Below are 72,089 nucleotides of genomic sequence, written 5' to 3'. Positions count from 1 at the left end.
ATGTGGGACAGCAGAGCTCGTGAGAAGCATTGGGTGCAGTGAAAGTGGCTGCCAAGATCTGACCCGAAACCTGGTGATCCGAACATTGTAAATGATCCACTTGTTGACAGAATGAAACATTGTATTTCCACCTTTGCATGTAAAATTAGGTCTCCTGAACCAATTTGTTAGAGCTCTGTCAAGTGAAGGGGACTCTTTTAAGTATATCATTTTGGCATTTCCTAGCTTGTCATATGAGAAGATGGAGGTTGGTGTCTTTGATGGGCCATAGATTCGGCAACTTATTAAAGATGAACATTTGATAGAAACAATGACCGAACTTGAAAAGAATGCTTGGTTGGCATTCAAAAGTATTGTCAAGGATTTTCTAGGAAATACACAAGCCCAGAATTACATCAAAATTGTTCAACAACTCTTAGGGAGCTTTAAAAAGCTCGCCTGTTACACGAGTATCAAACTGCATTTCTTCCATAGCCGTCTTGCTAACTTTCCAGAAAATCTTAGTGCTGTTAGCGATGAACAGAGTGAGCGATTCCACCAAGATTTGAAGGTCATAGAAGGTAAATGGGATGTTGGTATGATGGCTGACTACTGTTGGAGCATCAGGCGAGAATGTCCCCAGATGGAGGAGCATTGTAGGAAAAGTTATAAGCGAAAATTTGTACCCTAATATTTTTGTTTTTATTATTTGTATAAACACAATGTAACTTTGAATATTATAATAACCTATTAATGAATAAATATTCTAATATTCTACTGCATTTGGTTAGTACCCACTTTATTTTCCTTTGTATGCCAAGTTTTAATGACTTTTAGGGTAAAGAGAGAGAGTATCCTGTAGTTTAAAAACTTGATGTGATAGAGAAAAACTGCTAACAGTTTTGAATTCAGAGATCAAAAATTAGTTAAGAACAAGTCACAGACCTAGGACAACAAAATGCCTGTTCCCCAGTGTAATTTTTAGTTCAGGGGCCCACTTTAAGCATAAATTGTTGGAAAAGCATAGTTGACTGCTAAGCAATAAATCATCCTCAGCAAACAGGGAGCATCATGAAGGATATATGGGTTAGTGTCCACACACCTATTGGAGCAACTCTGAATATCATAATATCCAAAAAGCAAGTGCAACGCACGATCTTAAACAGTGTCTGAGGAACCTCACTCACACTAACGTAATACTTGTCAATATTCCACATCGCTACGATCTTGTAAGACGGTCATGTGTTAACAGGGAAATAAAAAGTGCCAACAGTCAGTTTGCAAAAATCTGCAGACATTTCAAAAATGTGAAATGCGTTGATATAAGCAGTATTGGACATAGATTCCACACGCAACACGGACTTCACTTTAATGGCTTGGGGAAAGAATATCTGACAAGCCTGATAACCAAGGTAATAAAAAAAATTCAAAACCAAAATGATAATTACATTGCCATTGCCTGACTCCATAATGAAAACACTTCAAAAAAAATTTATCAGAAACATCATCAGCACCAGCAAAACATGTAAAAAAAGATGAAATTTTAACAGAAAGAACAGTGTACATCGATTTCAATGACAAAAGGACTACCGTTCCTCATCAGCCAAATATTAGTTTAGACAAAAATAACAAATACGAGAAGACTCCAAGTTCACAAGGAAACACAGCAGTAGTGGCAGAACCAACATTTGAAGTGTCAGAAACAGCATCACCATCGACAACAACAAATAGAAGGAAGGTGGACAGAAGAAATGCTGAGCCTCCTTCTCATCTCAACGATTTTTTGTGTGTGGGCCTGAAGAAACAGAAGGGACAACAGTAGGTAGTGTCAGATGTCTCCTCTCTCTTGTCTCAAGACAGACTCCAATGGATTCTCAGTCAGGTAATAGCACTAATAGAATAAAAAGGCAAGAGGAAGGCATTTCTTTCTTTCATCAAAATATAAGGGGCCTCTTAAACAAAACAGATCAACTCCTTACTAACATTAGTGAAAAGGGCAGTATAAATAATGCCCAGATTTTGTGCTTAACTGAGCACCATATTACTGATAAATGTGCCTTGCCGTCTATAGTAAGTTATAGTTTAGTAACATACTACTGTAGGGAAAGTAAAGATAAAGGTGGAGTAGCAATTTATGTTAAGGATAGTGTAACATACAAAGCTATAGATATTAAGAAAAATTGTATGGAACAACAATTTGAGGCATGTGCCACAGAAATAATAACTACATTCTACCCAGTAACCTTCAGGTGACATGAAAACTTTTCTGCATTCAATGGAACTCCTTCTGTCAGGGTTACTTTCAAAAGTGAAGGATATTGTAGTTTTAGGTGATTTCAATATAAACTTTATGACAGAAAATAAGAATAAAATAGATTATGTAAAGTCATCACAATGTCAAAGTCTGACATCAGTAATAAACTTCCCAACAAGAATTACATCCAAGTGCCAAACTATGATACACAACATTTTTTTAGATGTAAATAGACATCAGAATTATATTGTCAGGCAGGTTATAAGTGGGCTTTCAGATCATGATGGGCAAATTCTGACTCTTCATGACATTAATCTGTTCAAAAAAGAATTTCCTCAATGGAAATTCATAAGATTAATGAATGAAGAGGCAAAAGGAACTTTCAATCACAGGTTGCAGCAAATGGATTGGTCTTTAGTATATAGTATATCATGTTGATTCTAAATTTAACTGTTTTATAAATGAATTCTGTGATTTCTTTGAAGAAATATTTCCCAAGAAATGGGTCAGAAACAGTGCTTCCAATTCTGTAAGTAAGCCTTGGATTACAAAAGGTATAAAACAGTCATGTAAAACCAAACCAAAAGGAAACTTATGCTGCAATAAGATTCTGTAAAGATGTAGAAAAATGGGAACACTATAGATTATACTGTAAAATTTTGAGGAAACTAATACAGAAATCAAAAGCCCTTTATTATGAGAAAAAAACAGATAATTCTAATGTTAAAATAAAAACAATTTGGAGCATTGTAAAAAAAGAAACAAGAAGTGATACAATAAGTAAATAAGATGTAAATAATATCAGATATGAAGGTACCCTAGTAGATAACCCCAAAATAGTGGCTGAGATTTTTGATAAACACTTCCTATCAGTAACTCAACAGATTGGTTGCAAGCCCAATGTTGATGAAGCTGTAACTCTTTGTCAAGCAGTATATTCAAACACAATTTCATAAATGCACCTTAATCCTGTCACTGTAGAAGAAATTCAAAAAATCATCATGTCTCTAAAAAGTACGAACTCTGCAGGGGTTGATAATATATCTAGCAATTTATTGAAATATTCTTGTGTGTGGATAAGGGACATTCTCTGTCATATTTTCAATGCTTCCCTTCAGAAAGGTGTTGTTCCCAGTAGACTTAAGTATGCCATTGTGAAGCCCCTGTACAAAAAGGGCGATAAAGCTTAACTAACTAACTAACTAACTAACTAACTAACTAACTAACTAACAGCCTATCTCTTTGCTGACAGCTTTCTCCAAAATTCTAGAAAAGCCAACACATGTAAGAATTACTGATCATCTCATGAAGAACGGAGTTCTCAGCAAGAGCCAATTTGGCTTTTAAAAGGGCTGTTCAACAGAAGACGCAGTCTACGCACTTGCAAATTAAGTCCTAGAAACCCTTAATGAAAAAATGCCAGCATTTGGTGTCTTCTGTGATTTATCCAAAGTGTTTGACTATGTTCATCACCAGATTCTCATGCATGAAGCAAAATTAGTAGGAATAAGTGGTGTTGCAGGCAATTGGCTACAGTCGTACCTCCAAGACAGAAAACTAAAAGTTGTCTTGAATAGCTCAGGTGGAGTATGTGACACTTCCTCAGATTCTGAACGGAGTTCCATTACATGTGGAGTGCCTCAGGGCTCAATTCTTGGGCCACTATTATTCCTGATTTTTATAAATGATCTACCGTAATGTACAAGCCTTCTGTGTAAATTTACATTATTTGCTGATGATACCACAATTTTTATGAGCAGTAGAATAGACAACAATCTTGAGGAACCCATTAACCACATACTCTCAGATGTGGTTAACTGGTTCAAGGTGAATGGTCTCTCTCAGTAAGAGAGAGAGAGAGAGAGAGAGAGAGAGAGAGAGAGAGAGAGAGAGAGAGAGAGAGAAGTGTGACATGTGGTAATCAAACAATAGTTAGAATGGAAACAACAAAATTTCTTGGAGTGCACATTGACAAGAAAATGAACTGGTCTTCACATATTATTGATCTCTGTATGAGGCTTAGCTCTGCTGCCTATGCTTTACGGGTTGTCACTACATGTGTTGAACCTAACACTGCAAAAGTGGCATACTATAACTATTTTCATTCTCTCATTGAGTACGGAATTATTTTTTGGGGCAACCAGCCATTAGCAAGGAAAGTGTTAATTGTGCAGAAGTGAGCTTTAAGAGTTTTATGTGGATTGCGCCCAAGAGACTCGTGTAGAAATAGTTTTCGTAAACTTTAAATATACACAACTACATGCCAATATATTTTTTCTCTCATGTGTTTTGTTTGTAAAAATATAGAGATATTTCAACCAAACAGTAATTATCATGAGCATAACACATGGAGGAAGAATGACATACACAGTGAACTCAGAAATTTGAGCTTGGCACAAAAGGGTGTCCACTACTCTGGAGCAAAACTCTTCAATGTTCTTCCTCCCGAAATAAAGACAGAGATTCATAACAAGAGTAAGTTTAAGAAAACACTAAAAATATTTCTGCTAGAAAAAGCTTTTTACAGTCTAGATAAATTTTTAACTAAATAAATTGTAATATTTTAATATTATGTAATACAAGTTGACATAATGCCACTAAGAATGTTATTTAACCTGAGATCTGTATCTGTGTGCGCTCTGTATCTGCTTTCTGTAGTGTTTTAATGATTCTAAGAAAATATGTATTTTCTTTTTCTGTATTGCTGCCCAAAGAATTTACTGTATAAATTTTTATACAATTATGTACTCAAATTTCTGTATGTGCTATAAGATTATCAGATTGTATTTGTAAAACACTGACTCATTCCACGTCCTTGTGTATCCAACACAGTTGGACCTATAGAACACAAAATAAATCAAATCAAATCAAATCAAATCAAACCCATCAAAAATAAACAAAAGTATATATATTTAGAAAAGCAAATAAAAATCCACTTCATGCCTCTCTAAGAGACAGACTCCACTCCTTCTGATCTGACTATGTAAGCCTAGACCAAACATTGCTTGGAATTGAATAAATAGAATCCACGGCAGTTGAGTGATATATATACCAAATAAATTAATAAGAGATCCCACATGGTACACAGAACAGATCAGAACGCTGTTACATAAATTATGAAGAAAAGCATGCCAAATGTAAAAGAATGTAAAATCCCAACACTGGCAAAAAAAGTCTTACAAAAGCTGGAAATTTAGCACAAACTTTAGTGTGAGAGCCTTTTAATAGCATCTACAAACCTGCCATGAAATCTGGGAGAGTCCAAAGAGTTTCTGGTTGTATATAAAGTACAACAACACCAAGACACAATCAATACCTTCACTGCATAATAAAAAAGGAGATGCTACTGGTGAAGTGCCACTAAAGCTGAGTTACCAAACATACTTTTCTTTACTGGAAGAATTTTGGAAAACCAAGTAGATATTCCAGTATTAAAATCAAGAATGACAGCCTACATGACTGTCTTAGTAACAGGTATCCTCTGTGTTGAGAAGTAGCTTACATCACTTGATAAAAGCAAGGCCTCTGGTCCATATTGTATACCAGTCAGGTTCATTTGAAATACAACCGTTCACTCTTTGAAAGATCCACATGTAAAGAGTGTAAAGTTGCTCAAGGCACACCAGTACCCAATAAAGGAAACAGGAGTAATTCATTCTATTACACATCCATATCGCTAATGCAGATTTGCAGGAGGATTTTGGGGCCTCAACTATGTTTGTACATCATGAATTACCTCAAGGAAAATGATATGTTAACACCCAGTCAGCATGAACTCACAAAATATCTTGCTTGTGTAACACAACTAGTGTTTTGATTTTGGAAAGTAATGAGTGCTATCGACAGGGGATCTCAAACTGATTCAGTATTTTTAGATTTTTAGATTTACATTTCAAGACTATTCCTCATACACGACTTCTAAGATGATAATACATAGCCATGCTATTCTTTTAGTTGTGTGCTGCATTCACCATTTCCTATCAGAGAGGTCATAGATCATAGCAATTTATGCAAAGTCATCAAGTAAAAGAGAAGTAACATCTGGTGATCTCCAAGGGAGTGTTATGGGCCCTTCACTATTCTACACAAATGATTTAGAAGACAGTCTGAGCAGTCCTCTTAGATTGTTCAAGAATCGAGAATTTTATTCTCCATAGATCATTTTACGATGATATTGGCTTTGTCATATAGGATGTAGTATCAGATACATATTAATAAAATAAACGAGTGTCAATAAATTATAGTATACATTTTAATCATGGCAGTGTACCAGATTACACCAGGATAGATTCTAATAGTTAATACACTAAGCTCTACTGTAATATAGTATACCCTGTACACAGTGTATTGTATATGTAATTACACACTATTAACCAAAGCACACAATAAATATATTAACAACAGAAAACTTTTAAATGCTAATATCCTTCTCAGGCACCTCAAAGAATTATTTAATGTCATAAAATGGATGATCTGACAGCCAGCTGTACTGCTTAAATTAAAAAAAAATATATCTTTAGACTGAACATGAATTGGCAGTTTATTGAACATTTTGAGTGGGTTTACTTTGTGGGAATTTCTTGTTCTTGCTAATCTCTGGCGTGGTATGTCTAAATTACCATTAGCTCTGGTGTTGTTTTCATAGATTTCCCCTCTGGCAATAAATTCTGAAATATTATTTTTAGTATAGATTACAGACACACAAATATGTAATTGTGAGTATTCTGAGTCTGGAAAAAAGAGCATGACATGACAACAATGGTCCCTATGACTTCTTTTACATATTATGCATAAGACTTTTTTTTTTTATTTCAAGATGTTCTTGATGTAAGGGGAGTGCCCCTGTATAATCAGACCATATAAAGTATGTGACTGGAATAGCCCAAATTATGTCACCCTAAGGTATCCCAAGCTCACTTCCTCTCTAGTTTTAAGATAATCATGTATGTGAAAAAATATCCTTAGTGGCATACCTTGACATGTTCCTCCAAATAGAGTTCTGACTCAATATAAATATTTAAGAATTTTAATGGGAAAATCAAATCACTCAGTAAAAGTTGTTGGGTTTTATCAAGGTTAGCAGATGATGCCATAATTTAAAGTCATGTAAAGTCATTAGGTGACCAAAACTAATTGCAAAATGATTTAGACAAGATATTTGTATGGTTCAAAGACAGGCAATTGTCTTTCAATAAGGAGAAGTGAGACCATCCACATGAGTACAAAAAGATATCCAGTAAATTTCAGTTTCATAATACATAAATCTAAAGGCTGTCAATTCAGCTTAATATCTATAAATTACAGTTACAGATGAATTAAATTGGAATGATCATGTAGACAATATTGTGAGGGAAGCAAACCAACAACTGCGATTTACTGGGAGAACACTTGAAGAGTGCAAATGGCCTTCTAAAGAGATTGCTTATATTAAGCTTGTCCACACTCTGATGTCAATCCCATATTGAACAGTAATACTCTAGAAGAGAGGATTGACAGAGGTCAACAATAAATTCAATGATAGGCTGCTCATTTTGTATTGTTGTGAAATGGGGGAGATAGTGTCATGGATATGATCATCATCATCATCATCATCATCATCATCATCATCATCATCATCATCCTCTTTGTCGTTGGTGGTACCCACCTAAATAGGGAAAATCATCATCATAAAATAAATCAGAACTCTTACAGTAAGACTGAAGTGTTCCTTTTTCCCGCAGACTGCTCTTGAGGGCAACGGAGAAGACAGCTTGAGGGTGGGTTGATGAATCCTCTGTCATGCACTTTATTCTGAATTACAGATTAATCAGGTGGATGTAAATTTTGTCGGGCATCAAAGAACTAATATTGTATTTGAACATTATAGGCTTGTTTCTCCTACTTATCCATGTTAACTTACACTCATTTGTATGTGTACAGTAATTCAGTCTAAGTCAACCTGTATCCTCCTAGAGTCCCTCAATAATGATACTTTCCTGTGTATTACAGAATCATCAGCAACCAGTACACTAGGTAAAGTGATTGAAGTGCAAAGCAGCTGAACACACTGGACATAAGTGTAGAAGCATGGGAAGGTATCTTACTTGCTTATGGTTTGACAGTTCCACTAAAAGGTGAAAACAGCGAGGGGCTGCAATGGGCTGTTAACACAAGTCGAATTAGCAGTTGGGCAGACTACACCCCACCACTAAGACTGCTGCTTATGTGGGCTGTTCTATTGTTGTGTACAAACATTCATTTCGACTGAGTTTTCCTTAAGGATGTTAAAGTGGAGAGTAGTCCTGTTACAAAATTCCATGGTGTTTGGCTGTGGGAGAATATGAAACAGCTTCCCACTGGCATGCTTAGTATGTTTAGTATGTTAAATCCACCACAGAAAAAATAAAATATCCACACCTAAAATATTTAGAAACATTCTGAACAAACACTCCAGCAGTTTCAGTACCTTTATAGCTGAAAAGAAGGCAATCACAATAATAAAGAGGAATAATGAAAGAACCAAACATGCAGACATGTCATAGCAGTACTCAGTAAACTACCACTACCTTGCAAGGCAACCAGTCTATGTAAGCCAACTGCTAAATCAAACCTACTGCAGCTCACAATCTCAGTAATGACCAGATCTGATACACTATAATAATTACAACTCCACCACAGAGGAACAACTTACAGAAATAACTACCACCACATCTTCTTGAATCCATCACCACTTTTAATGGTATTTGTGGACCTCTGGATTGTGGGAGTCCACACTGATATTATGAGTCCTGTCGCTACTAACAAAATCAGACATAAGTAACAGTCCTTCTTAGCCACACAGCCCATCCTGAGAAGTGAGTTGTTATTCAAGCTGCAACTGTTAACAGACACTTTGTATACTTGCTCTCCTTTACTGCAGTGAGCAGTATCTGAAGAAGAATGAAAGGCATGTTGAAGTAAGGATATGATGTAGGAGAATTAAGTACCTTCCACATCTGGGAACTGCTTTTATCATTATCAACAACTCAATCCATTAATTTATGGCTTTGTGATAACCCAATAGCCATGTGCACAAACAAGATCTACACTAATCAACATTCATGTACCCAGAATTCTCACAAGTAAGAAATGTGCATAGAGAGGACATGCATGAATACATGCATCTGACTGAGACAAACTGTAGGAAATATCTAGAGTAATAAAAACAGGCAACTGACACTAATGTAGATGCACTGATATTAATAACCCAAGGCTTATTATGTTAAAAAAGTCACTATACAATCAGACAGTGTTACAGAACTAATTTTGTAGACATAACATTCACTTAAATAACAATAAATGACACCACTTATTAAAATAGCACTGCTTGAGTCACTGAACTTCAAGGTAACTTGTACACAGGAATACTGGAGATTTAGCTAAATATCTAGGAACCTGCTACTGGTTGCAAGTTGCCTAATTAATACCTTCCTGGAACTATAAAAATTTTATTTTCAATATTTTCTGAAATTGTTGTGTTAAAAATTTAGTATGTCTTACTGCCTGACTTTAACATATGATTATACCTCTTAATGAGATGATACTGGCATGTATTACAGTTGGAAACAGTGTGCTTGTCAAGACAGTGTAACTGATTGTGTGCATAAATATTAAGACTTTTTTCATCAAGTATTTCAGGGTGAGTGATCTTTCAGACTTCTGATAAACTTCATGTGTGTAAGCATGGAAAGTTTAGCAAACATTTGAAATTATGCTTCAGGTGAAATATTTAGCATGTCAACTCATCTGCAAAGCATTCAGAAGTTTGACATTTTATACACGGTAGTCTGTAAACAATCAGCAATTTACTAGTACATTTATAAGAGCTGGATTGTAAGGTACTGAAAATTCACACATGAACAACAGGAACATGTGAATACAAACACATTATCACAGTGATATTCCCAGTATCAGCACCATCATGATAATCATATGTACACCAATTATAGTATCTTGTGAACAGGAAAAAAGTTTGTTATAATAGAATAAGGGTAACATATATGTATTCCTACCAACAGCATAAGTACTTTGGCAATATTTATGAACAAAATATTGTATTATTACCTAACGTGTTTTACTCACATTCTTCGCCAGTGTAAAACTGAATTTATAAGGGAAACATGACTGTTGACAATGGACAACTTCAAGACTGGGGTAATGTTTGTGCAAAAATATCTACACACACAATTGTATGGACATTACAGAATAATTATGTATTTGTATTATTGCGTATTTATATCCATTAACTAAGACTGAAGCAAAGCCTCTTAGTGCAAGCAGTTTCTTTTTCCATTACCAGGTAAAAAACTACTTGCAAGACAAAGTTAAATAATTTACATAGCCTTTACAAAAACTTAGTTCACTACAGTGGCATCAAAATAAGCTTTACTGTAAACAACAAGCTTCTAAAAAATAAGATTGACCTATTTGCATCACAAGAAGAAACAAACAAACACACAAAATGAATATACAATTTCTTTCTGTGTAGTAGTATTGATAACCTCCGCCACTTTGCAGAAAGTGGAATTATGAGCAAACTAGATATAAAGGACATTGACTTACTGAAGTTCAATAATCTACACTCAACACATGACATCCAACTGGTCACTAAAAGAGACAGGATGTCTCACAATTCCTGTTACAGGGAGGTTTTAGATTAAACTTTATCCATTAAGAATCATTAATGAACCCATGTCTGCAAATGTACAATTTTTCTTCTACAACCCCTACAAGTCTGTAATGGGAATTGTGACATGCCATGGATACAGCAAGAGAAACTTATACACTTTAATTTTGCTTGTTGTGTTGAGGAGGTTCAAACCACCTGAGGCAATGTGAATGAAATTTCAAACAGTGGTCACTAAGGATTTCTTATTGTTATTCAGATAAAACTGCCAGTTGGGCTTTTCTTTAAGAATTTCAGAAACCTTCTCAGTACACTTGAATATAACTCTGGAATGATGTATAAGTCTTCTATTACAGCGCTCTCTCTATATATTTGTGAGTGGCTAGTAATTCATCTTAAAGTGAATAATTGCTACAAATAGCAAGAATAACAGAGTAGGTAAGGTTCAAATTAGAAAACAATTTTAGTGATTTAAAAAGATTGAGACAAAATCTAGGCTTTGCAATTTTTCTATGAGTATGTGTCTCAATTTCCACATTACAAACAAGCATTATCATAGCATTTCTACAGTCACAATATCATGTTTCACCAATTACTTTATTAAAGAAGCAATATAATTCAACTAGTTCCTTATCAAAGGCTAAGACAATGTCTGGCACCAAAAATATGATGTGGCAAACACCATAGTAATTACCATAATTGATCTATAGTGAAATCTTAAAATTTGCATCTCAGTTTGCATGGATACATTTTGTTGCAAAATTACCAAACCAAGTTAAATGCACATTTACATAAAAAAACTTAACAGCTCGGTGTGGCAATTTTACAACAGACTACATAATTTATGTTAAATTTATGTAGCACCAATGAAAATGTGCCAAGAGCATGAATGGCATGGCATTTGTGACTAAATAAATACATGGCAAAAATAGTGACTTTATTTTTCTTTTTTAAAACATTTAATCCTGAAGGTATGGTATGCTAACTATCTGTTATTGGTAAAATATTCATAGTTAACTGGCAACTGTAATATAAAAAGTAACTTTATATCTTATCCACTCCACTTACTTCAACCAGCACATTACATACAAAAAAGTTGCTTTACTTAAGATGGTAACTATATTGCTCACATATTGATGTAAAATACGTTGCGTCACCTGTGTCAGTAGGAAATCCACAGCTTCTCTGCAGTAATATTGTTGCAAAACAAAAACAGGAAATGATGTTCAAATCTCAAATACTTATGTAAATAGTATTTTTTGGTTAAACATATTACAGATCACCAGGAGAAATAAATTAAATTTGCAGAAAAGGTACAAGTTTAAATACTATCAAAAGTATATCTAAAATGAAACTAAAACCAGAGATATTACATGTGACATGGACACAGAACCAACTTAACCAGGTCTCACTGGCTGCATCTCAAATATCTGGAAGGGAATAGCAAGTTTAATGTGGTGGTGCTAAGGCTGGCACCTTGCCATCATATTTCTTCTTAGCTGGCTCATTCCACATCACACGAAAGTGATAGCCACTAATACTTAACTTTGATGTGCTGTTAGTAATTACAAAGTATCCCAACTAGTATTGGGTTGAATGCAGTGTTGGCGTACGATGTAGGATCCACAAATTCTAGTCAACAGCACTCATAAACTACCCTTCATATATTTGTGCCCTGGCTTTTTTAATGCTGATGCTCATTTTTGGGAAGGTAAGGCATGTAAATGGTTGGAAGAAGTGTGCTGCTCAGCAATTGGGCTTCTGATGTGAGTCAGTTTTGACACAGTTTTGAGGAAGGATGTTGGCCTACATTTGCAGAACAGTCTTCCGCAATGACTATCATCTTTCTCCCAGTAGAAGACACTAAAGTACTAATGATGAGGATCAGGGCAGACACCTGTGAAGTCTGGGATGATAGACCCAACTCTGGACACAGTAGCATCTTGGATGCCATTTACTAAGAACCCAGCAGGGCACACCTTTGAGTACCACAATTGGCAGACAAGTGTGTCTGCACTACCAACAGAGACATCCATCTGAGCAGAGACGTGTTGTGGTCAGTGGATCAGAACAGAGTGTCAGTGTGTTCCAACATTGCAGGAGTCACAACTGTGTGTGGCTGGCATGCTTCTTTTTCCAGTACCAGGTCTCCATAGATATTGTGCAAGAGCCTATGAAGATCTGTGATTGTCTGTTTTTGCACAGAAACTCAACAGGTTTCTGCTTGGAATGCATCTCCATTACAGATGCCATTTTGAAGCCTACATATAGTGCTGCCACTTATCGGAACTTCATGGAATATTCCTGCTTCAGCTCCTATGATTCCATCATGCCCCAAAACTAAATTGGGCATTTTTTTGAACTGACACTGAGAGAAAAGAAATATGTTGCATTGCTTATTGAATGCCCCTCCTACATTGTGTTACAAATTCAGATTGTTGTCATGGTGGCTAGTAAGAAATCGCGAGTGTGTTAGCCTGAAAATATAAATGTAAAGTGTGAAAAAGTGTAATATGCAAAAGATTCCTTGTCTATTGTGATAAAAAATTTATTGTGCTTAATAGTGTCACTTAAGAAGCGAAAGAAAATGGTTCCTGTGCAGGAAGTATGCGATGTTTCTCAGAACAAAAATACAGCCATTGGAGGTAAAAATTCGCCATGTACTAAATGTGTAGCTGATACTAAACATCTGAAAGAATGCATCATAAATATCCAATCAGCAATTCATTCTTTAAAGAGTGGTATAATAAAACTTTGAAAGGAAAATACTGAACTGCTAAGTTACCTGAAATTCCATGGGTCATCCAAAACAAAACCTACGAAAATTGTAAATAGTGAAAAAGAAACGCAGAATGAAGGGTTCAGAAGCCTAAATATGACAGCAATAGACTCAAGTGTGTGTGTTATGGAATGTGTTGGTATAAGCAACAGTGCAAATAATGGTGAACATTATAAAAAAAAGCAACAGACCAGAACACAAATACAATACAAATGGACATATTGCATTTCAAGGAGAAATTCTTATTCTTGCTGGCAGTCATGGATGAAAAATAGCAGAAATGTTGAAAAAACTACAAGCTAATGCAACAGGTATAGTTAAGCCAGGTGTTCCAATGAATAAAGCCACACAGGACTGCAAAACACTAGCAGGCCCACTAACTAAAAAGGATGTTGTTTTAATATTTGGTGGTGCAATTGATGGCTTCTCTGGCATTGTTTTGGTAGACATAAGATCTGCTAGAAGGACCCTGAATAATTTAAAAAACTTAAATGTAGTATTATCAAGCATACCACTCAGAAAAGATCTAGTTCCAAGTTTGTGTGTAAACAAGGAAATTGAAGTCACGGACAGAACACTGGAAAAGATTACCAAAGCCTTCCCAAATACGTTGTTTTTAAAACTTGATGGCTTAGAAATTGTGCATTATACCAGACATGGTATGCATTTTAATAATATGGGAAAGCAATATGTCTGTACACAAATAAAAAAGCTCATCTGGAAATTTATTGACAAGAAAGATGATGATCCTATTATATTACAAATTGAAGCAGAAGACACAACACAGTACTCTAATATGTGTATAGTTACTAAGGTAACAACCATGGCACCTTCTCTAACTATGAAAGCTGTGCCTAAAGGCCTAGTCCAAAACAAATTATGTACTCCAACAGCTGCAAGAACCAATGTAATAACATATGCAGTACACCTCACTCCTGCTGGAACAAGCACACAGAAATCTGAAAGCAAGATCAATAATGTAGGGACACACTGCACTATTCCAAGTAGTTGCAAGAATAATGGAAAAACAAGATCAGTGCAGTCTACACTGACAACCAACACACCAAAGAATGGAAAAATGAGCTTAAGACCAAAACGACCTTCAAGAATGAACCAGGATTTTTTCTATCCCAGAATAGGAAAAGTTGCAGTATAGAACTTTCAACAAATGTGCAGACAACCAAATTCTCTACAACCAGTTCGATAAAACAAACTATAAGTGTAACTAAATCTAGGCTCTCATCAAATTCTTTTCAAGTTATCAATCTAAATATTCAGTTTCTGAGAAATAAATAACTTGAACTAGAAGTTGCTTTAGATGAGTTTAACATTGAGTGCTTGTGTCTTTTGGAGCATTGGTGTATGGAATATGAATTAAACAACATCATTATACACCCTTTTAGACCAGCTAGCTCTTACTGTAGGGAAAATGCCAGAAGTGGTGGTGTCTGTATTTATACAAAAACAGGGACAAAATTCAAAAGGATATATGATATTGAAAAGTCAAGTGTAGAAAAGCATTTTGAATCAGCTGCTATTGAGTTGTATGGTAAGCAAAGGAAAATAATAGTAATGATTGTGTACAGGTCACCATGTGGAGATGTAGATAAATTTTTTTCAAAACTAGAAATTATGTTAAACATTGGGTACAATGAAAAAGCTACTGTGCTTCTTTGTAGGGATTTTAACATAAATCTTCTGTGCAATAATATGGTTAAAGATAAATTTCTGAATATTTTACAGAGTTTTAACATGTTACTCCATGTAATAGGTCCTACCCGAGTAATGCACACATCACAGACCCTCATAGATAATGTATTCTCAAACATAGATTCCAATGAAGTGGAGGTAAATAACACTGACCTTGGTGTATCTGATCACAATGCTCTTGTGCTTATCATTCCCCCAGTGTGTGTGGAAAAAAACATGTCACACTTATAAAAGAATTTTTTCTAAAGAAAACTGCTCGCATTTTGTTAACTGTCTAACCAATGAAAGCTGGACAGATGTGAGATCAGAATCAAGTGCAAATAATGCATATAATACCTTTTCTTCTCTATTCATGTCACAATTTGAAATGTGTTTCCCTAACAAGTTAGTGAGGTCCAAGTCTTCAGAACAAAAAGCACAGAAACCTTGGATAACTACAGGCATTAGGATTTCCTGTGCAACCATGAAAAGACTTAAACAAGAAATTAAAACTTGCTCAGATTGTAAGGTAACAGGGGATAATATGGAGCTCTTTCAAGTAGTTCATAATTTAAATTTAAAGCACAGCAGAAGAGATAATATGCTGGGCAAAACAGGCCGGAAAATACTTGTTGTGTGTTTTGATGTGTGTTGTAGTTCTGTTGCATAGTGTTTTGGTTTTCTTTTAATTGCAATGAATTATAAAAGTGTGGTGATCAATGTGTAAACTTATATAATGTATTTAGATTTAAGTATTTAAATCTTATTAAAATTGTAAATGAATTGTGGCATTGTTTAGGGATTATTTTGACTAATGTAGTGTCACGTGACCCGACTCAGGACTGTGGTGGTTCATTTGAGCAGTTACCAGAAAGTGCCAGACAACAGGCTGTACTGCACATGTGAAGCTATGATGATGTAGGCAGCCCGTGCTTTGTGCTTGCTCTGCTCATACGCTTTTCGTCGTATTTCTGGTGGGGCATCACATGACCATGTGTAGCCGTGCGGCATGTTGTTGAGAGGACATACTGAGTTGTACTTAAAGCAATTTTTTTATCATATCCCACACAGATAAAGGATGCAAATAAGAAAGCAGTTCTTGGAAAAGTATCATTTCAAAATTAGACTCCACAGCTCAAAGTGCCATAAAATTTTGCTAAGGGGTGACTTTGACAGATTTTTTTTTTTTTAAATTCGTACTCTGCAATATTGTTATGTAGCATTTCCAACAGGTTTACATCCACACAGCACTGCAAAAAACTAGTAGGATGGAATACAAATTTATTGCAACAAAAAAGAGACACTTTGTTGTGTAGCTTACACCGGAATAAAGGTCAATAAATTCTTGACTATTTCAAAATGTGAAAAAATTAACATGGTTGTCTGTGAGGCAGAGAAACTGTACAGCTGACAGTTTATATTCTACTCTAGGAATAAATATGAAGCCATGTGGAGGGTTAAAACGATAAAACATGGTATGCTGCCAGTCTAAAATGTAGCATAGAATGGCATTCTATAAATTTAAGACATAAACACAAATTAAGAAATAACTTCAGGCCTAGAGGAAGTACTAGACAAGTGCCTTGTGATCGAAAACCACTTTCACAGAAGGCAGATTTGTAAAATTCTGCTACAGCTATCATTATATTTGAAACAAAATATTTAGTTCCAGACTACTGTCCAAATTTGCCTACTTAGTCAGCTTCAAGTCAATGTTCACATATGTTCATACGTATATAGCATTAAGAGATCTTACAGTGTCATAAAAGGAACAGGACATCAGAGACTACTCCAGCAGCATCAGAATTTCATAAACCATACTAAAATGCTGCATTCCATTCTAATTGCACATTTCTATGTCCAGATGCACTCTCAAGCACCTGATATTCAGCTTTTCATGTGGTTTTTGTGATAGCAGTTTTCTTGGAGGTCCAGTACTGTATTCTCTTGTTTGGATATTTATTATGGTATAATGTCATTCATCCCAGAAAATGAAAATTTGCACTTTAAATTGAATGAGGTTGAAAGTAGACAATAGTGGAGAATGAAACACTTTGTTTCAAATAAACGAACTGCCTCAGTGTAAAAAAAAAAATTAACTGAAGCAAATTTCTCTATAAAACAGACAGAAATAGCTTCATTAAGACATTAATGGTTGATTGCTAATAACGTGGAAATAATATAAAATCAGAAAATTGAAACTACTAACTTATTTTGGTCTTTCATGGTTATGAGAATGTATATTAACTCACTTGATGGCTCCCGGCCACAGAAATCTCTTTTGTTTTCATTGACGTGGGAGCTGTAAAAGAAGACACGAAACATATACAAGGGTCATGTTGGGGAGAAACCACCCCCAACCACCCCCCCCCCCCCCCCCCCCCCCCCCCCCCCCCCCCCCCCCCCCCCGCTATAACTCTGCTTGCTCTGCGCATGTGCGAATCTGGCAGCTTGGGCGTGCCAGAAAAATTTTTCCGAGTAGCTTCTGGCTACTTGCTGCTACTGCTCATACAGCAGACAGCCACACTTCAAGTAGCCAGAAATGGGAGGAAGGCACTGCTCATATGCAAATTCAGTGCTGCGCATGTGCACAAGCCCGCTGGCAACTGCTCATATGAACCTTGGATATGAGTGGGAAAATTGGGTCTTTGGTCATTGTCCGTTATGGTGGTAAGTTGGGAGCGGCAAAGTGCAGCGAGTATAAGTATGGACGCCAGTGTATGTGAAGGAACGACATGGACATGTGTAGCTGCAAGACAATAAACAGTGTATGAATTTCACTAATTATTATTTGTACAGATCAGATTTTTGTGAACTTAAAAATGCATGGCCACAAAGTTAAAGTGTTTCTTTTGAATAAATAAGCTTCAATCTGAACATGTATAGTTCAATTCACTGCTGTTCAAAAGCTAGCCAATATATGACTCAACAGTAGAGGTGTAAATGCAACCGTTTACTGCCAATCTCTTTGGAGATGAGCCACATGAAAAATAGGTAGTGAACGAGCCTGAGTTCAGTTGCAATTGGGGCTCATCTGGGATAGGAATTTCTTCTCTATTCCATAGTATTTCGGAATTGGGTGTTCATCTGATGTTTAGGCTTTTGAACAGTCAGTTGGGGGCTCTGAGCTAAATTGGCGCATTAGCAGTAGCGGAGTGTTTTTGTGCTGGACAAGATACGCACTGCCCCTTGGTTATGCCAATATAAGGCCACCACGATGGTGAGGCAGTTATTTACACAGCCTGATGAGTCGACCACGTGTTGCCATGAGTAAAACAGTCGTCCATGCCGTGTCCGTGTGTTGCGGTGGGAAAAAACCATCGTCCATGCCGTGTCCATGTGTTGCTATGGGTAAAGCAGTCGAAGCTGTATCCACATGCTGCTGACGATCAACACCATTGTCCGTGCCACCGACCATCACGACTACATGCTGCCAGGGGCCCACGCAACTTGTTCTCACTCCTGATTGAGTTTGCTGCATGTCCACGCCGCCAACTACGATTCCCTGCATAGATGTGCTGCGGAGCTCACTGCAGATGTTGTGTCACACTAGGATATAAAGGATAAGTACAGCCAGCAGCTACATTGCAAAATTGTGCCCTTTCATTAGCCATGGCTGATGAGACGCGTGAAGCTCAAAGTGAAGGCGAATCAGTGGATGTTAGGAGTAACTGTAGTAGCCCTAGCATGCCAAAAAAAAAAAATAGGCTGGATACCAGAAAGTGACCTGAGTACATTTTTGTAAACTTACTAGTAAATCAGGAGAAATAGACTCAAAAATAGGGAATATAAAAACTGCAACAGTTGTAGAAATGGATTCAAAAGTAGGGGATATGGAATTGAGGCTTAGTGATGAAATAAAGACAGTGAGTGAAAAATTTGATCAGCTAGATCTCAAATTCACTCAAATTACAGATAAAGTCGAAAACACAGTTAAAATTGTTGAGGTAATTATTGAGAGAGTTGATGAGGTTGAAAGAGGACTAGTAGCCAAGGTGGACACTGTGCAAAGTAATCTTGTGGGGCAGGTTCAGGTACAGGGACGGAAATGCACATTATTTAAAAAACAAACAGAGGCAGACATTGAATCCATTAAGATAGGAGTGCTGGATTGCCATAAGGGGATTACTGACAATAGAAGGAATTATAAGGGGAAATAAATGTCTTGAGGGAAACAGTTAATAATGTGGCAGCAGGGAATGGAAATTTATTGTTGGGATATCCAATGGGGTATGGATTTCACTCAAAACCTTTTAGCGGGGAGAATAAATACCATGCAGTTGACTTGCTAACTGCGTGTAAGGATAACTTTATGACAGCGATGAGTGAGCAGGCAAAAATTAAATATGTTAAGAGGCAGCTGGAAGGGGGAGCTCAGACATCGGCAAACCAAAATGATGATAAATTTTGTGATTTTAAAACCTTTGAAAACCTGTTCTTGGACAAATACTGGGGCCAGATAAAACAATTGAGATTGCAAAACGATTTTTTGAATTGACCCAGTTACAAGAGTGGAAAGGAAAGTATGAGAGAGTTCTGTGTTAGAGAACTGAATAAATTAAATCACCTGGATAGGCCACTGGGTGTATTAACAGAAATACCTACACTAAAGAGAAGATTACCAGAGCATTTGCAATGAGATCTGATTCGCAGTGCAACAGATTCAGTGGAAGAATTTCTTAATTTTGTGGATAATATGGACAGGGCATTGTGCTACAGACCAATATACATGGAACAGAGGGAGAGTGGAACGTATCATGAAAGGGGAAACAGTATTAATTATGAGTACAGTAATAATCATAACAGGTGGAGAGAAGATAGAAGGGATCAGAATAATCAGGATAGAGATTGGAGAAGCAGACCACAAAGATATAACAGAAATTTTGGGGGGAGAAGAGACAATTTTGATCAGAAGAGGAGTGATAGAGAAGGTATGAGAATAGGAATGCCAGTTACAAATGGACAGGGTAGGCAATCACTTAAGGTCTGCAGGGGGGCTGGTAATTATGTGAACAGGGCCAGACAAGGACATGATGGGATGAGTAATAAAGTCAGCAAGGAAAATAGGGAAATTGGTATGTGTCATATGGATGCTGTCTTAGGAAATGAAAATCTGTGGGGAGGTTTTAACAATTATAGAAATACAGATAAAAGGTATAAGAGGAAAAAATGGAATGAGGCTAATATCAGCAATGAACAGTTTGAGTTTTTGATGACATGTTTAAGAGGGAAGAGAAATTACAAGCAGAAGAGGACAATATTCAATATTGGTTTGTGTACAGCGAAATTTGTTGAAAGATCAGAGACAGACGTGGTTTCACCAAATGGGGAAACAGAGGTGGATATGGAATAAAGGGGCAATGTTCACAGTAATGATGGATGTGATGAATGGGTAGAGATGTCTATTGGAAATAGTATGGAGAATTGTGGAAAAGGTGAGGAGAGGGTTACTCAGTGTGATGTAAAGGCTAATATGAGTGGTGTATTTGACAATGTGGAAAATGCTGGTAAATTATCTACTAATGTGCTTGTGGGAGCAGGTGTTAACTGTGGTAGTGATAATGAGTTCAATGTGGATATGGAAATGTGTAATGATATGGAGAATGTTGCTGTAGGTTGCCCAGAAGATAAAATAGAAACTCATGTTTTCTTAACTGATGAGGATGCAAGCCTGAAAGATGTTAATTTTAGATGGTTAGGAAAGGAGGAGGCTGATTATGATTTGAGTGATTGGGTGTCCTATGCAAAATTACATAAAGCTTTGATGCCTGAGGTGTGGGGTAAAATAAAATTTAAAATTGCCAGAAAATTGGAAGAACTAAGTGAAGAAGAGAATGTTGAGTTTGCTATTAAGGATCTGTTTGAAGGGGATACTGATGTATGTTTTGGAGAAAGGCCTAAAGATATTTGCATTATGCAAGAGGAAAGCAGGAGTGAAGTAGAAAGAGATTTATTACAGGAATCAGGGCAGAACAGAGTAGAAATAGTGGTGATATAGCCAATAATTGATATCAATGTGGAAGGAATTACAGATATAGCATTAATAGACTCTGGCTCGAGTTTATCTGCAATTTCTAAATCTTTCTGGCAGCAAATTAAAGGTTTAGGATTAATAGAATCACCAGTTACAGGAGTCAAAATTAAGACAGCAACTGGAACATGTAGCAAGCCCATCACCAGAGAAGTATTACTGGAATTTAATAGTAATGAGTATTGTATTGATATTAGTTGCTTTGTGGTGAAGGGTTTGGCATTGACTGTAGTTTTGGGTATGGACTTCTTGTACAAGTATGACAGTAGCATTTTTGTAAAGGACAGAGTGGTAGAATTTCATGCTGGTGGAAACAGACGAAGAATAAAATTTAAAGGGGAATTAAAAGGAGGTGAGACAATGACTCATTCACAAAGGACAGATGAGATAGGTAATGAAATGTGCACTGAACAGTAGATATATGACAAAGTAAATGAAATGGGACATTTAAACGAGGAATAAAAGGTGCAGCTTACAGATTTATTGAGTAAACATAAACATGTGTTCTCTGACAGACCGGGAAAAGTTGTAGATTTCAGTTATGTTTTGAGGGTATTGCCACATGTAGTAATAAGGGCCAAACCTTATCCTATAGCAATAGCTAATAGAAAGGCCGTAAGAGCTAGGATAAAGGTGATGTTGAAGTGGGGCATACTGGAAATGGGGAGGAGTGAGTATTGTAATCCAATAGTAGTGGTGGTGAAAAAGAAGGATGGCTCTATAAGAATAGTATTTGATGCAAGAAAGCTAAATAAAATAATAGTCAAAGAAAATGATCAGCCAGAGAACATGAATGAGCTGTTGCAAAAATTTTATAATGATACAATTCTGTCAAGTGTTGATTTGGCTTCAGGGTTCTGGCAGGTGCAATTGGCTGAAGAGAGCAGGAAGTACACTGATTTCTTATTTGAGGGCAGGACTTATATGTTTACAGTTGTGCCATTTGGTTTATCAATATCTGTAGCAGTTTTTGTAAGGGCTTTAAGTCATGTGTTGGGTGATGAACTAATGAGAAAATTGACAGTGTATGTAGATGACATTTTGATTACGAGTAGCAATTGGGAAGAGCACTGTCAGCTGTTGGAGGATGTATTCAAGGCTATGTATTAATGGGAGATGACCCTTAAGTTAAGTAAGTGTGAATTTTTTCAAGCAACATTACTATTTCTCGGTCATCAGTTAACTCCTGATGGCATTTGGCCCAATAAAGAGAAAATCAAGGCTATTGTTGGCTGCAAGGTGCCAACAAACAGGAAACAACTGAAATCATTTATAGGATTATGTCCATTCTACAGGAAGTATATAAGTCATTATAGCCCAAATTCACCTAACTTATTAGACTATTAAAGAAAAGTGTAACCTGGTGCTGGATATCTGAGTGTGACAGGGAATTTAAAGCCATAAAGAATAGCTTAAAAAATAGCAAAATTTTGTACTACTCAGATTTGTCTTTGCCTTTCTGTATTGGGGCAGACAGCTCAGATTATGGGATAGGGGCAGTGCTATTTCAGGAGAGGGTAGTAGATGGGAAGACTGAGTACAGGGCAATCGCTTTGGCAAGCAGAATGCTGTCCAAACATGAATTAATGTATGGTATCTCAGAGAAGGAACTTTTAGCCATAGTTTTTGGATTTCATAAGTTCAGGATATATGTGGAAGGTAGGAAAGTGATTGTTTACACAGACCATAAGGCTCTGAGCTATTTGCAAGAATGTAAGCTGTTAAATAATAAACTCATGAGATGGGCCATGTTTCTGCAGCAGTTTAACTATGAGATAAGATATATTAAAGGCACAGACAACAATGTGGCTGATGCCTTATCAAGGGTACCTTTCATTAGAGAAGAACATGATGGGAATGGAGACGCAAAAGAACTACAGATATTGTATATGAAAGGACTGGGTGGAGAGAAAGAAATTAGATCCATTTGTAAGGACATGAGGAGACTTATGAATGGGGACCAAACCTTTGAATTTTATCAAAACAAACTTTGGAAGGGAAGTAAAGAACATGAAAAAATAGTTAAATATTGTAGAATTTATAAGGGGATTTTATTCAGATGAAGAAATTTGGACAAAGACGAGTGGAAGGTATGATTTCCAGATGAGCACATGGAAAAATTAATCAACTACATCCACCTTAACCATGGGCATTATGGGGCTCAGAAATGTTTGGAAATACTGCAAGACTATGTTAGTTTTAACAACATGGCCAGGAGGGTAAACAGACAGTTGGCTTCTTGTGACAAATGTCAAAAAGTGAAGTATAATACTATTGCAGTACAAGGAGAGATGCAGAATATTGTTCCTAAAAGAAATGGTGAACTGTTGGCTATTTATTTATTTGGGAGGCTGCCAACAGGTTGAGGGGGTGTAAAGTATGTTCTTTTAGCTGTTGATGTATCCTCAAAGTTTGTAAAGCTGTATCCACTGAAAAAGGCGACTAGCCAGAATATAGTTAACAAGCCAGAGAAAGATTACTTTGTGAATGTTATAAATCCAGAGAATATTCTGTCTGATAACGGAGCACAATTTGTATCTAGTATGTGGCGGAAGTTTATGCAAAGATCTGGGATAAAGCATATAAGGATTTCAGTCTATCACCCTGTGGGAAACCCGGCTGGGAGGTATATGAGGGAGCTGGGTAGACTATGTGGGACATATTGCAGTAAAAAGCATAGTACTTGGGCAGAATATATAACTGTGTTTGAGGATCTTATGAACACAGTGATGAGTTGTGTAACAGGATTCTCACCCTATGAGCTCATGAAAGATATCAAGCCAGACAATCTAATAGCAGAGCACACAGATTTTCCTCCATCTCAATGCTTGACAAGTCAAGAGAAGATGCAGATGGCCAGACAACAAATTTTAAAAAAAGAACATGAGAGACAGAGGAGGCATGGAGAAAGGTGTAAGACAACAAAGGTCAAGGAGGGAGATAAGGTGCTGGTGAGGAACAAGAAAAAATCAGTGACATTGATGGTGAAATCAAAAAGTTATTTGAATTGTACCATGGACCCTTTGAGGTAACTGGTTGTCCACATCCTAATGCATATAGGTTGGTATATCCAGTGCCATTTTGACTCAGAAATGTAACGGAGTTGAAAAAATATGTGGTGAAAGAATAAAGGGTAAGGAAGTGAGGTTCCCATGTATACTATTGTCTAGTTAAAAAGAAAAAAGTGTGTGTTTGCATGTGGGGTATGACTATTATATGCAGCTATAAAAAAATAATTATTGGGATCTATGTATACGTGTATTTATAGCTGGAGTATTATTTGTGTTACTGTGTATGTTGCAATGCCATTGTTGGTGGTCAACAAATTTCATTATACTGTATGTATTTGCAATAAGGTAATCTGTTGTCCAATAGATTTGCACAACTGGTGTGGGTGTGATAGAAGCCTTGTTGAAAAAGTCATACAGGAACTGAAACCTACTGTATATATGGTCTCTATTTATGAGGATTTGACTAAATTTTGATAGGATGGCTTGGCTAACGAGAGGAAGCACAGTACTGCTGGCTGACAAGTTTGGGAAGCCTGCATTCCAATGCATAAAGCTGTGAACACAAGGGTCTGGTTACAACAACCTTGTGTAACTACAGAAACAAATGTGTAAAAAGTGGAAGTGTTAATGTGCAGTGAGTGTGCAACCTACATATAGACTAGCATGGGCATTTATATTATATAAATTTCTTTGCATTTTGCCAGCCCAACCCGATTCAAGAGGAGACTATCTAATTGTATATTTGAGTTGGATACATTGTTGGATAATGTTTGTATGTTTTCTGATGACAGTATTTACTCTGATTAACTCCCCATTATAACACTGTTCTACATATTTTGGTGCCATTATACTTATAATTAAAATGTTTATATATAAAGTAATATGGGTTGGCTCTGTTTGGTGTTACTTCATGTTGCCATTACTAAGGTAATGTCTCCATGAAGTGAGGGTATGTAAGGTAACAGGGGATAATATGGAGTTCTTTCAAGTAGTTCATAATTTAAATTAAAGCACAGCAGCAGAGGTAATATGCTGGGCAAAATAGACCGGAAAATACTTGTTTTGTGTTTTGATAGGCATTGTAGTTCCATTGCATAGTGTTTTGGTTTTCTTTTAGTTGCAATGAATTATAAAAGTGTGGCAATAAATGTGTAAAATTATATAATGTATTTAGATTTAAGTATTTAAATCTTATAAAAATTGTAAATGAATTGTGGCCTTGTTTAGGGATTATTTTGACTAATGTAGTGTCACGTGACCTGACTCAGGACTGTGGATATGAGCAGGAAAACCAGGTCTTTGGTCATTGTCCGTTATGGTGGTAAGTTGGGAGCAGTAAAGTGCAGTGAGTGTAAGCATGAATGCCAGTGTATGTGAAGGAACAACATGAACGTGTGTAGCTGCAAGACAATAAACAGTGTATGAATTGCACCAATTATTATTTGTACAGATTGGATTTTTGTGTACTTAAAAATGCATGGGCACAAAGTTAAAGTGTTTCTTTTGAATAAATAAGTTTCAATCTGAACGTGTATAGTTCAATTCACTGCTGCTCAAAAGCTAGCCAATATATGACTCAATAGTAGGGGCATAAATGCAACCGTTTACCACCAACCCCTTTGGAGATGAGCCACGTGAAAAATAGGCAGTGAATGAGCCTGAGTTCAGTTGCAAGATCCATAGGTTGTACAATATGTAAAAACATACAGAAAAATATACCAAAAGGCAATAGCAAAGGCAGAGTTGCTATATAATGACAATTTAAGCAGTAACTCAGACAACAAACCACAAACTCTATGGGACATTGTGAGGAATGAAACTACTACCTTGGGAGAAGAGGAATAAGTAATACTCAAAAGCAGTGAAAATTGCAATATAGAAAAGAAGGAAATGGCAAACTATATTAATAACTATTTTTTTAAATGTACCACATTCACTAAACTTAAACTTCACGAAACAAAAAATAATACACGCTGCAAGGGTTGCCTGCAGATTGAATATTCCTTCAACTAATGAACAGGAAGTAATTAGAGTGATTAGAAGTTTGAAACTGGTACTTCATCAACACCTGCTGCAATTATTGGTTTTAATCATAATAAGGACTGCAGTGCAGATTGCTAAACCTTTAGCACATATTGCAAATTTATCCTTTATTGAAGGTGTGTTTCCTCAGCGACTGAAGATCTCACAAGTGAGGCCACTATTTAAAAATGGAGACAGACATAAAATAGAAAACTACCGTCCCATGTCACTTCTTCCTGCTTCCTCCAAAATATTAGAGAAACTGATGAAATTGAGAGTCACTAGTTACTTAGACAATAATAAACTTTGGAATAGTAATCAACATAGTTTTCATGCAAAACGAAGCCCAGAAACTGCAGTCATAGACTACACCCAAGAAATAATTAAAGAATTGGAGAAAAACAAAAGTGTAGTAGGAATCAATTTAGATCTATTTAAAGCTTTGGATATGGTATGCCATGAAATCCTCCTTGATAAGCTGAAAGCAGTAGGTATTAGAGGCAGAGTTAAAATGTGGTTTGCATCATATCTCAAAAACAGATCTCAGATTGTAGAGCTCACCACTGTAAATTCAAATCAAAAAATAAGGTTAGTTTCAGAAGAAAAAGAAGTTCCTTTAGGAGTACCCCAGAGCAGCATCTTAGGGCCACTATGCTTTCTCATGTATGTCAATGATTTACAGCTACAATATGATACAGCCAAAATTGTACTATATGCAGATGACACAAGTCTGATGGTGAGCGACTTTAATAACTCGTTACAGTCAACTACTGACAAAATCCTAAAAAGTATTGAGACTTGGTTCAGTGCAAATAAACTTACACTCAATGTAAAGAAAACAAATTACATACAGTTTGGTAAAATGATTTAGGATGAAGACATTAATCTAGAACTGGATGACAGACTAATAGAAAGTGAATTTTGCATAAGTGTTAGGAATGCATATAGATGCAGCTATCAATTGGAAACACCATGTAAAATTTCTTACACACAGACTTAACTCAGCCTGCTTTGCACTGAGAGTTATTGCAAATGTTTGCACTCTAGAAGGCATCAGAATGGCATACTTCGGATACTTTCATTCTGTTGCCTCATTTGGAATAGTGTTCTGGGCCAGCTCAAAATCTGATTTGAAAGACATTTTTGTTTTACAAAAATGGGCTGTTTGAATAATTACTCACAGTCCGACACAAGCTCACTGCAGACTGCTTTTCAAAAAGTTAGGAATACTTACTCTGCCATCAGTATATATACCTAAATGTGTACTCTTAAACAAAGCTAATCTAAGTAATTCTGCACAAATACAGACTGTCACAACTATAAATAAGGAACAAGAATGATCTCCACATAGAACAAGTAAGAAGAACATGAACTCTGAAGCATGTAAGAGACATGGGCACTTAGCTCTATAATGCACTGCCTCAGTACATTAAAGATTTAAAGTTCAATACAAATTTTAAATTGAAACTTAGAAAATTTTTAATTGATAAATGTTGCTACTCAATAAATGAATATCTTGAAGACCAAGAAAATGACTTTACAAACTAACCTCCAAAATTTTCTATCTTCATTTGTTTCAGTTTTTATTATACTTTACCACCTATAGTACTAGTTATGTATTGTTACTGAGAAACAAATTACTATAAACCATTTATGTGGAACGAAACTGTAAGTTTGCTGTCATTTATTATAGACAATTTCATTTTGTACATTCTATATTTTAATTTCTGGGTATCACAAATCCAACTGTAGACAATTTCATTTTGTATATTCTGTATTGTTAATTTCTATGTATGACAAGTCCAATATCATTTGTGCGATGACATGGATGCTAAATAAATAAATAAAATAAAAAATAAATGTGGGAAAACATCATATAAAATAACAAAGTTGAGAGATATTAGAATTAGCAAGTTTCAACTGATGGAGACATTTTGTAGGAAAACATACTACCATTTTGGTAGCTGTATAACAATTTAACCAAGGCAAAGTATAGTAATTGCCTGTATTCACAGGTCCATTAACAGAAAGTAAATACTGCTTCATAGAACTTCATCTGTGTGTTTCTAGATTATGTTATAGTAAGTTTTCTATGAGTAAGTAAAGTTTAAAAAGCAATGACAACCATATACTTACAAGGTCATTAATAGATTCCCAACTGTAGTTACACCACCTTGACCAAAAATTTATGTATATACCATTTAGCAAGTTTGATAACCTAATTTGGAGGTTGTGGACCTGCATGTGAACATTTTGTAGAAGAAATGAATGTCTGTTGGAGGCTGTAGTTATAAATACATTAACAGTATGTACTATGTTGCATGAGATGTTACACAGATAAAATTCTTAGTCTACACACATAGTCACACATGAAAAGCAGTATATCTGTATCAAATACAAAGGAAAGAATGGTAAATTAGGTGTAACTGTAACTGAAGGAGAAAGATTCTGTCCTTATTGTATCATTGTGACCCACAGCTATTAAAATCTACTAGTAACATCAACCCACTTAACTACAGAGCAGCACAAAATGACAGTGTCTCATCTGCAACCAAAACTACTTGTTCCATTCTATTAATTAGTATACTTAATGTCAGAAGTGCTAGACATTGTTTGAAGCAAAGATTGTTGCCACTTCCTTCCAAAACACCATCTGCGAAATTTAGTTATGGGTCTCAGATGCTCATATGGAATCAATATGCCTGCTACCAAAACAATTAAGAATTATTCTCAGGAAGGATGAGATGAAAAGAAACACATAGGTGTGCTGATTTTTGATGAAGTTAAGGTCTTAATTGGAGTTTAATCATTAATTTCATCCACATTATGAAGTGAACAAGTGTATGAATGCCACTTCATGTTCATATTATAAAAGTATCCCTTTTCATATAGTATTATTCATTAAAACTGAAAAGTTCATAAGGTGAGAAAACACAGACTCTGATATAAATTAATTTACAATACATGTGGGATGAAGGTTGTCTGGGTATATCTTTGGCACTCCCATTTCATTTAAAAGACTAAGTGTTGTAGTACTTCCTATTTATCTATAGAAATTAAAGCAGGTTTGATTACAGTGTGACAAGTAGGCCACACTTCTCTTTGTGTGTCAGCAGTTGTCAACACAGCTGTAACAGACCCATTATGTAGACACATATCTGTGTAATTTAATTTAGTTAATAGTTTGGTATTGGTGCGTGGGTGGTGACTGAATTGCCTTGTACTGACACAACTGCAGTGGGATAGGAGAAGGGATTTCTGGTGAGACTCTTCACAGGGATATGTAGGTTTCTTTGTAAAAGACATGAGGTTCAAGAACAACAGGCAAAGACTTGTGGCCTTCAAGCTGAGATAGTATCAGAAGTGACTGGGATAAGCTAGGTGTCACAACTCTCACACAAATGTGAGCCAATCTTGGATGAACAGAGCAGTCAGGGGAGCACTGAATTTCTACTGACATTGGTTGTCGCTCACATTGAAGCTGTGCACATTGCTGCTATTGGGAGACAGAAATAAACAAGACAAAACTGTAACAGGAGGGGAAAAGATACATCAGCTGAAAATGTAAGGGAGAGCATGGCCAAAAATGGTATAATTCCTGTGATTACAGGTGTGAGAGACAAAATACCTCATTCAGACAGACTGCTTTAAAAGAATTCTTTATAAATGAACCATACCACACATAAGAGTCTTGCACCTAGGTAGCTCACAACTCTTATGTGTATATGTGTGATGAGCATGGACACACAAATCATTGCAGGACCTTGTCATTACCTGTGGTGAAGTTTTACTCTGACTATATATTTTCTCTGACTTATACTCTACCACAGAAACTCTTCTGCTAACCTAGCCATGGTGTCATGCGGGATAGGTCACCCAACATCCAGCAACGTAGCTAGTCTGGATGGGAGGGGGGCAGGGGGGCAGCAGGGTGGGAGGGGGGGGGGGTGTGGAGTGTCATCAAGTATCAGTATGGTGGTAGCCCTTCTGACCACACATGGATCACACTACTGATACCCAAGCCTTCACCTCCCACTTACACAAAGCAGTAGATGCGTGCCATTTTGGGGTATTGTGACTCTGGGCACTGACCATTGTGCCAGGTGGCCTTTGCTCTGACATGGTGGCATGCATTGTGAGAGACTTCGTTCAGAGTAGGTGGAATTGTGGTGAATGTCTTGTGTCATGTAATGACCAAAGTTGTCAACTGGTGGCCATGAATCCTCTGCAGACTTTTTGAACAGATTGCAATTTAGTGCTTATTATTGTGACCCTAGAAACTTTTTCTCCTGGGCTACACCATGGGAGGAAAACATAACCTAGCGACTTGTCAACAGTTATTCCCCAGTGTTTCTGGTTTGCATCTGAACAGACGGATTATACTTTCTCTCCATTAAATCAGTGTTTTTTGTGGAGATTATTGAAAAAGTTACTGCCAAACTCTGTTCCCTTTGCAAACTTGTCTCACAGTCAGATAGTGTATTAACAGTTATCATGATTACTTTTTAAATCATAAACAGTTTTCTTACTTTTTTGCCATCTATCTCATTTTCATTTGACTAGCTCTTACATAACACCTTAAAACTGAGATACAAAACTTTAGACATCCTTACAATTATGTACATCATGACACTGTCCTATGAGCTTGCAGATATTGCCATCAACAAGTGTCACAGTATCACTTTTGAGTCTTGCTTTTACTGAAGCTGTTGTGTGATCGATGTACGTGCTTCCCATAGATCTAATGAACACAAAAAAGAAATAAATAGAAGTCTGCACTCACATTACATTACATTACATTACATCTACCAAAAGAACAAGATCAAAGTAAATTTAAGAGTAAAATATAGGGTGACACAAAAGTCTGTTAACATTTGAAAATGCACTAATACACAGAATAAAGAAGGTAGAGAGGTACAACTTGTTATACGTCTGAAATGACATGGCATTTTATTGAAATCAATAATGAGTGCAAAAACCAGCCAACAAGTCAATGACACTGGAAACAATGACATGATGGGGAAGTCACAATGTGGTGTGGATTTACCACATCACTCATGATTGGGCTTTTTTTCTTTGAGGAAATGCATAGTACTGCTTTTTGAATTGTCAGCATGGCAGGTGTGAAGTATGTCAATATGTTACAGGATCACACCATCCTTAGCCTGGCTGGTAAACACAAACACCACAGTCCATTCATGGGGAAAGGAAAACATTGGGGCAGCAGGGAGAGGAAAAAAAACAGGGGAGAGTAGGGTGATCCAGAAATGCTACACACATTGGGGCACCAGCACCTCCATCGATCCTTCCCGAACTGCATATTATATACCACGATCACAACATAATGGGGACAACACCAGAGGAAGAAGACACATGAAAATGGGAAAAAACTGCACAAAACGTAGCGGAAATTGTGGAAAGAATCTAGCTGGTGTGGAGGCAAGGCCATGGCCTCCATAACCAACGCCAACGCCAAGGGACTCCAATTGCAGACAAAAATTCAAGAACTTAAACCTGAGAAGACAAAGCACTTTCGCAAAGAAAACTGAGGACAGACTTAAGCATCCACAGATTGGCTGCTGGCACCTCGCAATGGCACATTTAGTGCAAAGGACCAAAAGGCAGGGGCAGTCCAGCAAAACATGTATCACCATGAGGGGAACAAAATATGTATCACCGTAAGGGGAGCCCCACTACAGGAACTGGGGTGGGGTGGGGGGGGGGAGATCATTGTGTAGTAAAAAACCATGTGTCAACTTAGTATGGCTCTCACAAAGATGGCAGAAAATGGTTGATTCCTACTGGGAAAGACAGAGGTAAGAATGCCATGTAGTGGGAGTTTTGTCAATTGAGCGAAGTTGATTACACAAAAAAAAGCGAAACTGTAAACTTTGGTGGTCGACAGGTGGATGTATGATGCTGCAATGAAATTTCACCACACAGTTGGCAAGTTAGTAAACTGGGGATATGTTGATACCAAAACATACAGTCATTGCACATGCCATTCAGTGTACTCAGTTTGACAGTAGCTATGCCTTACAGAGTGCCACGTGAACAATATACACAGATGACAGCGCATAGTTGGATTCAAAAAAGACAGTTGGAGTAGCCAGTGAATCACTCACAATGAATACGAGTGATGCCAATATTTGACTATGTTGGCAGGAATGGGTTAACCATGGCTGAAGACAGCATTGGGATGGAAACAGCTGACCTAGAGAGACAACAGAATGTGAGGACTCAGCAATCATTACAGAGGCACTCAGAGCCCCTGACTCACCATCACTATTAATCTGACGAGCAACTGATGCTTCATTGTCAACAAGGACCATTAATAAATGGATCTCAGAAAGAGGTCTGAGCTCTCAGTGCCACTTGTGCTGACCCCCATTGTTCTCTGTACAACAACAAACCTGTCTGCAGTGGTTTCGGGCATATACGGCCTGGAATCTCACTGACTGGAGTAGAATTGTCTTCAATGATGAATCCATCTTTGAACTGAACCCCAATGACCGGCAAAGATGTATCTGGAGTAGCCCTGGACAGTTGTGGGATACCAACCCAAATGTCACCTGTCATATGGTCAGACAACCAATTGTGATTGTCTGGGGTGCCATGTCATTTCACAGCAGGACCTGTTAGGTTTTCATCTGGGGGTTGTGTTGCCCTTGATGGGACACCATCCTGAGCTTACATTTCAACAAGATAATCCCTTCTCACAGGAAGAGTCTCTATTGCTTGTCTTTGTACTTACCAAATCCTACTTTGGCTAGCTAAGTCACCGGATCTCTCACCAATTGAAAACCTTTGGAGCATTATGGGCAGGGCTCCCAACTAGCTTTGGATTTTGATAATCCAATGCACCAGTTGCACAGAATTTGGCACTATACCCCTCTGGAGTCTCCCCTTCATGAACTATGGACCTTGCCATTGATGGGGAGGCTTGCGTGTCTCAGCGATACAGATAGCTGTACCGTAGGCGCAACCACAACGGAGGAGTATCTGTTGAGAGGCCAGACAAATGCGTGGTTCCTGAAGAGGGGCAGCAGCCTTTTCAGTAGTTGCAGGAGCAACAGTCTGGATGATTGACTGATCTGGCCTTGTAACACTGACCAAAACAGCCTTGCTGTGCTGGTACTGTGAACAGCTGAAAGCAAGGGGAAACTATAGCCGTAGTTTTTCCCGAGTGCATGCAGCTTTACTGTATGGTTAAATGGTGATGATGTCTTCTTGGGTAAAATATTCTGGAGGTAAAATAGTCCCCCATTCAGATCTCCGGGCAGGGACTGCTCAGATGGATGTTGATATCAGGAGAAAGAAAACTGGCATTCTACGGGTCGGAGTGTGGAATGTCCAATCCCTTAATCGGGCAGGCAGGTTAGAAAATTTGAAAAGGGAAATGGATAGGTTAAAGTTAGACATAGTGGGAATTAGTGAAGTTTTGTGGCAGGAGGAACAAGACTTTTAGTCAGGTGAATACAGGGTTATAAATACAAAATCAAATAGGTGTAATGCAGGAGTAGGTTTAATAATGAATAACAAAAAACAAAATAGGAATGCGGGTAAGCTATTACAAGCAGCATAGTGAATGCATTATTGTGGCCAAGATAGATAGAAATCCCACACGTACCACAGTAGTACAAGTTTATATGCCAACTAGCTCCGCAGATGACAACGAGATTGATGAAATATATGATGAGATAAAAGCAATTATTCAGATAGTCAAGGGAGCCAAAGTTTAATAGTAATGGGTGACTGAAATTCGACAGTAGGGAAAGGAAGAGAAGGAAACATAGTAGGTGAATATGGAATGGGGGTAAGAATGAAAGAGGAACCCGTCTCATTGAATTCTGCACATAGCACAACTTAATCATAGCTAACACTTGGTTCAAGAATCACAAAAGAAGGTTGTATACATAGAAGAAGCCTGGAGATACTTAAAGGTTTCAGACAGATTATATAATGGTAAGACAGAGATTTAGGAACCAGGTTTTAAATTGTAAGACATTTCCAGGGGCAGATGTGGATTCTGACCACAATCTATTGGTTATGACCTGTAGATTAAAACTGAAGAAACTGCAAAAAGCTGGGAATTTAAGAAGATGGGACATGGATAAACTGACAGAAGCAGAGGTTGCAGAGAGTTTTGGTGAGAGCATTAGGGAACGATTGACAAGAATGTAGGAAAGAATAGGTAGCTTTGAGAGATGAAATAGTGAAGGCAGCAGACGATCAAGTAGGTAAAAAGGCAAGGGCTAATAGAGATCATAGGGTAACAGAAGAGATATGAATTTAATTGATGAAAGGAGAAAATACAAAAATGCTGTAAATGAAGCAGGCAAAAAAGGAATACAAACGTCTCAAAAATGAGATTGACAGGAAGTCCAAACTGGCTAAACAGGGATGGCTAGAGGACAAATGTAAGGATGTAGAGCATATATGACTAGGGGTAAGATAGATACTGCCTACAGGGAAATTAAAGAGACCTATGGAGAAAAGAGAAGCACTCGCATGAATATCAAGAGCTCAGATGGAAACTCAGTTCTAAGCAAAGAAGAGAAAGCAGAAAGGTGGAAGGAGTATACAGAGGGTCTTTACAAGGGTGATGTTCTTGAGGTCAATATTATGGAAATGGAAGAGGATGTAGATGAAGACGAAATGGGAGATATGATACTGTGTGAAGTGTTTGACAGAGCACTAAAAGACCTAAGCCGTAACAAGACCCTGGGAGTAGACAACATTCCATTAAAACTACTGACAGCCTTGGAAGAGTTTTGTCAGGACTGGCTCTCCTATCTGGTGAGCAAGATGCAAGAGACACGCAAAATACCCTCAGACTTCAAGAAGAATATAATAATTCCAATCCCAAAGAAAGCAGGTGTTGACAGATGTGAAAATTACCAAATTATCAGTTTAATAATCCATGGCTGCAAAATACTAACACAAATTCTTTACAGACGAATGGAAAAACTGGTAGAGGGTGACCTCGGGGAAGATCAGTTTGGATTCTGTAGAAAGGTTGGAACACGTGAGGCAATACTGACCCTAAGTACTATCTTAGAAAATAGATTAAGGAAAGGCAAACCTATGTTTCTAGCATTTGTAGACTTAGAGAAATCTTTTGACAATGTTGACTGGAATACGCTCTTTCAAATTTTGAAGGTGGCAGGGATAAAATACAAGGAGTGAAAGGCTATTTACAATTTGTACAGAAACCAGATGGCAGTTATAAGAGTCGAGGGGCATGAAAGGGAAGCAGGTGTTGGGAAGGGAGTGAGACAGGGTTGTAGCCTCTCCCCGATGTTATTCAATGTGTGTATTGAGCAAGCAGTAAAGGAAACAAAAGAAAAATTTGGAGTTGGAATTAAAATCCATGGAGACGAAATAATAACTTTGAGGTTTGCCGATGACATTGAAATTCTGTCAGAGCCAGCAAAGGGCCTGGAAGAGCAGCTGAACGGAATTGACAGTGTCTTGAAAGGAGGATATAAGATGAGCCTCAACAAAAGCAAAACAAGGATAATGGAATGTGGTCGAATTAAATCAGGTGATGCTGTGGGAATTAGATTAGGAAATGAGGAGCTTAAGGTAGTAAATGAGTATTTGGGGAGCAAAATAACTGATGGTAGAGTAGAGATGTCGAAATAGAGATGATATAAAATGTTGACTGGCAATGGCAAGGAAAGCGTTTCTGAAAAAGAGAAATTTGTTAATATAGAGTACAGGTTTAAGTGTCAGGAAATTGTTTCTGAAAGTATTTGTATGGAGTGTAGCCATGTATGGAAGTGAAACGTGGATAATAAATACTTTGGACGAGAAGAGAATAGAAGCATTCGAAATGTGGTGCTACAGAAGAATGCTGAAGATTAGATGGGTACATCACATAACTAATGAGGAGGTATTGAACAGAATTGGGGAGAAGAGAAATTTGTGGCACAACATGACTAGAAGAAAGGATCACTTGGTAGGGCATATTCTGAGGCATCAAGCGATCACCAAATTAGTATTGGAGGGCAGCATGGAGGGTAAAAATCGTAGAGGGAGACCAAGAGATGAATACACTAAACAGATTCAGAAGGATGCAGGTTGCAGTAGGTACTGGAAGATGATGAAGCTTGCACAGTATAGAGTAGCATGGAGAACTGCATCAAACCAGTCTCTGGACTGAAGACAACAACAACACCAACAACAACAACAACAACTGCTCTGGAGGACATCCAACAACTCTATCAATCAGTGCCAACACAAATAAGGGCTTGCATAAGGGCCACAGGTGGAACACCTTATTACTGACTTGCTCAGTTTGTGAAGCTTTCTCTCTTGAATAAATCATCCAATTTTTTCTGAAATTGTACTCATTTGTTCATCTGTACATGAATATCACATCTACCAATTTCCATCCCATTAGGATAATTGTTTCATAGTGCATTGATTCTTTCTGTCTTAGAGTGTACTTCATAGATACTTAATAGTTACAAAACTAAGTTTGAAAATCTGATCACTTTCAAATTCCCCACTTCACGATATGCAGATATTGCAAACAATGAGCTCTGACATGTATGTTGTGCAGGAGCCCTTAACATCTCCTTCAATGTTGACAGTGAGGCAGATCCATTAAGCACTAGTCAACCGTTCTAATCTATCAGTTCCTTACAGCTGTTGTTGTAGTTGGGCAAAAATGGTACATGACGTCACAATTACAAGAGTTGGTGTTGACAGCATGTCCTTTGCTTTGTGTATGTACCACGAAGCGGGATATTTAAACTGATCCAAACTTTACAATTTTATATTACATCCAACTCTTCCTGCTGTATGTGAAGTTGAGTGAGTCACATGTATAAGAAATAGAACAGGACACAAAATTAAACCGTATGTGACATGCTGAGGTTTGCCCTGTGACTGCTCCACACTGGGATCCTAAACAAAAATTTATTTACTAATTATCCTCTACAATCCTTAGAAGCCTGTAATAGAAATTGTGAAACACACTGTATACCTGTCTTGCAAGAGCAGTCAGAATGCCTACGAATGCCAACGAGAGGCCAGCTGAGCGCCTGGCAGCAGAGCGTGCTGGCGAAACTGGGGACGGCCGGGAGCAGCGCCTCACGGATGGGGCGTCAGATGAAACGCACCGGGATGGAGAGGGGGATAAAGACTTCTTCTTGGAGGCCTTCTTGGAAGTCCGATGAGGCACGAGGATGGTGGGCTGGACCCGAAGAAGGTCCTCACGCGCTGGGTCCGTTTTGGAACGCCGGACCCCGGAAGCCGGGGTCCGGAACGGTTCCCCGATGGACTCCTGAGAAGAGGATCACTTCACAGGCAGCGGAGGTTTTTTTTTTTTTGTTGTTTTAGGGCGCACAACTTCAATGGACATTAGCGCCCTGACTACTCTAAGAATGCACCGCGAGGCACAAGGGAAAACACAATAAAAGACAGACTGACAGGCATAGGATTAAAAAACAGCATTATCAAATGTCCTGAGAGAGGTTTGTCAAATTGATAAAATGAAGAACACGAGCAACTGCTCGTGGGTCATCCGCTAAAATGGCATCGAAAGTACTTGGCAGGTTAAGATCTAGACGCAGTGTGTTAAAATATGGACAGGACATTAAAATGTGTTGAACCGTCAGCAAGTGCCCACATGGGCAGAACGGCGCTGGCGCAGCCGTCAACAGATGACGATGGCTGAACCGGCAGTGTCCAATTCTTAACCGGGCCAAAACTACCTCCTCCCGCCGAGAAGGTCATGAGGAGGACATCCAAGCCACGGGAAGAGGTTTTAAGGCCCGAAGCTTGTTGTCTGTAAGTGCAGCCCAATCGGCATGCCACAGCGACACAATGTGCCGACAAATGACCCTGCTAAATTTGGACGAAGGGACACAACAAGAAGCTGTCCGAGGCTGGAGGACTGCAGCCTTGGCCGCGGCATCTGCAGCTTCGTTCCCAGGGATACCGACATGGCCAGGAACCCACATAAAGCTAACCGGAGAACCGACGTCCACCAGCTGCTGAAGAGAGCGTTGGATCCGGTGTACGAAAGGGTGAACCGGGTACGGATCACTGAGGCTCTGGATGGCGCTCAGGGAGTCAGAGCAGATGACATAAGCAGAATGTCGGTGGTGGCAGATGTAAAGAACAGCCTGGTAGAGGGCAAAGAGCTCAGCTGTGAAGACCGAACAATGGCCATGGAGCCGGTATTTGAAACTTTGTGCCCCAACAATAAAGGAACACCCGACCCCGCCATTGGTCTTAGAGCCATCTGTATAAATGAAAGTCATGTTGATGAACTTCGAATGAAGTTCCAAAAAACGGGAGTGGTAGACTGAACCGGGGGTAACCTCTTTTGGGAGCGAGCTGAGGTCAAGGTGAACGCGGACCTGAGCCTGGAGCCAAGGTGGCGTGTGGCTCTCGCCCACTCGAAAGGTCGCAGGGAGTGAAAAATTAAGGTGTTGAAGGAGGCGACGAAAACGAACTCCAGGGGGTAGCAGGGCAGAGACATACAACCCGTATTGACAGTCGAGAGAGTCGTCAAAAAAGGAACGATAAGACGGATGGTCGGGCATTGACAGTAGCCGACAGGCATACCGACAAAGCAGTATATCGCACCGGTAGGTGAGTGGCAATTCGCCAGCGTCAGCATGAAGACACTCTACGGGACTGGTATAAAATGCTCCGATCACAAGTTGTAAGCCCCGATGTTGTATGGAGTTGAGGCGGCGTAAGATGGATGGCCGTGCAGAGGAGTAGACGAAGCTCCCATAATCCAGCTTGGAGCGGACGATCGACCAATATAGACAAAGAAGGATGGTTCAATCCGCTCCCCATGACATATCACTGAGAACACGGAGGACATTTAAAGAACGGGTACAACGGGCGGCCAAATATGACACATGTGGAGACCAGCTAAGTTTCCTGTCAAATGTAAGGCCTAAAAATTTGGTTGTCTCCACGATTGGGAGAGCAACGGGACCGAGTCGTAAGGATGGTGGGAGAAACTCTTTGTAGCGCCAGAAGTTAATACAGACCGTCTTCTCGGCAGAAAAACGGAAGCCATTGGCGACACTCCAGGAGTAAAGACGGTCAAGAGAACGCTGAAGACAGCGCTCCAGGACACATGTACACTGCGCGCTGCAATAGATGGTAAAATCGTCCACAAAAAGGGAGCCTGATACATCAGCTGGGAGGCAATCCATTATTGGATTGATCGCGATGGCGAAGAGAGCGACGCTCAAAACTGAGCCCTGTGGCACCCCATTCTCCTGGCGAAAGGTGTCGGACAGGACAGAACCCACACGTACCCTGAACTGTCGATCCATTAAAAAGGAACGAATAAAAAGAGGGAGGTGACCGCGAAGGCCCCATGTATGCATGGTGCGGAGAATGCCCGCCCTCCAACAGGTGTCGTAAGCCTTCTCCAAATCAAAGAACACAGCCGCGGTCGGGCGCTTCCGCAAGAAGTTATTCATAATGAAAGTCGACAAGGTAACCAGATGGTCAACAGCAGAGCGGCGCCTACGAAATCCACATTGTACATTGGTAAGTAGGCGTCGAGACTCGAGCAGCCAAACCAATCGAGAGTTAACCATTCGCTCCATCACTTTACAGACACAGCTGGTAAGCAAGATAGGTCGATAACTGGAAGGCAAGTGCTTGTCCTTCCCCGGCTTAGGAATCGGGACAACAATAGACTCGCGCCAGCATGCGGGAACATGTCCCTCAATCCAGATGTGATTGTATGTACGAAGAAGAAAACCTTTACTCGCAGGAGAAAGGTTCTTGAGCGTCTGAATATGAATAGAATCAGGCCCTGGAGCGGAGGACCATGATCGGCCAAGTGCGTTTTTGAGTTCCCGCATGGTGAATGGAGCATTAGAACTTTCACGATTCGAGGAGCGGAAGTTAGGTGGCCTAGCCTCCTCTGCCTGTTTGCGGGGGAGGAAGGCAGGGTGGTAATGAGCGGAGCTCGAAACCTCTGCGAAAAAGCAGCCGAAGGCATTGGAGACAGCCTCAGGGGCCACAAGGACGTCATTCGCGACCTTCAAGCCAGAAACTGGTGAGTGGACCTTAGTGCCAGATAGCCGGCGCAGGCTACCCCAGACAACAGAAGAAGAAGTAAAACTGTTGAAGGTGCTTGTGAAAGCAGCCCAGCTGGCTTTCTTGCTTTCTTTGATAATACGACGACACTGAGCACGTAAGCGTTAATAATTGATACAATTCGCCACTGTAGGGTGGCGTTTAAATGTGCGTAAAGCACGTCGACGAGCACGTAAAGCATCTCTACATGCTGCGGTCCACCAGGGGACCGGTACGTGACGTGGAGAAGAAGGAGGGTGAGGGATGGAATATTCAGCAGCAGCGAGAATGACTTCCGTGAGGTGTGCGACCTGACGATCGCAGCTTGTGAAGGTTTGATCCTGAAAGGTCGCCCTGGAAGAGAAGAGCCCCCAGTCTGCCTTGGAGATGGTCCAATTAGAGAAGCACGGAGAGGGGGTATGCTGCAGGAGATGGATAACACACGGGAAGTGGTCGCTCGAATATGTATCAGAAAGTGCATACCACTCATACCGGCGTGCAAGTTGGGGAGTACATATAGAGAGGTCTAAATGGGAATAGGTGTGAGATGTGTCCGAAAGAAAAGTAGGGGCGCCAGTATTGAGGCAGACAAGATTGAGCTGGTTGAAAAGGTCTGCTAACAAGGAGCCCCTTGGGCAGGATGCTGGAGAGCCCCAAAGGGGATGGTGGGCATTGAAGTCTCCAGTTAACAAAAATGGTGCAGGTAGCTGAGCAATAAGTTGCATCATGTCTGCCCTGGTAATGGCAGATGACGATGGAGTGTAAACGGTACAAAAGGAAAACGTAAAAGTGGGGAGACTAATGCGGATGGCAACTGCCTGCAGGCCGGTGTGCAACGTGATGGGATCGTAGTGAATATCATCCCGGACCATCAACATAACCCCTCCATGAGCTGGGATACCTACCACAGAGGGTAGGTCAAAACGCACAGAGGTGTAGTGTGCCAAGGCAATTTGATCGCATGGGCGTAGCTTCGTTTCCTGGAGGGCTACGACGAGCGGACGGTGCAAGCGGAGCAGCAACTTCAAGTCCTCTCGGTTGGAGCAAATGCTGCGAATATTCCAGTGAATAAGTGCCATCGTAAGAAAAGGAAGATGATAGAAGGGGTCACCTCGAAGGCCGCTTAGGGCCTGGCTTCGAGCGAGCACTGCCGCCGCTATCAGTAGGCGGACAGTCATTGTCCATTGGGTCAATAGGGTCATCGGCCATCTCGGGAGGATGGCCTGGAGGGGGAGCTTCCTCCGCCGGTGAACGGCCAGATGTACGGCTACCAGCGGTGCAGCCAGGCGAAACGGATGACGGCCTGGGGCGGCAACCGCTGGGTGGCGCAGGAGAAGAAATGCGCCGTGGCGGAGAAGGAGAACTGTGCTTCCTATGCGCCTTTTTGGAAGGACGTTTGGTGGAAGTACCGGTCGAAGGCTGGGAGGTCGAGGTACGTAGGAAGTCTGCACGGGATGGTTCCTTCTTGAAGGCCCGTGCATCTGACTTCGGGGTCTTCGTCTTAGCAGAAGCTGAGGAAGGGGCTGGTGTCTGTGGGGTGATGGGAGGAAGAGGAGACGTCGACTGCGTGTTCTTAGCACTGGCCGAACGGACGACCGTGGTGCTGAAGGTCAGATCGCATGTCTGGGTTGCTACCTCCCGGGTAGTCCGAGGAGAGGCGAGGACAGTACTGTATTTCCCCGCTGGGAGCAGCGTGGGCTTCCTACTAGCCAATAGCTTGCGAGCAGCCGAGGTGGACACTTTCTCTTTGACCCAAATTTCTTGGATACAGCGTTCATCCTTATAGACAGGACAGTCGCGGGAGGTTGCGGCATGGTCACCCTGACAGTTCACACAACGAGGAGATGGAGGTGAACAGTCACCCTCATGGGCATCCCTGCCACAAGTGACACATTTAGCCGCATTGGAACAAGACTGTCGAGTGTGATTGAAACGCTGACACTGGTAGCAGCGCGTAGGTGTCGGGACATAGGGGCGAACAGAAATAACCTCGTAGCCCGCCTTGATGTGCGATGGCAGCTTAACACTATCAAAGGTCAAGAAAAGTGTCCAGGTTGGTACAAGGTCATTGTTGACCTTTTTCATGACCCTATGGACAGCCGTCACACCCTGCTCAGCGAGGAAAGATTGAAGCTCCTCGTCAGTCAATCCGTCGAGGGAGCTAGTATAGACTACACCACGAGACGAATTCAAAGTTCGGTGGGCCTCCACCCGGACAGGGAACGTGTACAGGAGGGTGGCCCGAAGCAGTTTTTGTGCCTGAAAGGCACTCTCAGTTTCTAGTAATAAGCTGCCGTTATGCAACCTGGTACAAGATTTGACAGATCCGGCTATGGCATCTACGCCCCTCTGAATAACAAAAGGGTTGACAGAGGAAAAATCCTTTCCGTCCTCAGATCGAGAAACTACGAGGAACTGTGGGGCAGGCGGTAGTACTTTTGTCACTGTTGGCTGGTCATGTTTCCGTTTGTGGGTCGAAGTCGAGAGAGATGGAGTAGAATCCATTGCGGAGGAATCCCCCACGATTGCCAGCGTCTCCGATGGCGCGCTCCTTCCTTGTGGGGACCCTCTCAGAGGGCACTCCCGCCTTAGGTGAATGTTTACACCTCAGGTCACACCTCCCGAGAAACAGACGGAGGGACCAATCGGCATGGTCAGAAGGTATCAGCTCAGGCAATCACCCCTCCCCAGGCCTGGCCTTTACCAGGGGGTACGCACGTGCCTTACATGTCTACCCAGGGCGGGGACTTACGCGTTACCCCATCACCGGCTACGCGTGCGAACGTGTGGGTCGGCCTTCAGGCATGCACAGGGAGGAAGGAAGAAGAGGAAAAAGAAGAGAGAGGGAGAAAGAGGACAGACTGTCTCAAACGCCGAGGCGGAGACCAGAGAAGGCAAGGAGAAGAAGGCAATGAGAAGGCAAGGAGAAGAAGGCAATGAGAAGGCAAGGAGAAGTCAAGGGAAAGAGTAAGGAAGACATGAGGTGGAGAAGAGCAAAGAAAGGAACCAACAAAAGGAAGGAAGAAACGAGAAGTGAAAAACCAAAAAGACCACAATAATAGGTCGAGGAACCGTCCGTCTCCGGACGCAGGCGCGAACTACCCCTGTGAGGGGGATGGACTCCTTTTAGTCACCTCTTACGACAGGCAGGAATACCTCGGGCCTATTCTAATCCCCAGACCCGCAGGGGGAGAGCCAGAGGGGAGTGTAGTGGTGCTTGTCCCAGTCATAAAGCAGGTTCAGAGAGGTCACCTCAAGTGAGTGGATGTTAATCTATTCTCATGTAAAACACAGATAATGGCAATGCTCTTCCTTCCCCCACCCCATGCCGTTTGAGGTGAGTCAATGAACAAAGTGGAAGAAACATTGCTGCCTGGGACCTGGTGAGTATCTAATGCTTTTGGCAAGCTCTGCAATCTTGTTAGCAGAATGCTTTATTAATAAGGTATTGTTTAATTTACTCAAGATACTAGATAGAATTGATCCACAACAAAATGTTGGACTCTCAAATTAATTTATTTCATCCATTTCAGAGTAAATTTCATGAGGGATTGCTAATAGTTAACTCTGCTATGTGCGTAGTGCTCTAGTTAGGATGCCAAATGTAGCACTAACTTGGGATGCACTTTGATTCATATTCAAGATGTTAATTTGACTCTGTTTACGAGGAGATTGTAGCAATTAAATTGTGTGTGTATTTCACATAGATTTTATTATGAAAAGGTTAGATTGCTTCAAGATTGTGCTGGTTAATGTTAGTGCCATGGCAATAACACAATTAAAAGTGATAAGTGTAAAGTGTGTGCTAAGAAGGTGATAAAAGGCGTTCAATGCACAGAGTGTCTACACTGTTTCCACAAGAAATGCTAAAAGTGTGTGTGTAGACTTTGTAACGAATGACTTTGCTTGCACATGCCACACAGGTGTCATAGAAATATGTGAACGAGAAATCATAAATACCATCAGGGACAAAGACGAAATAATAAAAGTGCTTCAGAGTGATACTGATGCTTTGAACAATAGATACATTGCTATCAGTGAAAAATACAGTGACTTAGAGACTCTGTGGAAAAGAATCCCATCCAAATAACTTCCGCACTTCAAGTACGGTTACATGACACCAAGGGGGGGCGGAGGGGGGGGGAAAAAAAAAAAAAAAAAAAAAAAGGGAAGAAGAGAGAAAACTGTTCAGCATTCAATTGCTAATGAATACATGACATCATCCAACATGAAAGTGCCGCAGTTACTGCTAGTATAAATAATGAATGCTCAAAACTCTCAAAAAAATGGCTGTAGATCTGATAGGAGGTGCAAACAACGTAAACAAAAACAATGCCAACAGATTCATCAAGAAACTGATTTTAGTAATACAATACAGTAGAGCATCGATTATCCAAATGTCAGTCAACCGAACAACCGCTTAACCAAACTGTGTACTCGCTCGCACCTGTTACTGTCCCACCCTACCATCCACCATCCCCCTCACTACCAAACCAAGTTTCCCACAGTAGTCGCCGCACTGGGCCACCGCTGGTGTAACATTGCTTCTAATGGGGCCTTCACAAGGTGCTGCTGACCGGCCAAGCCACCAGTCACTGTGTTTCAACAATCAAGACACTTCTGTCGGCTTGGCACTGGCAGAAGAAGTAGCTGCAGTATTTTTGGCAAATGAACATGTACAGTTTGATTATCTGAACAAACCAGTTTTCCGAACACCCATGTCCCCCAATTACTTCGGATAATCGACGCTCTACTGTACTTACGCTTCACCAATGTTATCGTAGCCACTCTACCACTCAGGTATGACCTGCCCAATTGGTCATGTGTCAGTAAAGAAATTAGACTAACTAATGATAAACTGAGATACTTTTGTGCTAAATTTACAAATGTAAAAGTATTATATATTAGTAGCTACAAAAGAAACAGTTGCACTGGACATGGTATGCACCTGAAACAGTGTGGCAAAAGGGAACTTATGACATATATAAACCAGGCTACAGAAGAAATATTTTGTGAAAAATCAATTAAGCTGATAACTGTGCTGGGTGCTCCTTTACAGGGAAAATGCTTAAACAGACCAAATCTTACACAGTTTGGTCCAAAAATAATTACAAACTTCCTGAAGGGGAAATTAAAACACACAAAAGTAAAAAAAAACAAGATCTTAATTGCTCAGAGACTGAACGAAATAGATTTAAAGTAGGCCCACTTATCCTGCAAGTCAATATTTGCAGCATTAGGAACAAGCTGTTAAGAGTTGGAACATTTTTGTAAAATAAAAATGTGATGTACTGTGTGTCTCAGAACATTGGCTTACAGAATATCAAGTAGATTTGTTCATACCTAATAAGTACATTGTTGCAGCTATAATGTGTAGAAACAAGAGAAAAAAATGGAGGGGCCCCAATATTTATCAGACAATGTATACAATTCTCTAAATTAGATGAAGTTCATATTCCTCCGAATTAAATAGCAAATTTACTTGTACAAGACATAGACCAAAACGTTGAAATTGTTATCTTGTCTAGATCTCCAAATGGTTATGTTAATTTATTTTTCAAGAAATTTGAACGGATGGTGAGAAATAACTTAAAACTCAAAACAAATGTAGCAGTATGTGGTGATTTCAACATTTACTTCCTAGACACAGAGGAATTCAACACAAACATTCTTAAACCTTCTCAGATCACTAAATCTATATTATAGTAACAATAGTGCAACATGTGGATATGCCTGTTTGGACAATATTACAGTTAATTTTTCAAGCTACCTATATTGTGTGAGCATTGCAAATGAGTGTTTTGTAAATCATGATCCTCTATTCTTAACATGCCAGTATACACAGTCAGATAAGAATTATCAGGTTGCAAATAATAAGCCAAGCATGACATGAGTTAGAGGTCAGAAAGATGAATATGTTGAGTTATTCACAGAAGCTCAGAAAGGTAAACTGGGACTTTGTTTCTGAATATGACACAAATCGCTCAACTGTTGAAACTCTAATAATTTCCTTGAGATATATACTGACTTACGGTAGTCTTGCTCACCATTGAAAAGAAACATTACTAAACCAAATAGGAAAGGTAAAAAGCTTAAATGGTACACTCATTACCTAGCTAGTATCCGTGAAGAGATGCTTTCACTGGACAAAACAATGGTAAATGTGGGACAGAACAAAATGATATTTATGATAAAGACTACCTCAAATGTAAAAAGCATTATGAAGCTAACCTTAAAGTTGACAAACAAGCTGCCCATGAAAATTACATAGGAGGAGTCCCAAACAAATGCAAGGCTGCTTGAGATATTTTAAAACAAGAACATACATCTACCCAAACACAATATTTTCTACCTGAGCCAGAAGAGTTCAGTAAATATTTAATAGCTACAGTAAATGAATTAAAATAAAAAATTAAATATACATACCAGCAACTGATATACTTGCTGATTTGCTACTAAAGGGCTTGAATTTCACTAGGACCCTATCACACCCGCAGATACAATAAACATTGTTAGAAAATTTTAAAACTCTAAAAGCATGGACTACTAATGGATAAGGTATCTAACTACACAATAAAAAGGACAATACACCTCATTTGTAATCCACTTGCTTTTATAATGAATAAATGCCTAGAAATTGGAACAGCAATGCTACTCACCCTTTAAGTGGAGTTTTCCCTGAGCAGCTCAAAATTTCCAAAGTTATACCTACATACAAAAGGGGGAAAAAACACATCCCTGAAAACTATAGACCAGTGTTTGTATACTGTAACAATCTTTTCCAAAATATTTGAAGCAATTTTCCATGAAGAGCTAAGCAACTATTTTGAAAATTATGACCTTCTCTGTAACAGACTGCATGGTTTTCGACAAGGGAAAAATACCACCTCTGCAGTCCTTGAGACAGATAATCAGACATTAACTGCATTTGAAAATAAACAGTCTCACTTGAACTTTGTCATCTGAATAAGGCATTTGATTGTATCCCCTACTAGTCAAACTAAAGTATTATGGTATAAATAATACAGAGTTAGAAATAATCAACTTTCATCTAAATAACAGGAGAAATTTGTGGCAATGCACAATAGACACTCTTCTATGAATAGTGCCATATCTGGCATACCTAAGGTCTCTGTCCTTGTCCTTTTTTCTTCATTGTTGCAATTAATGACTTACCATCTCATGCTGGGCCTGAGCCAGTTATCTTCTATGCAGATGATGCAAGCTTAATCAGCACAGATCTAGATTTATCAAAGCTATGCCAGAAATCACAGGAGACACTCACCTTAACACTAAACTGGTTCTCGGCCAACAAACTTCTATGTAATCCAAAGAAAACTGAGCATCTGCAGTTGGTACTGGCTAAAGAGGCAGAACCAAAATCCATAAAACTGCTTGGAACAAACATTGATTCCACACTTAACTGACAACCCTATATCATCCAGGTCTCCAAAAAGTTATCAAGGGTGTCCTATCTCATCTGGAAACTGTCTGATCTTGTGAGTAACAAATATTTCAGAACGGCTTTGACTTTTTCTGTCTCATATCTTATGAGCTGTTACTATGAGGCCACTCACTCATGTCATGTCAGGGATGTACTACTGAAGCAGAAAAAGGAGCTATGAATAATGTGCAAAGTTGTTCCAGGGGAACACTGCCATCCCTTATTCATCAAAATGAAAATAATGACATTGATAAATCTTTAAATTTATGCATCACCGATATATGCTAGAAAGAACAGAACAAAATTTAACACCAGAGAGCGTACACTTCCATGACACCAGAAACAAAGAGTTTTGATGTTCCTAGACAAAAGCTGACAAAAACAGGCAACTCTCACAAAGTGAACTGTTTGAAATTATTTAAGAAATTACCATATACTGCACTCAATACACCTTTCAATAATTTTAAAAGTAAACTGCACAAATGGTTAATAAACAATCCATACTACAGTCTAACAGAATTCTTGGATACTTGTAACACAAATTGAGATTTAAGCCTATGATTGCAATACTGTACAATTGATTAACGTAGTGTAAATAGTTTGTACTTGTAATGTAAACACTAACTAATATAGTAACTTCTTATGTATCTTATCATTATAAAGCCTATTTCCCTACATGTGATCAATGGTAAATAAAGAATCTGAGCCATAATGTAGTGGAGATAGAGTTGCAGACAGGCACAACAAAAAAGACTGCTAAAAAAGTAAGCTTTCAGCCAAAAGATTTTCTTCTGAAGTAGACAACACTAAGACACTTTCACACACATGTGACCACTGCCTCTTGCTGCAGAAGCCATACTGTGAGTAATTGTGGATGATGAGAGAAACACACTGAGTGGTGGGGGTAAGGAGACAGTAAAGCATTACTTGTGCATGGATGTGGTGGGAAGAGGGTAGGGCAGCAAGATGCAGTCAGCAGATAAGACTGAGGGTGGCAGGGGGTGGGGTCAGTGGAAAAGGAGAGAAAAAGCAAAAAAGAATCATCTATTGGTGGTATAGGAAGCTGTGCAGTTCTAGTGAGGGAACACATAAGGGGAGAGATGGATGAAGGACAGTGACTAACAGAAATTGAGGCTAGAGGGGTTTCTGAAACATAGGATATATTGCAGATAACGTTCCCACCTGTGAGTTTCAGAAAAGCTGGTGTTGGTAGGAAGGATCCAGATGGTACATGCTGTGAAGAAGTCATTGAAGTGAAGCACGCTGTGTCAGGCAGTGTGATCAGCAAATGGGTGGTGCAGCTGTTTGTTGGGGACAGTTTGTCAGTGGCCATTCATGCAGACAAGTGAGCTTGTCGATTGTCATGCCCATGAACAACGTAGCACAGGGGTTGAAGCTTAGCTTGTGGATTACATTACTGCTTTCACTACTAGATCTGCCTTTGATGGGATAGGTGATGCTTGTGACCTGATTGGAGTAGGTCATGGTAGGAGGATGTGTGGGACAGATCTTGCATCTAGGTCTATTAAATGGGTATGAGCCATGAGGCAAAGGGTTTGGAGCAAGATTGAAGTAAGGATGAACTAGGATTTTATGTAGCTTTTGTGGGTACCGGAATACCACTGTGGGAGGTGTGGGAAGAATAGTAGGAGGTAGTGGAGAATGTGATTCAGTTGCTCCAGTCCTGGATGGTACTGAGTCACGGGTGGGATGCTCCTTTGTGGCTGTGTGGTGGGGCTTTGGGAGGGAGTGGGTGACTGGAAAGATAAGGCAGGGAGATCTGTTTCTGTGCAAGGTTGGGAGGATAATTTCTATCAGAGAAGGCCTCAATGAGAGGGGCTGCTCATCCCTGCACATGAGACAGCCACTGGTGGCTAGGCTGTATGGAAGGGACTACTATGAATAGGATGGGTGGCAGATGAATTTAATTTGAGGGTGAGCCAAAACCTGTCTCAAATGCAATACTTCCAATCATGCTGAACTCATTAAAGACCTGCTCTCCTCCTCTCAGTCCCTTTAGTGGATACACTTTTTCCTTACCAGTCCTACCTGTTGGACTCAACCCACAACCAATCTTTAACCCTGCCTAAGTAAGTTCATTCCTCTATCCAATTATAATCTTACCCTACTGGTGCCAAATCACCCTTTGTTAACATACCAGAATTTCTTAACCTCAAATATTGCCTTGGCATAATTCCCCAAATCCTTCAACATGCAAGCCAGCCTTACATACAAAGAGAGAATCACAATGAACCACCTACAAACCAATCCTGACCTTGTAATCCTACCTGCTGCCAAAGGCTCCATCGCTGTTGTTTTGAGCTGCAATGATTACTGCTGGCTGTAAGACTCCACCAGCTGTCAAATCCAGCCACCTAAAACCCTGCCACAGTGATCCATCCCAGAAATCAAACAGGATCTCCAGTCTCTCCTTAAGTTCCTAGGTTCATCCCAGAAACAAGCTCGCTCACACTATCCACACTGCCCCCGTTTCTCTCTTTCTCTCTCTAATCTAAACCTACTACTGCCTGAACACCTCTACATGCTTCCTGAAGACCCACCCATTATGCCCCATTGTGGCCTGCATCAAAAGAACTTTGCACTCTTAGACCACCACTTTCAGCCTATTACCCAGAATATACCCTCCTACATAAACACCACCAACCATTTTCTCCACCAACTCTCCACAGCTCCTGTGCCTTTACCACACGGTGCCCTGCTCTTCACTACAGATGCCACCTCCCGTAACACTGATATCCCTAATGCCCATGACCTCACCCCTATTGGACACTAGTTTTCCTAATGCCTCAATGGATTCCAAAACTACAAACTCATTCCTGGTCACCATGACCAACTGTATCTTCACCACTTTGGAGGCATCACCTACGATAAATCCGTGGTACAACAAGGGGCACCCACATGTCACATCCTAAGCCAAACTGCTCATGGACCACACAGAGGAACACCAAGAATCTCACCTTAGTGAGATTCACTGATGACATGTTCATGATGTGGATCAAGGGCGAGGACACACTGTCCACATTCCTACAGAACCTAAACACCGTCTTCTCCATTTACTACACCTGGACCTCCTTGTCCCAACAACCCAACTACTTCGAAGTTGGCCACCTCAAAGATGGCTACATTTACCTCTGTTCATACCAAACTTACCAACCACCTGCAATAGCTCCACTTGGCTAGCTGCCACCCATTCCATACCAAGGAGTCCATGCCAAACATCCTAGCCACCCGTAGTTGTAATACGTGCAGTGACGAGCAGTCCTCTCAAAATAGGCTATGGGTCTCATTTCGGCCTTCATAGACTGATATTACCCTCCCAACCTTGTAAAGAAGTAGATATCCTGTGCCTTATCTCTCGAGTCACCCACGAGCTCCCAAAGGCCCCACCATCCAGCCATGGAGGAATACTCTTCTCTTGACTCAGTACCACCCAGGACTGGAGAAACAATCACATTCGGATAGGGTTTTGACTACCTCTCATTGTGCCCTCAAATGAGGAATGTCCTACCCAGCATCCTTACCATATCTTCTTGTTTATCCTTACTCCAGCCCTACTCCCAATCTCTTGCCTCATGTCTCATATCCTTTTAAGATATCTAGATGCAAGACCTGTCCCATACATCCTCCCATCACAGCATAACTCAGTCCAAAAACAAGCATGACCTATCCTATGAAAGGCACGCCTTCCTGTGAAAGCAGTAATGTTATCTACAAGCTAATCTTCAACCATTGTGCCGTGTTCTATCTGGGTGTGACAAGCAACAAGCTGTCTGTCCACACAAATGGCCACAGACAAAATGTGCCTGAGAAACAGCTGTTTCTGAGCACACTGTCCAATGCAACATTCTTCACTTCAGTGATTGCTCTACAGCCTATGTCACCTGAATCCTTGCTACCCATCACCCGATTTTCTGAATTACACAGGTGAGAAATCTCCTTGCAGTATATCTCTGTTCCAATAACCCCTCTGGCCTCAAGCTTCATTAATCCCTATCATCCACCCACCTATCCTCTCTCCTATCCCCACTGCAACATTATACAGCCTTCCGTTCTGACAATGATGCACCCGACTCTCTTTACTTCACTCTTTTACTGCTGCCTGGTTCAAATTCCCCCCCCCCCCCCCCCCCCCCCCCCACTGTCTAACCAACCAGCTACACTGTCCTCTTCCCACTACATCCCCATATGCTCCCACAAATAGCACCATCTCTACCCTGCCATCCCTCACCCTCACTGCTCCAGCCGCCTCCGTACCCTCACTATACAGATTGCTTCTCCTATCATGCACAGTTGCTCACAGTCTGGCCTCAGCAGCCAAAGACAGTGGCCACGTATGTATGTGTGTACATGTAGTCTACTTCAGTACTACAGAACAAGGTCATTTGGCTGAAAGCTTACTTGTTTAGCAGACTTTTCCCTTTTGCAGCCCAGCACTACAGTTTCATGAGTAATTCTTAGTTTTTTCGTTTTTGTTTCCTGTTACAGCCACAATTAGACAGTAGGATGTTCTCCGTACGTTAAAAGTTACTTTGCTGAAGCTGCAGCAGTCTGCAGCCCTTTCACAGTTATGCAGCAATAGTAAAAGGATGCCATTTGTGACAGGTTGTGTGTCACTACCGCTATTTGATTGGGCATGTACAACAGCAGTGCCAGTTATGCTGTATTGTAACCCAACAAGGTTCAGAGCACTGCTGCATTTTATGAGCAAAGCTTCCACAGGTACAACACGTAAGGTTTAATCTTACTGCATCCCTTGTTGCTTTGGTGAAATATTGTGGGACTTACACAATTTTATCCAGCAGCAAACCTGAGAATTTTGTGTGTTATGTAAGCAGATGGATTACACTAAATATTCAGAGAGGCAAATACAGTTTCTCTAGTAGCAGAGAATGGAAATGCAATGACTAAACAAATGTCTTTTACTCAAACATTGGAAGAGAACACTGCAGTTGCTCTCATAACATTAACAGAAATATGCCAGGTGAAAGTATTGAAAACTGACACAAACGACAATGTGTGGCAATAGGAACAAAATTATTCCAATACACACAAGCTAGTAAATGAGCCATTAGCCACATAACTGCAGAAGCTGTTATGAATGGTCACTGATTTCAGTCAAATGTATTTGTACTGAACAGTACAAAAATTCCCGAGGATAAACTTTTAAATTAAGTTCTCATCTAATTAGGCTCAAATTTTATCCATGGCTCACATGAACATCTCCTTTAACAGTAACTGTGTACAACAAATTGTGACACGTAATGTGGTGAAGTAGTACTGAACATCCTGTTCGTATACCCCACGGGTGAAATCTTAGCCCAATTAAATGAGCAAAGTTTGCATTTGGTACACATTTCATATGAGGCAGTGGCAAGACCACATATTTTCACTCTTGTCACCATTCACTAATACACCTAATTCAATTGTCCAGATCTTACCAATATTGAAGATGACGCTGGGAGGGTGGTTAAATGAACTTGCATTACGAACTCTGAGAACTGTAATAATATGCTAGAGGAATAGATGGAGGACATACTGCCAACGAGTAACAAACTAACAGTGGACTCCGCTATCGAGTATTTTATGCTCGTATCTCTCACACCTGTGCTCCCTGTTCTGTAGACAATTGTTCAGTGAACTTGGTGCCAGGGACCTGCAACCACATATTGGCTATCTAGTAGGTCATGATGGAACAGCAGTGCTTCTGTGACACACATAATGCTAAGTGACTAGGTTCGTGTCAGAAATGCTTTGCACGAGCAAAGTGTCTTCCGTTGTTACCTCCTTACCAAATTGTGCAACCACCGCCTTTCCTTATCCTGTTCCCCCTCAGTTTAAGTTAGCTGAAGCCATCATCAACCACAAACCCCAAAACGATCTGCTTTTTCCCAAGAGTTCCCGACCACTATCTCCTTGTACTCAATCCATAATTCTGAAACGTATTGTAATGCAGTTGCTCCAATAATTTGTTACAGACTACAACACCATAGTGCCGAACAGTTTGGATTCTGCACTGAGCATTCCACATTTGACCAGTCCCTGTGCTCAGCAGAGTGCATCTGAACAACAAAGTGTCAGCAATAAAGCAGTGGCAGAGTGTTCCTTGATACAGGGAGAGTTTTCGACCCCATCGTCTGTGATGACTTAATATTTAAATTACGTGTCATGTGGGGGCCAGCACACTTGCTTATAATGATCAATTTCTTGCCAAGGGTGGGATGATTATTAGGAATAACAATTCTGTAGGCTTGAGTTCTGAAACATCACATTGTAATATCTATACAAATATCTCCCAAATCACACGGGAGGGAATATCACCCTGGAAAATTGGTTATGCGACAAAATCAGAAACAAACAAGACTGATACTGGAATTCAGGAGTGTACAAAATAAACTGAAATTACTACAACAAGTTTTATATAAAATGATTGAGGAGCAGATCTGTGAGAAGCTTTAGGGAGCAATGATTGGCGATGGACTTAGAAATGTGAAAGCATGGAAGTGGTGCGTAGAGTCCCAAAGGGAGACCCTTCAGATTTTGACCCACAAAAATGCAGCTACACAAACTATCATAAAGGAACAGAATTAATTTAGCTCTAACTGGTTTTGTAATATTTTTCAAGAATTGCTGGTGCCATGTATCCCAATTGTGGCATGCTCTCCTGCTGCTAGCTGGGACATTCCTCACCTCTACTGGGCCAGCAGATCTGCTACTGCTGCTGGTTGCACAGCTAATGTCCAACCCTGGGAAGTGAGCTGCTGGTTGTCCAGCAATATGGAGTGGCCTTCCAAATACTTGAATTTAATACTCTGGCTGTTGTGTAAGCTTGTAAAATATATCACCAAAAGAAGAACATTTTCTTTTTTTTTTGGTTAAGTTCATAAGGCATAATTTTTTATTCATTATACACACCTCACTGTAACAGCAAATACTGCTTTTATAATCCCAATTTTATTATTATTATTATTATTATTATTATTATTATTATTATTATTATTATTCACTTTCTCATTCATTAAGTCTGGTTAAAAATGGAGTGATGCGGACCTTGATCAAGCGTTACTTCCTTTTAACAGTACGGTATATGTTATATTGCATTTAGGAACTTTCGGGTAATTGAACATGTATCAATAATTACAGATTTCTGTAGTTGTATATATATGTTTGGATGTAGCTGTATTGCGTTGATGTACTGGTGGATATTGTGTGGTATGACTCCTGTAGTTGATAGTATAATTGGTATGATGTCAACTTTATCCTGATGCCACATGTCTTTGACTTCCTCAGCCAGTTGGATGTATTTTTCAATTTTTTCTCCTGTTTTCTTTTGTATATTTGTTGTATTGGGTATGGATATTTCAATAAGTTGTGTTAATTTCTTCTTTTTATTGGTGAGTATGATGTCAGGTTTGTTATGTGGTGTTGTTTTATCTGTTATAATGGTTCTGTTCCAGTATAATTTGTATTCATCATTCTCCAGTACATTTTGTGGTGCATACTTGTATGTAGGAACGTGTTGTTTAATAAGTTTATGTTGTAAGGCAAGCTGTTGATGTATTATTTTTGCAACATTGTCATGTCTTCTGGGGTATTCTGTATTTGCTAGTATTGTACATCCGCCTGTGATGTGATCTACTGTTTCTATTTGTTGTTTGCAAAGTCTGCATTTATCTCTTGTGGTATTGGGATCTTTAATAATATGCTTGCTGTAATATCTGGTGTTTATTGTTTGATCCTGTATTGCAATCATGAATCCTTCCATCTCACTGGATATATTGCCTTTTCTTAGCCATGTGTCGGATGCGTCTTGATCGATGTGTGGCTGTGTCAGATGATACGGGTGCTTGCCATGAAGTGTTTTCTTTTTCCAATTTACTTTCTTCGTATCTGTTGATGTTATGTGATCTAAAGGGTTGTAGAAGTGGTTATGAAATTGCAGTGGTGTAGTCGATGTATTTATATGAGTGATTTCTTTGTGTATTTAGCTAGATTCTGCTCGTTCTAGAAAGAATTTTCTTAAATTGTCTACCTGTCGATAATGTAGGTTTTTTATGTCAATAAATCCCCTTCCTCCGTCCTTTCTGCTTAATGTGAATCTTTCAGTTGCTGAATTTATGTGATGTATTCTATATTTGTGGCATTGTGATCGTGTAAGTGTATTGAGTGCTTCTAGGTCTGTGTTACTCCATTTCACTACTCCAAATGAGTAGGTCAATATTGGTATAGCATAAGTATTTATAGCTTTTGTCTTGTTTCTTGCTGTCAATTCTGTTTTCAGTATTTTTGTTAGTCTTTGTCTATATTTTTCTTTTAGTTCTTCTTTAATATTTGTATTATCTATTCCTATTTTTTGTCTGTATCCTAGATATTTATAGGCATCTGTTTTTTCCATCGCTTCTATGTAGTCGCTGTGGTTATCCAATATGTAATCTTCGTCTTTAGTGTGTTTTCCCTTGACTATGCTATTTTTCTTGCATTTGTCTGTTCCAAAAGCCATATTTATATCATTGCTGAACACTTCTGTTATCTTTAGTAATTGGTTGATTTGTTGCTGCCAGTAGTTTTAGATCATCCATGTATAGCAAATGTGTGATTTTGTGTTGGTATGTTCCAGTAATATCATATCCATGATTTGTATTATTTAGCATGTTGGATAGTGGGTTCAGAGCAAGGCAGAACCAGAAAGGATTTAATGAGCCTCCTTGGTATATTCCACGCTTAATCTGTATTGGCTGTGATGTGATATTATTTGAAGCTGTTTGGATATTAAGTGTGGTTTTCCAATTTTTCATTACCATGTTTAGGAACTGTATCAATTTAGGATCTACTTTGTATATTTCCAATATTTTAGTAACCATGAGTGGGGTACACTATCAAAAGCTTTTTGGTAATCAATGTATGCGTTGTGTAGTAACCTTTGTTTAGTTTTAGCTTGATATGTCACCTCTGCATCTATTATCAGTTGCTCTTTACATCCTCGTGCTCCTTTGCAACAGCCTTTTTGTTCTGCATTTATAATTTTGTTCTGTGTTGTATGTGTCATTAATTTCTGTGTAATGACTGAAGTTAATATTTTGCATATTGTTGGTACCAATGTAAGGAGCGATTTTTTGCTGGGTTTGCTGTGTCTGCTTGATCTTTAGGTTTCAGGTAAGTTATTCCATGTGTAAGTGTATCAGAGAATGTGTATGGGTCCGCAATGTTAATAATAATAATAATAATAATAATAATAATAATAATAATAATAATAAAATACCCGTGGAGGCCCGGGAGAAGAATAGGCCTCCGGTATGTTCTGCCAGGCGTAAAAGGCAACGAAAAGAACAAACCACTAATAGGGCTAACCCCCCTTTTAGTGTGATTAGTTGGTTCAGGACAGAACTAAAGAAGTCTTGGACAAGCGCAGTCATGTTCTGGGACGATGTTTGAACCCTATGCCTTCCCACAATGGTAACGACACTGCTAGCCAACTGGAAAATGATTTAAATCCAAATAGAGGTGTTTTGCAGGATATGCTTCCTGCAACCACCCTAGAAGGAAAACAAAGACAGAGGACGAGATGGGCAGATAAAGTTAATCGACACCTCATGTTCTGTTATTAGCTAGGAACCAACACAACTGGATACAGATCACAAATATACACAACATTTATTATCAGATACACAGAATTAAAATTTTTAACAGAACAACGACTAGCTGATCAGATCCGTGTAACAATCAAAAATAACAGAATACCCCAGTCAGAATTAGAAAACATCAAACAAAAAGTACAACAAATACTGGAACAAAATAATGTGCAATCAGAAGAAGAAGAAGAAGAAGAAGAAGAAGAAGAAGAAGAAGAAAATACAGTAATGGACTCAAACATCCCAGAGCAAACAAACAAAGAACAACATGCATCAATTAAACAATTAGAGGAAAACGAAATCTCAAGACAGCCACCAGAACAAGCACAAATAGAACACGAGGTGACGCACATGTTAGATATAGAAGAAAAATTTCAGCTGACATATATAGAATACAAAGACACAAATACAGAAATTAGACCATTCTTGCATAGACCACCAAATAACCCACAAGTCGAAACAACAATAAAAACTATCAACACAATCATACACAACAAAATAAATGAAAACAACTAAGGAAGAGTTACAACTACTGGTTTATATAGGAGCACTCACTACACTAAATATACACACTAGGCAGAGATCAGAACCAACCAACACACAGAAGAAACCCACAAAACCAGCATGGCAACACAGGCTACAGATCAGAATAGAAAAACTGAGAAAAGACATCGGACAGCTAACACAATTATAAGAAATGAAATGTCAGAAAAAAAAAAAAGAAAAAAAAAAGTTTAGGTAAAAACTCACAACAAGAAGCGATAGAGCAATTAGACGAAAAGAATCAAAAATTACAAGCACTGGCCAAACGACTTAGAAGATACAAAAAAAGTGAAAATGGAAGGAAACGAAACCAAACATTCAACACATACCAAAAGTAATTTTACCAGACAATAGATAACACACACATTAAAATAGACAATCCACCAAACATAACAGACATGGAACACTTCTGGAGCAACATATGGTCAAACCCGGTACAACATAACAGACATGCACGGTGGATACAAGCAGAAACAGACACATACAAGATGATACCACAAATGCCTGAAGTGATAATTTTGCAACATGAAGTCACCCAAGCAATTAATTCTACTCACAATTGGAAAGGCCCTGGAAAAGATAAAATAGCAAATTTGTGGCTAAAGAAGTTCACCTCAACACATTAACATCTAACTAAATTATTTAACAGTTACATTGCAGACCCATACACATTCCCTGATACACTTACACATGGAATAACTTATCTGAAACCTAAAGATCAAGCAGACACAGCAAACCCAGCTAAATATCACCCCATAACATGCCTACCAACAATGTACAAAATATTAACTTCAGAATCTCGAACAGCTTGCACCATTTTATATTGTCAAATGCTTTTTCCAGGTCAATAAATCCTATGAAAGTGTCTTGATTTTTCTTTAGCCTTGCTTCCATTATTAGCTGTAACGTCAGAATTGCTCTCTCGTCCCTTTACTTTTTCTAAAGCCAAACTGATCGTCACCTAGTGCATTCTCTATTTTCTTTTCCATTTTTCTGTATATTATTCTTGTAAGCAGCTTTGATGCATGAGCTGTTAAGCTGATTGTGCGACAATTCTCGCACTTGTCAGCTCTTGCCGTCTTCGGAATTGTGTGGATGATGCTTTTCCGAAAGTCAGACGGTATATCGCAGACTCATATATTCTACACACCAACGTGAATAGTCGTTTTGTTGCCACTTCCCCCAATGATTTTAGAAATTCTGCCTTATTTGACCGTAAGTCCTCCAAAGCTCTTTTAAATTCCGATTCTAATACTGGATCCCCTATCTCTTCTAAATCGACTCCTGTTTCTTCTTCTATCACATCAGACAAATCTTCACCCTCATAGAGGCTTTCAATGTATTCTTTCCTCCTATCTGCTCTCTCCTCTGCATTTAACAGTGGAATTCCCGTTGCACTCTTAATGTTACCACCATTGCTTTTAATGTCACCAAAGGTTGTTTTGACTTTACTGTATGCTGAGTCTGTCCTTCCGACAATCATATCTTTTTCGATGTCTTCACATTTTTCCTGCAGCCATCTCGTCTTAGCTTCCCTGCACTTCCTATTTATTTCATTCCTCAGCGACTTGTATCTCTGTATTCCTGATTTTCCCGGAACATGTTTGTACTTCCTCCTTTCATCAATCAACTGAAGTATTTCTTCTGTTACCCATGATTTCTTCGCAGCTACCTTCTTTGTACCTATGTTTTCCTTCCCAAATTCTGTGATGGCCCTTTTTAGAGATGTCCATTCCTCTTCAACTGTACTGCCTACTGCACTATTCCTTATTGCTGTATCTATAGCGTTAGAGAACTTCAAATGTATCTCATCATTCCTTAGTACTTCTGTATCCCACTTCTTTGCGTATTGATTCTTCCTGACTAATGTCTTGAACTTCAGCCTACTCTTCATCACTACTATATTGTGATCTGAGTCTATATCTGCTCCTGGGTATGCCTTACAATCCAGTATCTGATTTCGGAATCTCTGTCTGACCATGATGTAATCTAATTGAAATCTTCCCGTATCTCCCGGCCTTTTCCAAGTATACCTCCTCCTCTTGTGATTCTTGAACAGGGTATTCGCTATTACTAGCTGAAACTTGTTACAGAACTCAATTAGTCTTTCTCCTCTTTCATTCCTTGTCCCAAGCCCATATTCTCCTGTAACCTTTTCTTCTACTCCTTCCCCTAGCTGGCCGGTGTGGCCAAGCGTTTCTAGGCGCTACAGTCTGGAACCGCGCGACTGCTATGGTTGCAGGTTCAAATCCTGCCTCAGGCATGGATGTGTGTGATGTCCTTAGGTTAGTTACGTTTAAGTAGTTCTAAGTTCTAGGGGACTGATGACCTCAGTAGTTAAGTCCCATAGTGCTCAGAGCCATTTGAACCTTCCCCTACGATTGCATTCCAGTGGCCCATGACTATTAGATTTTCGTATCCCTTTACATACTGCATTACCCTTTCAATATCCTCATACACTTTCGCTGTCTGTTCATCTTCAGCTTGCAATGTCGGGATGTGTACCTGAACTATTGTTGTCAGTGTTGTCTAATTTACTGATCACAAATGGCATAGCCAACTAACTTGTTGAGAACATTAGAATGATGCATAGAGACTCAACAGATTCTGTGTGGACTCGTTCACATAAGGATCTGGAACAATTGTGGCAGTACAAAAGGATGAGATTTGTATGTGCTGTGAAGTTGTCCACACACCATAATTACTCAGAAAATGAATTAAAAAATTCAAAACACAGTTAATGTAGCTCATGATAAACAATCTGATCTGACAAAAGACGCACATTGTCATTAACAGAAAATTCAACAGTAACAGAAGCATCCAAACCAAGCAAGTTTCCAGTATGAGTATCATTAACAACCAAATACATGATTGAACAGATTATCAAGGTGTAAGCTGTGGCGGACATAAATTTATTGAGAACAGGAGTGTACTTTTTGTTTGTAGCTTACCAGACAGCATTTAATGGTAGCTGATGGTGGGAGCCCAGTGGAGGTTCGAGTCCTCCCTCGGCCATGGGTGTGTGTGTTTGTACTTAGGATAATTTAGGTAAAGTAGTGTGTAAGCTTGAGGACTGATGACCTGAGTAGTTAAGTCCCATAAGATTTCACACACATTTTTGATAGTGGGAGCCCAGCTGTGCTTTCATCTGAGAGTGGAGGAGTGAAACAGCTGCTCTGGTGTTCACTTGCAGAGGTAATGATTTCTTCGGCAAAAACACTTCATTAAAGATCTTATCCCAACATGCAAACAATGATGAAGTAGAACAAATGTCAACATCCATTTTTTCTGAAGATGGCAGAGAATGACAAACCAAAGCAGTGTCATTTTTCTTGTGGTACAACAGCCACCATTTGGGGCATGCAACCCTCTTATGATGCTCAAAGCAAGAGGGATTTGACCAAAGTGCCACATTGTCTCATTGTTGTTGTCATCATTGTTGTCACCGCTGTTGTCACTGCTGATGGGTTTGTCTGTCTTGGTTATATTTCCAAGTTCAAATGGCATTGACTTGCTCATCGCCCTGCAAATTTGTTGCCGTGTGCTGAAGCAGTTCACTATTGATGATGGCAACATTGCCCTATGCTTTGATTTGGTAGGCTGCAGCATAGTAGACGTCAAAGGACTGACTAGTGTTAAAATTTCTTCTGAGGACAGATCCTCACATTGAAGTGCTCTCTGATGAACTTCCTTAACAGCTGCTAGGTGGATAATTGCATCTCTAACGATAAAGTCTGAGTAAGATTCTTTGGAGTTTTTAGTAACAAAGTTATACTTAAGGCTCAAACCCTGTAGCTCCACTGCCTGACCCTGATAAGACTGATGTTACTGCCTGTAACACAGATGTGCATGTTCTTGTGATACTAAGACAATGATGAACTACACATTTCGTCAGAAGTGTGAACCTGGTTGCGGCAAAGCACAACCGCTCATGCACATATGCTGTAGCAATTTTTCACAAGTTTCCCAGTCTTCAGCAGAGTCATTATATGACAGACAGAAACCATGATGAGTGCACCTGAGTAGGTGGAGCCTATAAACATATCCACTAGTTTTTTCAAGGTTTTCATAGTAAATTGCTGCTACCACACAAGTGCTGGAGATATCATATTGGTGGATAAGTTACACAAAACAGTCATGAAGTTCCCTGCACAGAAGTTCTACTTTTTGCCACTTTTTTTCCTTACTCTGAACACAATAAAACACCTTGGTCATAAGAAACGGACTAGTTGTCGAGTCAGTATGAGTCAACGTAAGTACGAGGTACATGGCTATATGAGAAGCATTTGCCTATCAGGGACAGCTGTCTATTGGCTGCAGGTGATAGAGGTACCAAACTGATATCAGTGGCCTCTGTTTGGGACCCATAGAAGCTGAACAGCACTTTACTCGAATGAGTGGTAGGGGTGGTTGAGGTGCAATCATGTACAGGTTATTACATACTCCATACATGATTCCACTCCATATGATACATAATCTCGTTTCATCGCATGATGTTCTGTGTACTCATATATATGTGTTCCTGCTTAGAAATCTGTGTTCAAACTGCAAGATTTAAATGCATTGTAAGTAAATTATTGTTCTTATACACTGTTTTCCATAACATGTGAGAAAATACAAAAATTGAATGCAAACAAAAAGTCCATATTAGCTGCTTTTGACAGAATTTATATACTTCTTTAGTACATCTTGTCACAGAGTAGGTACAGAAATCTGCTTTGAATGGCAATGCTTCTTGACATTGAGATTTCTTTGCAATCTTATTGACTAAAGCCTTCTTCCATGTACATGTCAAAAATGTAACAGTAGTCACACAAATGTGTTCACATGTTACTGATTGGAGCTGCAAATAATATATTTTAGCATAAATGAAGCTACAACAATCATCCTACCACACTGATGAAAATTTCAAAGCAAATAATACATTTTATTAATAAAGGAATTGAATTTCCAATAAGAGTCCACAATCCTCGTCAATATTTTGTGAATAAACCTCTCTAGATTGTTAAACAAAATGACTTTATTACAATGTTTCTGCATCTAATATCATCAGATACCTGCAGTAAAGATGAAACTAACATTAAGAGTGACAGGTGTTTCTTAAACAATATCGAGTTCCCAAAATTTTAAAAGTTAAAATATATTTTGAAAGGATTGCTCATCAAAAAAATTGAACATGTGAAGCAAGGTACAGCGTCTGTATTGAAAGCTATACCTTATCAGGATGTCAACTGAAAATGAATTTAAGAGTTATACTAAGATGTAAGTTTAGTTGACACTTGGCACTGGTGTGGGGAACATTTCCTTAATATTTTACTTACTATTACTATTATTATTTCTTTCTTTTCTCAGACGTTATGTCTGGTCAAAACTGGAAAGTGACACGGACCTTAATCAAGAGTGACTTCCTTTTAACTGTACGGTATAAGTTATATTGCATTTAGGAACTTTTGGGTAATTGACCATGTATCAATAGTTACGGATTTCTGTAGTTGTATATATAAGTTTGGATGTAGCTGTATTGCATTGATGTACTGGTGGATATTGTGTGGTATGACTCCTGTAGTTGATAGTACAATTGGTATAATGTCAGCTTTATCCTGATGCCACATGCCCTTGACTTCCTCAGCCAGTTGGATGTATTTTTCAATTTTTTCTCCTGTTTCTTTTGTATATTTGTTGTATTGGGTATGGATATTTTGATTAGTTGTGTTAATTTCTTTTTTTTATTGGTGAGTATGATGTCAGGTTTGTTATGTGGTGTTGTTTTAACTGTTATAATCGTTCTGTTCCAGTATAATTTGTGTTCACCATTCTCCAGTACATTTTGTGGTGCATACTTGTATGTGGGAATGCGTTGTTTTATAAGTTTATGTTGTAAGGCAAGCTGTTGATGTATTATTTTTGCTACATTGTCATGTCTTCTGGGGTATTCTGTATTTGCTAGTATTGTACACCCACTTGTGATGTGATCTACTGTTTCTATTTGTTGTTTGCAAAGTCTGCATTTATCTGTTGTGGTATTGAGATCTTTAATAATATGCTTACTGCAATATCTGGTTTTTATTGTTTGATCCTGTATTGCAATCATGAATCCTTCCATCTCACTGTATGTATTGCCTTTTCTTAGCCATGTGTTGGATGCGTCTTGATCGATGTGTGGCTGTGTTAGATGATACGGGTGCTTGCCATGAAGTGTTTTCTTTTTCCAATTTACTTTCTTTGTATCTGTTGATGTTATGTGATCTAAAGGGTTGTAGAAGTGGTTATGAAATTGCAGTGGTGTAGCCGATGTATTTATATGAGTGATTTCTTTGTGTATTTAGCTAGATTCTGCTCGTTCTAGAAAGAATTTTCTTAAATTGTCTACCTGTCGATAATGTAGGTTTTTTATGTCAATAAATCCCCTTCCTCCGTCCTTTCTGCTTAATGTGAATCTTTCAGTTGCTGAATTTATGTGATGTATTCTATATTTGTGGCATTGTGATCGTGTAAGTGTATTGAGTGCTTCTAGGTCTGTGTTACTCCATTTCACTACTCCAAATGAGTAGGTCAATATTGGTATAGCATAAGTATTTATAGCTTTTGTCTTGTTTCTTGCTGTCAATTCTGTTTTCAGTATTTTTGTTAGTCTTTGTCTATATTTTTCTTTTAGTTCTTCTTTAATATTTGTATTATCTATTCCTATTTTTTGTCTGTATCCTAGATATTTATAGGCATCTGTTTTTTCCATCGCTTCTATGTAGTCGCTGTGGTTATCCAATATGTAATCTTCGTCTTTAGTGTGTTTTCCCTTGACTATGCTATTTTTCTTGCATTTGTCTGTTCCAAAAGCCATATTTATATCATTGCTGAATACTTCTGTTATCTTTAGTAATTGGTTGATTTGTTGCTGCCAGTAGTTTTAGATCATCCATGTATAGCAAATGTGTGATTATGTGTTGGTATGTTCCAGTAATATTGTATCCATAATTTGTATAATTTAGCATGTTGGATAGTGGGTTCAGAGCAAGGCAGAACCAGAAAGGACTTAATGAGTCTCCTTGGTATATTCCACACTTAATCTGTATTGGCTGTGATGTGATATTATTTGAAGCTGTTTGGATATTAAGTGTGGTTTTCCAATTTTTCATTACTATGTTTAGGAACTGTATCAATTTAGGATCTACTTTGTATATTTCCAATATTTGTAGTAACCATGAGTGAGGGACACTATCAAAAGCTTTTTGGTAATCAATGTATGCGTAGTGTAGCGACCTTTGTTTAGTTTTAGCTTGATATGTCACCTCTGCATCTATCATCAGTTGCTCTTTACATCCTCGTGCTCTTTTGCAACAGCCTTTTTGTTCTTCATTTATAATTTTGTTCTGTGTTGTATGTGTCAATAATTTCTGTGTAATGACTGAAGTTAATATTTTGTATATTGTTGGTACCCATGTAAGGAGCGATTTTTTGCTGGGTTTGCTGTGTCTGCTTGATCTTTAGGTTTCAGGTAAGTTATTCCATGTGTAAGTGTATCAGAGAATGTGTATGGGTCCGCAATGTTAATAATAATAATAATAATAATAAAATACCCGTGGAGGCCCGGGAGAAGAATAGGCCTCCGGTATGTTCTGCCAGGCGTAAAAGGCGACGAAAAGAACAAACCACTAATAGGGCTAACCCCCCTTTTAGTGTGATTAGTTGGTTCAGGACAGAACTAAAGAAGTCTCGGACTAGCACAGTCATGGTCGGGGACGACGTTTGAACCCTATGCCTTCCCACAATGGGATACGAAAATCTAATAGTCTTGGGCCACTGGAATGCAGTCGTAGGGAAAGGTTCAAATGGTTCAAATGGCTCTGAGCACTATGGGACTTAACTACTGAGGTCATCAGTCCCCTAGAACTTAGAACTACTTAAACGTAACTAACCTAAGGACATCACACACATCTATGCCTGAGGCAGGATTTGAACCTGCAACCATAGCAGTCGCGCGGTTCCAGACTGTAGCGCCTAGAAACGCTTGGCCACACCGGCCAGCTAGGGGAAGGAGTAGAAGAAAAGGTTACAGGAGAATATGGGCTTGGGACAAGGAATGAAAGAGGAGAAAGACTAATTGAGTTCTGTAACAAGTTTCAGCTAGTAATAGCGAATACCCTGTTCAAGAATCACAAGAGGAGGAGGTATACTTGGAAAAGGCCAGGAGATACGGGAAGATTTCAATTAGATTACATCATGGTCAGACAGAGATTCCGAAATCAGATACTGGATTGTAAGGCATACCCAGGAGCAGATATAGACTCAGATCACAATATAGTAGTGATGAAGAGTAGGCTGAAGTTCAAGACATTAGTCAGGAAGAATCAATACGCAAAGAAGTGGGATACAGAAGTACTAAGGAATGATGAGATACATTTGAAGTTCTCTAACGCTATAGATACAGCAATAAGGAATAGTGCAGTAGGCAGTACAGTTGAAGAGGAATGGACATCTCTAAAAAGGGCCATCACAGAATTTGGGAAGGAAAACATAGGTACAAAGAAGGTAGCTGCGAAGAAATCATGGGTAACAGAAGAAATACTTCAGTTGATTGATGAAAGGAGGAAGTACAAACATGTTCCGGGAAAATCAGGAATACAGAGATACAAGTCGCTGAGGAATGAAATAAATAGGAAGTGCAGGGAAGCTAAGACGAGATGGCTGCAGGAAAAATGTGAAGACATCGAAAAAGATATGATTGTCGGAAGGACAGACTCAGCATACAGTAAAGTCAAAACAACCTTTGGTGACATTAAAAGCAATGGTGGTAACATTAAGAGTGCAACGGGAATTCCACTGTTAAATGCAGAGGAGAGAGCAGATAGGAGGAAAGAATACATTGAAAGCCTCTATGAGGGTGAAGATTTGTCTGATGTGATAGAAGAAGAAACAGGAGTCGATTTAGAAGAGATAGGGGATCCAGTATTAGAATCGGAATTTAAAAGAGCTTTGGAGGACTTACGGTCAAATAAGGCAGAATTTCTAAAATCATTGGGGGAAGTGGCAACAAAATGACTATTCACGTTGGTGTGTAGAATATATGAGTCTGCGATATACCGTCTGACTTTCGGAAAAGCATCATCCACACAATTCCGAAGACGGCAAGAGCTGACAAGTGCGAGAATTGTCGCACAATCAGCTTAACAGCTCATGCATCAAAGCTGCTTACAAGAATAATATACAGAAAAATGGAAAAGAAAATAGAGAATGCACTAGGTGACGATCAGTTTGGCTTTAGAAAAAGTAAAGGGACGAGAGAGGCAATTCTGACATTACAGCTAATAATGGAAGCAAGGCTAAAGAAAAATCAAGACACTTTCATAGGATTTATTGACCTGGAAAAAGCATTTGACAATATAAAATGGTGCAAGCTGTTCGAGATTCTGAAAAAAAGTAGGGGTAAGCTATAGGGAGAGATGGGTCATATACAATATGTACAACAACCAAAAGGGAATAATAAGAGTGGACGATCAAGAACGAAGTGCTCGTATTAAGAAGGGTGTAAGACAAGGCTGTAGCCTTTCGGTCCTACTCTTCAATCTGAACATCGAGGAAGCAATGATGGAAATAAAAGAAAGGTTCAGGAGTGGAATTAAAATACAAGGTGAAAGGATATCAATGATACGATTCCCTGATGACATTGCTATCCTGAGTGAAAGTGAAGAAGAATTAAATGATCTGCTGAACGGAATGAACAGTCTAATGGGTACACAGTATGGTTTGAGAGTAAATTGGAGAAAGACGAAGGTAATGAGAAGTAGTAGAAATGAGAACAGTGAGAAACTTAAAATCAGGATTGATGGTCACGAAGTCAATGAAGTTAAGGAATTCTGCTACTTAGGCAGTAAAATAACCAATGACGGATGGAGCAAGGAGGACATCAAAAGCAGACTCGCTATGGCAAAAAAGGCATTTCTGGCCAAGAGAAGTCTACTAATATCAAATTCTGGCCTTAATTTGAGGAAGAAATTTCTGAGGATGTACGTCTGGAGTACAGCATTGTATGGTAGTGAAACATGGACTGTGGGAAAACTGGAACAGAAGAGAATCGAAGCATTTGAGATGTGGTGCTATAGACGAATGTTGAAAATTAGGTGGACTGATAAGGTAAGGAATGAGGAGGTTCTACGCAGAATCAGAGAGGAAAGGAATATGTGGAAAACACTGATAAGGAGAAGGGACAGGATGATAGGACATCTGGTAAGACATGAGGGAATGACTTCCTGACTTCCATGGTACTAGAGGGAGCTGTAGAGGGAAAAAACTGTAGAGGAAGACAGAGATTGGAATACGTCAAGCAAATAATTGAGGACGTAGGTAGCAAGTGCAACACTGAGATGAAGAGGTTAGCACAGGGAAGGAATTCGTGGTAGGCCGCATCAAACCAGTCAGTAGACTGATGAAAAAAAAAAAAAAAAATTAGACATCTCCACAAAGTTGGAGCTGGCACACCAGTTTATTGACACAGAGTCCTGATAGTGACATGCACCCTCTGCCTTGAGATGATGAATTACTTGCAAAATTGGTTGGGGCTAATCCTTCTCCCAAATTGACTTGGATATGGTATACCTGCAGGTTCCGTTAAATGACACACTGAAACAATTTCTTGTCGTAAGTATGCCTTTTCATCCTTATCAATGTGAAGATTTAATGTTTGAAATTTTGCTGGGGACTAACTACTCCAATGCTCACTGGATCAACTGATGACAAATGTCCCTTGCTGCATCATCTATCTTCTTTAGTTGAAATGCCTGTTACTACAATATTGTGAACACTTACATAACCTCCATTCTCTCTTTAGTATTTGGCACACCATCTGAAGTGCAATCTTACAGAACCACATTTTTTCCATCCTCTGTTGTGGCTCTCTGACATGAAATTTCCAGACAGGGAGTTCAAGCACTGGAACAGCATGCAACCGCTATTACTGTGTTAACCTGTCCAACAAATTTTTGGGAACTCAGTCATTCCTCAGTAAAATAGCATTCTATCCCCAGTTTATTCCAGGCACAGCCACTCTGGGACACCCTCTGCACCAGTACCTTTATGATGTTTTTCCTTTCAAGTGGTCACTCACCTGTTAGCATGCCTTTGTGTAACTTAAAAAAATAAATTATGCTCTGTGCCTCATCTTGTGCCTTTCCATCCTGGTAAACATTTAATCTTGCCCACAGACATGTCCCAGTATGGAGTGGTGGCAGCTCTACCCCATCGTCATGCAAATGGCTCTGAGCAACCTATCGCTTGTGAATTGAAAGCACTCAACATAATGCAGCAGCACTATTCCTAAGTCGAGAAAGAAGCAATTATGATTGTTTATGCCTCAAAAAATTATCACATACTCTAATATGGCAAAAAATTTTCTGTTATCAAAAGCTCAATCTGTCAGTTTTCTTGTTTAATCCTTCATCTGCTTTATTTGACATTGCTGTTCATTGCCTTTTAACATCATGCTTTATTTTTGTCAAGAAAAATTTGTGAGATGTGTGCAAATGCTGACACATTGCCTTGGCTGCCTATAGGGTTCCATCCATTTTTTGACTGGGAAAAACTTTCGAGCTTGACACAGAAGCAAGATACACTATTAATAGTTTCCCCAGTAACAGCTCCAGGACTGCATCTGCAGTAGCTGCAGACCCAGGTCTTAAACAAGTCTGCTGAGCCACCTGTCTAACCATTTGAGGAACTTCCATGTTCTCCATCATCATCTTTCTCTGTTAGATGGTGTCATTCTCTTCTCAGCAGCAGACAGTAGTACACTCATCATGATTCCAACAACTTTATGTAGGGAGGTTCTCAACATGTTACATCAAGGTCATCAGAGCACATACCTAACTTAACAATTGGCAAGTCCTCACATGTTCTGGACAGGTAACAATCATGAGTTAGAGTGCCTAGTTACAGCATGGCAAAAGTGTTGAAATCAACAGGTGGCATTATGCACTGCTTTTCCCCCCTCAGTCAGCAACCACTCTACCTCAGGAAAGAACCTATATTGACTTTGCCAGACAATTAAAGACACTGTTTGGTTATCAGTTGTCAATGCCTTTTCAAAGTTTCCTTATGTTGTTTGGTGACCATCTACTACAGCATACAACTGTCAAGGTGCTGTCAAAAATTTCTTCTGTCAAAGGCCTACCTCATGCAGTGGTTTCAGACAATGGTCCTCCAATTTTGGCTCAATCCTTTGGCACCTCCCTTTCATCCACAATCCATTGGTGAAGTAAAACTTTCAAAACACATATGAGCAAATATGTCATGGTATTGCCAGCCAAGGAGGCCATCACCTTTTTCTCAGTTCTTGCAAAATGTCTCCAATTATGGACAAGTGCCAAGCCAAACACACACAGCCAGCAGCTGCAAACACTGCTCCACCTCCTGCTGCCAGACAGGGACACCCAGAATTCCAGTATCAATCCCCGCAGACTCCAGGCACTGTCCACACATCCAGTGTGGGTGCCTCATGTTCACAGTGCATACCAATGAGTGCCTCATGGTGTGCCACTACAATTGGCTGCAGACTCAGGTGGGTACAGACACCTCCCCACTAACCACTACATGGGCACCTCATCTGCCACTGTCACATTTTCTGGTGGCAACACGCCATCCGAGGCATGCCCAGTCACCCTCCCAAGGTGGTCTCTGGCTCCTTCACCAGTGGACTGGTCCCCACAAGCTGCAGTGCCTTCTCTTGTGTGAGGGGACACAGGAAATTGATTTATGTGCCTGCAGGTGCCTCCTACAGTGAAGCAGTACCTCCTACACTGAGGCCAGTGCCTACTGTAGATCTGCTGACACCACATACCTTACCTCAGGACACTGCAGCTTTTCAGTTCACGGCACCAAGGGCATTTTGATGTGGACCCAATTCCTGCCTGTGTGGTGCTGGGGTCCTCTGCCCTCATGAAGGGGGCTAGAAGGTGTGCGACTCTGCACTCATAACACATCTGTTGCTGCTTGCCAGTCCAGATGAAAGGGGAACTGTTTGTGTCTGGGATGGCTGCTTCAGTAACTATGTATGTGTCAACATCAGTGCACCACAGAGGAGCTGGCATCTAGCCTCTCTTTCCCTAAAACAAGCAGGGTTTGTAGTATCTTACACATTACTGTTACCTCTGTCACCATTACTGTAGAGTGTGTCAATAGGTGTGCCAATTTGGGTATTGTGCTGTTCAGCTGTTCCGTGGCCCATCAGAGCCCCCCCCCCCCCCCCCCCCCCATTCCTGTCAATTGTTCCCTTATGCTCTCCCTGAAACTCTGTACAACCTCTGGTTTAATTAGTTTATCCAGGATCCATCTCCTTAAATTCGCGACTTTTTGCAGTTTCTTCAGTTTTAATCTACAGTTCATAACCAATAGATTGTGGTCAGAGTCCTCATCTGCCCCTGGAAATGTCTTACAATTTAAAACCTGGTTCCAAAATCTCTGTCTTACCATTATATAATCTATCTGATACCTTTTAGTATCTCCAGGCTTCTTCCATGTATACAACCTTCTTTCACAATTCCTGAACCAAGTGTTAGCTATGATTAAGTTATGCTCTGTGCAAAATTCTACCAGACGTATTTCTCTTTCATCTCCCCCCCCCCCCCAATCCATATTTACCTACTATGTTTCCTTATCTCCCTTTTCCTACTATCGAATTCCAGTCACCCATGACTATTAAATTTTTGCCTCCCTTCACTACCTGAATAATTTCTTTTATCTCATCATACATTTTGTTGTGTCTAGACAAGGCAGTCTAGACACAAGGCGGAGATACCGAAAGGGCACGCGTCAACTCACGCCGACTGGCGTGAATTCTGGAACAGGATACGTAATTAATTCTATAAAGAAAAGTACGTAGCGGCGTTCATACTTAACTTTATTCCATCATTGTGGTACATCGCTCTTGGTTATACAAGTGAGACTCTCTCCAGATATGGTTAATGGCGTCTTGCTAGGTCGTAGCC

Source organism: Schistocerca cancellata, chromosome 8 (genome assembly GCF_023864275.1).
Source record: "Schistocerca cancellata isolate TAMUIC-IGC-003103 chromosome 8, iqSchCanc2.1, whole genome shotgun sequence".
Classification (NCBI taxonomy): domain Eukaryota; kingdom Metazoa; phylum Arthropoda; class Insecta; order Orthoptera; family Acrididae; genus Schistocerca; species Schistocerca cancellata.
This window is presented reverse-complemented; position numbering follows the sequence as displayed.